At 34.9% G+C, this 60,948-nt stretch overlaps 1 long non-coding RNA gene and 1 pseudogene across 1 annotated transcript; one reads left to right on the forward strand and one right to left on the reverse strand.

Moving 5' to 3' along the window:
• Window positions 1-12,383: 12,383 nt before the first annotated feature.
• Window positions 12,384-39,239, reverse strand: LOC120243912. The gene is made up of 3 exons (XR_005531434.1): window positions 39,195-39,239; window positions 19,540-19,614; window positions 12,384-12,417 (listed from the first exon to the last, which is right to left on the reverse strand). It is a non-coding gene; the product is annotated as an uncharacterized LOC120243912 (long non-coding RNA).
• Window positions 39,240-47,379: 8,140 nt separating this feature from the next.
• On the forward strand, window positions 47,380-55,605 carry LOC120243909 (annotated as a pseudogene).
• The last annotated feature ends 5,343 nt before the right edge of the window (window positions 55,606-60,948 follow it).

Here is a 60,948-nt window from a genome sequence, read left to right on the forward strand (position 1 = left end):
TCGAAAAAAAGAAAAAAGAAAAAGAAGGCTATTATAACTGAAACAGAGGGAACTGGTAGGAGACATAGTCAAAAACATAACTGGGAACCAGATCACATTTGTACCTTTAATGACCACAGTAAGGCCACTGAATTTTGTTACAAGTAGAAAGGGCAGCTATTAAAAGTATTTTAATGAGGGTAACATGGTCTCAATAACATTCTGAAAGGATTTCTCTGGATGCTATCATGGAGAATAAGCTATATATAAATGGTATTGATGATGAAAAAGAGACTAGTTAGGAGACCAATGAAATAGTCCAAGTAAGAGATGACTGTTAAAAATTATGTAGAGTGGAGAGTAGTCTGATTCTGGAAATGTTCTGAAGGTATGGACAAGAATTCCTTGCTCCCAAGATTGACTAATATTAAAAAATCAGATTTTCCTATTTTGATTATACATGCAACTTACAAATGCTTTCTTTAAAAAGTAAAATGTCAAATACTCTCTTCCCACCAATTTGATATTCTTAGAAGATATACAATATTTATCAAATTTTGTTTCCTTTGGAACACCAATATGGATGCATATCTATGTTTGATTCTCATACGAATATGTTCAGATCTGTCCATCCAGTTAAAATAAAATATACTGTTAGTTCAATAAGACCAAAAATGAAACAGAGAGAAAGAAAGAAATTGATTAGAAATGAAGAAGTAAAAATGCATTTATTTGTAGATAACTTTGGCATTTCTGTAGCAAATCACATGGAATCTATAAGAAAGTTACTAGAATTAATAAGTAAATTTAGCAAGATTTTAGGATGCAAGATTCATACATAAGAGTTATTTGTATTTCTATATAATAGACTGGTAACTGAAAATTAAAATTATAAATTGAATAGCATCAAAATTATGGAATACAGGAATCAATCTGACAGTTATATAATAAAATCTACCAAAAATTGGTAAAAGAAGTTAAGGACTGCCTAAGTAAATAAAGATATATATGCCAAATCTATAAGCAAAAAGACTCAATATTAAGGTATCATTTCTCTCCCAACTGATCAACAGATTAAACAGAAGCATAGCCAAAATCCCAGCAGAAACTTTTGTAGAAATTTTAAAAAGCCCATTTTAGGGGTGCCTGGGTGACTCAGTAGGTTAAGCGTCCAACTTCAGCTCAGGTCATGATCTCAGGGTTCGTGGGTTCAAGTCCCCGCATCAGGCTCTGTGCTGACAGCTATCTCAAAGACTGGAGCCTGCTTCAGATTCTATGTCTCCCTCTCTCTCCGACACTCCCCTGCTCACGCTGCCCCTCTCTCTTCCTCAGAAATAAGTAAAAAACATTTTTAAAAATTTAAATAAATAAATAGCCAATTTTCAAATTAAATGGAAATCCAAATAACCTACAATAGAACCTTGAAAAAGAACATGACTTTTAGGGCAGTGGAATGACTCTGTAATGGTATATAAATGTCATTATAAATTTGTCTAAACCCACTGAATGTACAACACCAGGAGTGAATTCTAATGTAAACTATTCACTCCAGGTCATAATGATGTGTCAATGTAGGTTCCTGTGTTGTAATAAATGTATCACTCTTGTGGGAGGTGTTAATAATGTGATAAGGCTATACATGTATTGGGGTAGGGGGCATAAGGTTAGACATCTCTATACTTTCCACTCAATTTTGCTGTGAACCTAAAACTGCTCTAAAAAAAAATTAACTAAAAAAGAGGACATTTTGATTGCTAAAACTAGTTGATATTAATATTATCATGATACAGCTACAGTAATTATGACTATGTGTTACTGACATAAAAATAAATGGGTCAATAAAACAAAACAGAGAAAAAGACATGTAAATAGATATGAACACCTAATTTTTGAAAAAAGAGTAAGGGAAACAGTAGTGAAAAGACAGATTTTTCAGTAAGTGTTGCTGAAGCAACAGAAATAACCCAAATGCAAAAGATCAAACGATAATGCATACTTTGCACCATATACCAAAATTAACTCAAATGAATCATAAGATATAAACATAATACATAAACCAACAAGAAACTTCTAGAAGAACATCTTTAATCGTCATGGTCACAAGTAAAATGTGAAGCATGATGTTAGCAAAACAATGGAGTAGGAAGCTCCGAGCTCCTGTCCCCCAACAGATCAAAAAGCAGAATATATTAAGACCAACTCTGTCACAACTCTGGAAAACAAAGGTTTGCAGCAGCCAAGAAATGCTAAATCAAGACAAAGCAACTTTTAAATGGAGAAACGACTTGCCCTTGCCCCACCCCATCCATGGCTCAGCAAGAATCAGGGAGATAGAAGTTTTGTTAAGTCTTGTGTGGGATCCTAGTCCCAGGTTGTGGTAGAAGTGAACAGACCTGGCAAAAGTTTTTGGGTACACCTGTTCTAACCAGGACTCTGCTGAGTGAGAGAGCTCTCTTAAGGATTGACACAAGGCACTCTTCTCTGTTTCACCTAGAAACACACCCAGTCCTGGAAAGTGGGGTAATTGCTCAAAAAACATTCTAAAATGGGTACAGTCTACAGCAAATGATTACGGTGGTCCTCACAAACTGCCTCAGGCCTGGGAGTTAAAGCATGGGAAAGAGTTTCTTTGGAGAATTAGGGGTGTTCAAAAGCACATATTAATATGGGGGAATTGAGAAAGCCATCCACATGCCCAGTGCAAGACGCATGCTCAGAAATATCTGAGATAACTCTAAGCTTTTACCTAGGCTCAGGAGAAGCATGGCCTACCACAGAGTCAGTCTGCAAAAATTAGGGAAGGATGGGGAGGGCCTGCATTTATTTTAAGTGTTGGTGTTCAAGACAATCTCTGTCAAAACACTAGCTCAACACAAACTAAGGACAGACTTCAGTGACCACAACAAAAGGAATAAAATCTCTGTGAAAATAGTAACTCACTAAACAAATGAACTCCTCAGCTCAATTCTCAAAAAAGCCACAAGTGTAGAACCTGATTTTCAGTGTTGCTACATTATAATATTTAAATATTTAGTTAAAAATTTTTCACAAGCCATACAAGGGCACCTGGATGGCTCAGCTGGTTGGCCGTCCAACTTTGGCCTCAGGTCATGATTTCATCGCTCATGAGTTTGAGCCCCGCATCAGGCTCTATGCTGACAGCTCAGAGCCTGGAGTCTGCTTCAGATTCTATCTCCATCTCTCTGCCCTACCCCAGCTGGTACACTGTTTTCTGTCTCTTTCTCTTTCTCTCAAATATAAAAATAATAAACATTAAAAACATTGGGGGTGCCAGGGTGGCTCAACTGGTTAAGCATTCGACTTCAGCTCAGGTCATGATCTCGCGGTGCTGGCTGTTGAGTCTGAGGTCTGTGAGTTCGAGCCCTGTTTTGGGTTCTGTGCTGACAGCTCAGAGTCTGGAGCATGCTTCAGATCCTGTGTCATCCTCTATCTCTGCCCCTCCCCCACTCATGCTCCGTCTGTCTCTCAAAATTAAACATTAATTTTTTAAAATTTATCTCTTTTGTTTTTCTTTTGGTCATCATATATTATGTTTTATTTACTTTATCATTACATTAGCATTACCTAATAATGACAACACGAATAACAATGATGATAAATAACAATTATTAAACAATTAATGTACGGCAGGCACCATCCTAAGCAGACTGTATACATTATTACATATAAATCTCATTAAAACATATTTCTTTTTTCTTAAATACTTTATTGTCAATTTGGTTTACATACAACACCCAGTGCTTATCCCAACAGGTACCCTCCTCCATGCCCATCACCCCCCTTCCCCTCTCCCCCACTCCCATTAGCCCTCAGTTTGTTCTCAGCATTCAAGAGTCTCTCATGGTTTACCTCCCTCCCTCTCCCCAACTATTTTTCCCCTTCTTCTCCCCAAAGGTCCTCCATTAAGTTCCTCCTAATTCAACTATATGGGCAAACATATGGTATCTGTCCTTCTCTGCCTGACTTATTTTGTTCAGCATAACACGCTCAAGATCCATCCATGTTGCTACACAAGGCCAGATTTCATTCTTTCTCATTGCCATAGAGTATTCCATTGTATAGATAAACCACATCTTCTTGATGAAACCATTCATCAGTTGATCAATACTTAGGTTCTTTCCATGTTTTGGCTATTGTTGAGAGTTCTGCTATGAATACTGGTGTACATGAACCCCTATGCATCAGCACTCCTGTATCCCTCGGGTAAATTCCTAGCAGTGCTATTGTTGGGTCATGGAAAGTTCTATTGTTAATTCTTTTGAGGAACTTACACACTGTTTTCCAGGGGGACTGCACCATTTTACATTTCCACCAACAGTGTAGGAGGGTGCCTGTTTCTCCACATCCTCACCAGCATCTAGTCTTCTGTTTTGTTCATTTTTGCCACTGTGACCAGCGTGAGGTGGTATCTCAGTGTGGTTTTGATCTGCATTTCCCTATCATAAGTGATGCTGATTATCTTTTCAGGTGTCTGTTAACCATCTGGATGTCCTCTTTGGAGAAGTGTCTGTTCATGTCTTCTGCCCATTTCTTCACTGGATTATTTGCTTTTTGGGTGTGGAGTTTGGTGAGTTCCTTATAGATTTTGGATACTAGCCCTTTATCTGATATGTCATTTGCAACTATCTTTTCCAATTCCATTGGTTGCCTATTAGTTTTATTAATTGTTTCCTTTGCCATGCATAAGTTTTTTATCTTGATGAGGTCCCAGTAGTTCATTTTTGCTCTTGATTCCCTTGCCTTTGGGGATGTGTCAACTAAGAAACTGATGCACTTGAGATCAAGGAGGGTGTTTCCTGCCTTCTCCTCTAGGGTTTTGATGGTTTCCTGTCTCACATTCAGGTCCTTTATCCATTTTGAGTTTATTTTTGTGAATAGTGTGAGAAAATGATCTAGTTTCATTCTTCTGCATGTTGCTGTCCAGTTCTCCCAGCATCATCAGTTAAAGAGTCTGCTTTTTTCCATTGGATACTCTTTCCTGCTTTGTCAAAGATTAGTTGGCCGTACATTTGTGGGTCCAATTCTGAGTTCTCTATTCTATTCCATTGGTCTATGTGTCTGTTTTTGTGCCAAAACCATACTGTCTAGATGATGACAGCTTTGTAGTAGAGACTAAAGTCTGGAATGGTGATGCCTCCCGTTTTGGTTTTCTTCTTCAATAGTTATTACTTTGGCTATTTGGGGTCTTTTGTGGTTCCATACAAATTTTAGGATAGTTTGGTCTAGTTTTGAGAAGAATGCTGGTGCAAATTTGATTGAAATTGCATTGAATGTGTAGACTGCTTTCGGTAGTAATGACATTTTAACAATATTTACACTTCCAATGCATGAGCATGGAATGTTTTACCATTTCTTTCTGTCTTCTTCAATTTTCTTCATAAGTTTTCTATAGTTTTCATCATACAGATTTATTATATCTTTGGTTAGGTTTATTCCTAGGTATTTTATGGTTTTCTGTGCAATTGTGAATGGGATCAGTTTCTTGATTTCTCTTTCTGTTGCTTCACTATTGGCGTTTAAAAATGCAACGGATTTCTGTACGTTGATTTTGTATCCTGCAACATTGCTGAATATATGGATCAGTTCTAGTAGGCTTCTGTCAGGTTTTCTATGTAGAGTACCATGTCATCTGCGAAAAGTGAAAGTTTAACTTCTTTGCCGAATCTGATGCCTTTGATTTCCTTTTGTTGTCTGATTGCTGATGCTAGGACTTCCAGCACTACGTTAAACAACATTAGTGAGAGTGGACATACCTGTCATGTTCCTGATCTCAGGGGGAAAGCTCTCAGTTTTTCCCTGTTGAGGATGATGTTAGCTGAGGGCTTCTCATAGTTGGCTTTTATGATGTTTAGGTAAGTTCCTTCTATCCTGACTTTCTCAAAGGTCTTTATTAAGAAGGGATGCTGTATCTTGTCAAATGCTTTTTCTGCATCTATCGACAGGATCATATGGTTTTTATCTTTTCTTTTGTTGATGTGATATATCACATTGATTGATTTGTGAATATTGAACCAGCCCTGTAACCCAGGAATGAATCCCACTTGATCTTGGTGGATAATTCTTTTATTTTGCTGTTGAATTCGATTTGCGAGTATCTTGTTGAGGATTTTTGTATCTGTATTCATCAAGGATATTGGCCTGTATTTCTCTTTTTTTGTTGGGTCACTGTCTGGCTTGGAAATCAAAGTGATGCTGGTTTCATAAAATGAGTCCAAAAGGTTTCCTTCGATTTCTATTTTTTGCAATACTTTGAGAAGAATGGGTATTAATTCTGTTTTAAATGTCTGGTAGAATTCCCCAGAGAAGCCATCTGGCCCAGGGCTCTTATTGTTCAGGAGATTTTTGATAACTGACTTGATTTCCTCACTAGTTATAGGTCTGTTCAGGTTTTCTATCTCTTCCCATGTGAATTTTGGTAGTGTGTGTGTTTAGGAATTTGTCCATTTCTACTAAGTTGTCCAATTTGTTGGCATATAATTTTTCATAGTATTCCCTGATTATTGCTTGTCTTTCTGATGGGTTGGTTTTAATCAGTCCATTTTCATTCATGATTTTGTCTACAGGAGTGTCTCTCTTTTCTTTTTGAGAAGCCTGGCTACAGGTTTGTCAATTTTGTTAATTTTTTCAAAAAACCAACTCTTGGTTTCATTGATCTGTTCAACTGTTTCTTTGGTTTCTATATTGTTTATTTCTGCCCTGATTTTTATTATTTCTCTTCTCCTACTGGGTTTAGGGTGCTCTTGTTGCTCTCCCTCTAGTTCCTTTGGGTGTGCTGTTATATTTTGCACTTGCACTTTTTCTAATTTCTTGAAATAGGCCTGGAGTGCAATGTACTTTCCTGTTAGGACTGCCTTTGCCGCATCCCATAGAGTTTGGATTGTTGTATTTCCATCTGTTTCCATACATTTTTTAATTACTTCTCTAACTGCCTGATTGGCCCATTCATTCTTTAGTAGAGTGTTCTTTAACCTCCATGTTTTTGGAGGTTTTCCAGACTTCTTCCTGGGATTGATTTCACATTTCATAGCATTGTGATCTGAAAATGTACATGGTATGATCTCAATTCTTTTATATTTATTGAGGGCTGCTTTATGTCCCAGTATGTGATCTTGGAGAATGTGCCATGTGCACTTGAGAAGAAAGTGAATTCCATGGCCTCAGGATGTAGAGTTCTAAATATATCTGTCAGATCCATCTGGTCCAATGTGTCATTCAAGTCCATTGTTTCTTTAGTGATTTTCTGTCTAGTTGATCTATCCATTGCTTTAAGTGGAGTATTAAAGTCCACTGCTATTAGCACATTCTTATCCATAAGAGTGTTTCTGTTTGTGATTGTGTTATATATTTAGGTGCTCCCATATTTGGTAGGTAGACATTTATAATTGTTAGCTCTTCCTGATGGATAGACCCTGTAATTATTATATAATGCCCTTCTTCATCCCTTGTTACTCTCTTTACTTTAAAGTCCAGTTTGTCTGATATAAGCATAGCTACTCCAGCTTTCTTTTGACTTCCAGTAGCATGATATATATTTCTCCATCCCCTTACTTTCAATCTGAATGTGTCCTCCAGTCTAAAATGAGTTTCTTGTAGACAGCAAATAGATTGATTTTGGTTTTTTATCCATTCTGCTACCCTATGTCTTTTGATTGGGGCGTTTAGTCCATTTACATTCAGTATTATAATTGAAATATATGGGTTTAGAGTCTTTGTGTCCTTTGTGGAGTTCACGCTTGTGGTGGTGTCTCTGGTATCTTGTGTTCTTTGCAACATCTCCCTCAGAGAATCCCCCTCAGGATTTCTTGTAGGGCTGGGTTAGTGGTGACAAATTATTTCAATTTTTGTTTATTTGGGAAGAGTTTTATCTCTCCTTCTATTCTGAATGACAGGCTTGCTGGATAGAGGATTCTTGACTGCATATTTTTTCTGTTCATCACATTGAAGATTTCCTGTCATTCCTTTCTGGCCTGTCAAGTTTCAGTAGATCTGTCAGCACTCTGATAGGTTTCCCTTTGTACATTAGGGCCCTTTTCTCCCTAGCTGCTTTCAGAAATCTCTCTTTGTCCTTATATTTTGCCAGTTTCACTATGATATGTCGTGCAGAAGATTGCTTCAAGTTACATTTGACGGGATTCTCTGTGCCTCTTGGATTTTAATGTCTGTTTCCTTCCCCAGATTGGAGAGGTTCTCTGCTATAATTTGTTCAAGGACTCCTTCAGCACCTTTCTCTCTTCCTCTTCTGGAAATCCTATGATATGGATAGTTTTCCATTGGATTGTATCACTCAGCTCTCGAACTATCCTTTCGTGATCCTAGATCAGTTCATCTCTCTTTTTCTCGGCTTCCTCTTTTTCTATAATTTTGTCTTCTAATTCACCTATTCTCCTCTCTTCCTCTTCAATCTGTGCATTGGATGCCTCCATTTTTATTATACATTTCATTTATAGCATTTTTTATTTCATCACATTTTTAAGCTCCATAGTCTTTGTAACAATAGTTTCTCTGATGTCTTCCATGCCTTTTTCAAACCCAGCGATTAATTTTATGACTACTATTCTAAATTCTTGTTCAGTTTTGTTGCTTATATCTGTTTTGAGCTGTTCTTTAGCTGTCATTTCTTCCTGGAATTTCTTTAGAGTTTTTCCATTTTATCATTTTGGCTAGCTTTCTGTCTGTTTCTTTTAGTTTTAAAAGCTTGTTATGCACTCTGCCCCTGCAAGTACTGCTGTATTAAAAAAGCCTCTTTGTCCAGGGCTTGTCCATTCAGGAAGTGTTCTTTCAATGGTGTCTCTTGGTCTCTCTTGTTGAGACTTTGGTTATTTTATTTCCCTACTTTTAGCGATAGGACTCTCCACCATGGGTACTTTGGCTTGTTTCTTGAGGTAGCCGCTATAAGGTTGTTTTCTCATCAGACTCTGTCTCCTTTTCCTTCCAAACTCCTGGATTCTGTAAGAGTTCCTATGGCTTCCGGCCTTCTCTGTTTGAGAGATGGTGGTGAGTGAAATGTATGGAGCTCCCTACTTCTTTGCCATCTTGCCTCCTACTCCACATATTTCAATTCCATTTCAGAGCTAAAAAGGTCAAGTCCTAGAGCATATGTGGATAGTAACTAAAGGTATAATTTGAAGCCAGGTCATCTTTTTCAAAATCCTGAACATTTTAACAACTCAGTATACCACACTGCTTCTCAGTTGTATACCCTTAATATAAATTTACTTAAATTTATTAAGCTTTTTAAAGTTTTGGGGGTTTGGGGTTTTTTTTTCACTGTTTTATTGAGGATTTGTATAATACCTTGGAGTTTATAAGTTTCTTTTTCATTCTTGTTTTTCTTCCATCTCTGTCTTTAACAAAACAGAATGAGAACTGGTTTTCTTCACGATTTATTAACTCACCTTTTTTTAATATCTGTTTTTTATTTTGAGAGAGAGAGAGAGAGAGGGAGAAAATGTAAGCCAGGGAGGGGCAGAAAGAGAGGGACAGAAAGAATCCCAACCATGCTCCACATTGTTAGCCCGGAGCCTGATGCAGAGCTCAAACTAACAGTGAACTGAGCCGAAATCAAGAGTCAGATGCTTAACCAACTCAGGAGCTCCCATTTACTCATTTATTCCTATATTTTGTTTTAATCTGGATCAAAATAAGATCCATACATTACAATTAGTTGGCATGTCTCTCTTTCTTGGGGGAGGGGAGTATAGTTGACACACAATGTTACATTAGTTTCAGATGTACAACCTGGTGATTTGACAAGTTTGCACATTATGCTGTGTTCACCCCAAGTGTGGCTACCATCTGTCTAGTTACTTCTTTATTACAGTATCATTGACTGTATTCCTTACACTTTACTTTTTATTCCCATAAATTATTCATTCCATAAGTGGAAGTCTGTATCTCTCAAATATATCTTATAATTCTAAAGGTAAAAATTCTAATATCAAGGCAGTAGCAGGGCTATATTTCTCCTGGAGGATTCATAAAAGAAAAATTTTTTTTCCCCTTTCCAGATTCTTGAACCCACCTGCATTCTTGGCTCATGTCCCCTTCCTTCATCTTTCAACTGCATCAGTTTAACCACTCTTTTGTTGACACATCTTTTTTCTGATTTTAACACTGTTACTCCCTCTTCTAAGCCCCTTGTAAGTACACTGGTATTTCCCAGATAACATGGGATAATTTTCCCATCTGAAGATCCTTAACCTATATCCATAAAGTTCCTTTTGTCATATAAAGTAACATCCATACAAGGTCCAGGCATTCAGACATAGTTTTCTTCTGGGTACCATCACCATTCATCCTACCACTGTTAGCCATCAAGAAAATGCAAATTATAACCATAATGAGATAACTCTTCAAACCCATTAAGATGCCTATAATCAAAAAGATCAATAACAATGTTGACAGGAGGTGATGACATTAGAACCTCAGGGGCGCCTAGGTGGTTCAGTCAGTTAAGCATCCGGCTTCAACTCAGGTTATGATCTCACTGCTCCTGAGGTGGAGCCTCGTCCAGGCTCTTCGCTGACAGCTCATAGTTCCCAGCTTAGGGCCTGGAGCCTGCTTCAGATTCTCTGTCTCTCTGCCCCTCTGCCGTTCACACTCTGTCTCTCTCTGTCTCTTTATCTCTGCCTCTCTCTCTCAAATATAAATAAAAAATAAACATTAGAAACAAGAAAAAAAATTAGAGCCATAATACACTGTTGGTGAGAACGTAAAATGGCATAGGTCTTTTAGACTATGATCTGGCAGTTCCTCAAAAAGGTTACACATAAAGCTCCCACTGACCCAACATTTCACTTAGAAAAATTAAAATTTGGTTGATTAGGGGTGGGGGAGAAGGGAGGATGGGTGATGGCATGGAGAAGGGCACTTGTTGGGATGAGCACGGGGTGTTATATGGAAACCAAGTTGATACTAAACTATATTTTTTTAAAAAAGGAGAAAAAGAAAGAAGAATGAAAATCTATGTTCAAAAAATATCTTACATGAATGTTCATAACAGCATTATTCATAATAATCAAAAGATAAAACAACCCAAATGTCCATCAACTGATGAAGTAATAAACAAAATATGATATATCCACACAATGGAACAGGATTCAGCAGCACAAGTAATAAAGTACTGATGCATGCTATAACATGGGTAAATCTTGAAAACATTATGACATGCAAAAGAACCAGTCACAAAAGATTATATATTGTATGATTCCACGTATATGACTGTCCAAAATAAGCAAATACATGGAGACAGAAAGTAGAGTTGGGTTTGCCTAGGCCTAACTGGGGATGGAATGAGGAATTACAGCCAATGGGTCTGGAGTTTCCCTGGGACAGCATTAAAATGTTTTAAACTTAGATTATAGTTATAGTTGCACAAGTCTGTAAATATACTAAAACCTACTGAATTATTCTTTTAAATGGATGATGCATGGTATGTGAATTTTATCTCAGTAAAGCTTTTATTAAAAAATTTAAAAAGACTTTACTAAAGGAAATGTTCATTGGAATGATTTCAGGGTTATCCTACCTAAAGTATTGACATAAACACTGTGGTCTAATTCAGGGGTGTATAAACATGGATGTGCCACTTTAAAGAGTCATAAAAACACAAAGCCCTGAGCTTTTAATTTCATTAATGATAATTAAGCAGACTTGAAAGAAATCTATCATTTAAAAAACCCTCATTTCCCCTAAAATAAGCACAACTTGTCATTTACCATTTACCAACAGCTAGTTAAATTAATAGTAGTCTGATATTTTACTACAGCTATCGATATCCTGCTAAATGCATAACACAGCAATACATGATTAATATAGATACAGATTCTTTAAATGTATTAAACAATAAAAACTCATCTTTAAGGTTCATGGAAATTAATGTCCTTTTAGCTCACATCAACTTTCCTTATTCACATTTCCAATTGAAATTTTCATTTTAACTGAGATAATAAGATCTTCAAGTGGATATGCCAAGTAAATGGATCATTTTGTAGTCAACACTAATACAGAGGTGGGACCAGAATTATTATATTTCATTTCATATCACTTTCCCCCATACTTCTCCTTTATGTCCTCAAGGAAGCTACCTATTAGCAATAAAATGAAACTGAATTATTACTCATTTACATCTCTTCTCTTCATACTTATTAAGGTGTTGTTTCCATTGTTTCAACTCTATATTCCTAAAAATATACCTAGTCTTCCTTCCAGTTAAAACCTGACATTCCTTCTTTCCTATATCCATTCACTTATTTAAAACACATTCAGCATCAGGTGCCTGGATAGCTCAGTTGGTTAAGTGTTCAACTCTCTATTTCAGTGTGGAGCTTACCTGAGATTCTCTCTCTCTCTCTCTCTCTCTCTCTCTTCTTCTTCTTCTGCTCCTCCCCCATTCTCTCTCATACACACTTGCTCTATCTTTCTCTAAAAAAAAAAAAAAAGATAAAGCACATTCAGGTTTTTTATAGCATTGTCAGACACTGTGCCTTTATTTGCATACAGTATGAACAAAAAAGGCACCATCCCTTCTGTAAGAGAAGAAAGACAGCTGTTTCAACAAAGAGTTAAAATAAACGGGTAAGTGTGCTCATGTAGAACTATATATATAGTGCAGCAATAACATAAGTGACTGCAGTCAGAAAAATGGAGGTTAGGGAAGATTTAACAAAATAGAAATTCTTGAGCTCTGTCATGAAAAATGATAAGTTTGCCTCTTTGCTAGAGAGGTGTGGCTGGGTGTATATTACAAACAGAGAAAACAGCATAGAAAAAGGCAGGGAATTATTAAATTGTACAGAACAGTTATATTAAAATAGAATTGCATTTTTACCTCTGCTTCAAGGAAGACAGAGTAGAAGTATTTTACCCATGGTTCCTTCTATGTACCACAAAAATGCTGAAACTACTTATAAAATAAACATAGGAAGACATTGAAAGGTGGGAGTAGGCAGACTGGTTAGGGACCCTAGGACCTAAGTGATGACATGATAATAAGGTTCTTGGGTTTCTTTTTGTATCTTCTACATCTTGTACATGGCACCGGAGAAGCCAGAAACCTGAAAATGAAAACTGAACACCCAAAACAAAACAAAACAAAATCAAAACAGGAAAGGGGCAGTAGAGCAAGAAAAAGTTGAGATAATAACCTCTCTAGTCCAGCCAAACACACACACACATAAAAAAAGGATCCAGCTACAGTAATGCCAACAAAACCCAAGCAAGGCTCCTCGACTTGCACGCTCACCAGACTGTTAGCAATACACTCAACTCCATTGCAGGGGTCATGTCAAAGAAGGCTGAGGCTTAGATTCCCCAATAAGCTCTAATGAGCCTCCTAAAACTCCTGTGATGTCAATGAAGACCTTGTAGAGAACCTGAACATCCACCCCCATCCAGCATTCAAGGGGCTGCCTTCCTTTTCCTGTGACATGGTGTAAAAGGAAGCCTAATGGAGAGAACTTTTGACACCCAGAATTCATACAGTCCCCTGTCCCCTACTCCATATTGGCAGAAGCCAGATGTAAATGGCAAGAAGGTACATCTGCCCTTCCCAGACAGGGTGGGATCAGGGGAGGCCCAGCAAGGGGCTGAGATTTCTACACTGCCAAGCAGTAAGGAGGAGCCTCTCTCACCCACCAGAAAACTGGACTTTTACCCCCATTTGGCAGTAGTTACTCAATATCCTCATTCTCCTGAGGCAGCAGTGTCAGATGAAACAAGGTAAAACAAAACATTTAAGTAAGATCCAATTTATCATAACATAGTACACAAAATGTCTAATTTCCAATCAAACCAAGAGGCAAGAAAACCTCAAATTGAATGGAGAATGATAACAACAGCCATCAACACTGAGATTACAGAAATGTTAGACATAACTGACAAGGATTTTAAAACAGCCATCATAAAATAGCTGTAATGAGTAATTACAGATACATTTGAAACAAATTTTAAAAATAAGGAATATTGGAAAAGAAGTAGAGAATCTCAGATAAGAAATAAAAGATATAAAGAAGAACCAAATGTAAATTTTAGAATGATAAATACAATAACCAAAATAAAAGCTCAGCTGGTGAGCTCAGCAGGAAAAGGGAACAGAGGAATGAAATAGTAAACTTGAAAACAGAACAGATAAATTCACTGGAAAATTCTACCAAATGTTTAAGAATTAACTTCAATTCTACACAGGTTCTCCCAAGATATACATGAGAAGAGAACATCTTTCAATTTTACAATGCTGGTATTACCCTAATACCAAAATCAGACAAGTATGGTACAAAACAATAAAACTACAGATCGATATTTGCAATGAACACAGATGCAAGATTCTTAATGAAATATTAACAAATGAAATTGAGCATATAGAAAAAGAATTATATACCATGACCAAATGGGGTTTATTCTGGGGATGAAAGGCTGGTTCAATATTTAAAAATCATTTAATGTAATCTACCATTTTGATATAATTGGTAAAATTCAACATCAATCCATGATAAAACTCTCAGAAAATTAGAAATAAAAGATACCTTCCCCTAATCGATAAAAAAAAAATCTACAAAAAGTCTACAAAGCATAGTATTCTTAATGGTAAAAGACTGAATGCTTTCCCTCTAAGATTAATAACAGAGGAAGGATGTCTATTCTTAAGACTTTTATTCAATACGGTACAGTGCTACCCAATGCAGTAAGAGAAGAAATGCTAGTGAGAGAGAAAGAGAGAGATAGAGAAAGATAAGAAATAAATAAACGTATCCCTATTTGCAGATGTCATGATTATCTATGCAGATCTTAAGGAGTACGCACGCACACACACACACACACACACACACATACATAATCCTAGAACTAAAAAGTGAGTTCAGGCACATTACAGGATGCAAGATAAATGTAAAAAAAAATAATTGAATTGCATATACTAACAATAACACTCAGATAACTACAATTAAATATATGATATTCTTTTTATCTACTCAAAAATACTTTGGTGTAAATCTAACAAAACATCACAGAACTTGTAGGCCAAAAACTATAAGCCACTGATTAAAGAAATCAAAGAAAATCTAAATAAATGGAACGTATACTGAGTTTATAAATTGAAAGATTCAACATTGCAAGTATATAAATTCTCTTCAACATCATATACAGGTTTGATGCCATGCCTATCGAAATCTTCGCAAGGTGTTTGGAAAATATGAACAAGAATGCTCTAAAAATTACATAAATTTAATTCTAAAATATATGTAGTAAGGCATGAACACTGCAAAAGGCAAAAACAATTTTTTAAAGGAAAATAAAGTGGAAGGAATCTTTGTACCTAATTTCAAGACATTATATAATAGGTACACTGATCACATCCCCTTGGGATCGGTAAAGTGAAAGACATTTATTTAGGTCATCTTCACTTTTACTCAGCAATACTTTATAGTTTTCAGTGTACAAATCTTTGATTCCCTTGGTTATTTATTCCTATGTATTTTTTTTTCATTTATTTGGTTTTATAAATGGAATTACTTTCCCAATTAATCTTTTCAGATTGCTCCAATTTTGGTATGTGTGTTGACTTGTACCCTGAAGTTCTGTTGAATTATTTCTTTGCTTTCATTGTCTTCTTGTGGGCTTTCCTTCAGCACTTGTTTGCAGTGTAGCTCAGAACCACTGGCTTTCCTGGGATGATTTACCCTCATTTAGGATACAGCTCTGATACAGAACCCATGGATGTCCTGGGTTTTCTCAATTAGGAAGTTTATACTCTGGGCTTATTTTTCACAAAGCTGAACAAAAACGTGCGTATACCTAAGCTCAATTCGTTTTAAATGATAACTATTTTTGTATGAACTTTTTCTCAAAACTTCTCCCCAGGGCTCCCTCAGAATTGTTTACAGACTTCCCAGGGGGTGAGGATGAGGAGATTGAGCAACGGATGTGTTTATGACTCTCTTCCCTTTGGAGGATGATCTGCTACACTGGATGAGGTTCTCTGACTCACATAAGTGCAAAGGAAAGCAAACAAGTGAAACAAGAGGAAGAAAAGGAGAGGGAGATGAGAGAAGAGCTTGCAGAGAAGTGTCAGCCAGGAACTGACTATGGTAAGGGAAGAAGAATCCTCTGAGAAACCAGAGGGAGAGAGAAGGGATTTGTACTGAGGAAGCCTGCTCATTACAGTAGTCCCCCTTATTCACCCAATATATTCCAACATCCCCATGGATGCCTGAAACCATGGATAAAACTGGACCCTGGGGCGCCTGTGTGGCTCAGTCGGTTAAGCATCCTACTTTGGCTCAGGTCATGATTTCATGGTTCATGGGTTCGAGCCCCGCGTCGGGCTCTGTGCTGACAGCTCAGAACCTGGAGCCTGTTTCAGATTCTGTGTCCCTCTCTCGCTCTGCTCCTTCCCTGCTCATTCTCTGTCTCTCTCACTCTCTCAAGGATAAATAAACATTAAAAAAAAACTGGACCCTATATATACTCTCTTTTTCCTTTACATACATACCTATGATAAAGTTTCATTTACAAACTAGCTACAGTAAGATTAACAGTACTAACAAATAATGAAATAAAACAATTATAACAATATACTGTAATACAAGTTGTATGAACATGTTCTCTCTCAAAACATCTAATTTATTCACCCTTCTTCTTCTTCTTGTGATGATGCCAGAGAATAAAATGTCTACAAGTGAGGTCAACGATACAAATATTGTGATGCAGCATTAGGCTACTATTGACCTTCAGACAGTATGTCAGGAGGAAGGTCATCTATCTGTTTCAGGACCTCGGTTGACGACCGGTAACTAAAACTGCAGAAAGCAAAACTGTGGAAAGGGACTACATACTTTGAAAATACAAATTAAAAAAGAAAAAATAGTCTTATTTATTTTACAACCACTCCCTGCCTTGAATCAATTCAAGATACAAAAGAGTTTAACTTCTTACTGATTATATCAATATTTAAATTGTACTTCTTGTCATTTTTATTTTATTCAAAAGTATTTACTGGATGTCTGTTACATTCCAGGAACTAGTCTCAGTAAAGCAATAAAAAAAGCAAAAAAAAAAAAATTCTTCATATTCATGCAGCTTAATTTCTAGTGGAAAAGACACAGGAATAAACAAACAGCAAAGCAACCAAAAGGGATGTCAGATGGCATAAATACTATGAACAGAAATAAAGCAGGTCAAGGAGACAGAGAATGAGACATACATGGAAAATTATTTTCACTGGGGTCTTCAGAGAAACTGACTTATCCCAAGATTAATGTGTGCTGATAGCAAGAAATTTTAACAAAGGTGAACAAAAGGAAAAACTGAAATATCTTTTATTTTATGACCCAGGGATAGATAGCCTGTGTTAATACTGTATTATAATTATAATGAATGTCCCTAATTATTTCATGAGGCTAATTTCAAATGTCAGTCAATAACAGTGCAAAATTAGTATTGTGATCGACACTTGTAATTTTTTCTAGTAAGATATTACCACTGGCATTGTATAGAAATAACCATATTTGAAATACTCATTAATATTGACTATTGTTATTCATAAACATATAAATCTGATTTAGTTTTTGTCATCAAAATAATCATGCTATATTGTCTTTAAAATATAGAGAGTATGCATTTTGTGATGCAGCCTCTGTTCATCCAACTAGAACTATTATAAAGGACAGAAGGAAAATACTTTCTCAGAGTAGGCTACAACTGTTCTATACTGCCATATATCAACAGTGCATGTGGAGCACAAAATCTGTTACTCTTTGCAGAGGGTTTGGCACATTTTAAATAATTTTTACAGATTAATTGAGATATAACTGTATACAACCAACTGTACACGTTACCTGTACAATTTGATAAGTTGTGACATTTGTATAAACCCAAGTAATTTTCATCGCAAGCAAAATAATAAACATTTCTATTATTCTCGAAGTTTCTTTTGGCCCTTTCATGATCTAAATTTCATCATATAGCCTCACCCACTCCTCAGGAAAAAATGTATTTGCTTTATGTTGCTCCAGATTTGTTTCCAGTTTCTAGAATTTTATATAAATTGAATAACAATATCCATTTGGGGTCTTGTTTCTTTCATTTCTCACAATTATTAAGGGATTTATTCAAGTGGTTAAATGTACCAATGATTTGTTTCTTGTTGTTGTTAAATAAAAATATAATACAATTTGCTTACCCATTCATTGATTAATGGACATGTGGACTGTTTCCAGTTTGGGCCATTATTATAAATGAAGTTATTATGAACATTTATGTATAAATATTTTTGTGGTTGTATTTTTCATTTGTGCAGAGTAAATATCTAATGGTTGGGTGATATGGTAGGTATGTGTTTAAGTTTTCTAAAAATAGCCAAACTGTTTTTCAAATGGGTTACCTCACTATACGTCCCCACCAGCAGCCTTATCCACTGCCTCAGCCTCTGTTCTGGGGTCACCTTAGTTTAATTAACCTGTCACAGCAGCTCTACTGCATATGTCACAGTTCAAACTATATAGGAATTGAGACACTTAAGAGAAACATCAAGGTCAGTTTTAAGCCAGCTGAGAAGATACACCTCTACCCAGTTAATTTGATCATAATCATGCTTCAGGTTGGTTCTAGGCAACTTCTGAGAGAAACTTCTACCCAGGAACTGAAAGATCAATCTGGAATAGTGGAATACTTTACTCTCAACTTATCTAACCTTCCTTGGTGCTACCCCTAACAAACAATGAAACCTGGACATGAAAATTCCAGAAACACAGTCTGATGACTTCCTGTTCTCTTCCCTTTCTCCTCTTTTCCTTCCCCAATCACACATAGATGGGAAAGGAGCTGTGTCACAGAACTTTACCCCATGATTCTGAAATGACACATTGCCTAAAGGCTCTACTGCATAACTCAAAGCATTCTCTTAAAGTCATATCCCCACCTCTTTCTAATACTACCCTCCATCAGAGGCAACTACTATCATGAGTGCAGTGTATATGTTTCCTAATAATAATTTATACTTTACCATACATATAATACACAAATACATATAATACATGAATAATATATAATAAATATACATATAAAGTATAATAATTTATATTTTACCATACATATAATGTATGAATAATATATATGAATGATATATACATATGAATAATAAAACATGAATAATACATATATGTACTTTACACACATATGACAGATGAATAATTTATGTAATATATTTATACATGAATAATAATAATATACTAAATTGTTACATGTTAGAATTTAAAATTTTTTATTAAGATATTTCAAAAATACACAAAGGTAAGAGTTAGACGTCCTTTCTCTGTTCTTTTAATGGTTACCAATAACAACTCATAACCATACTTAACATTAATATTTTAGTATAACAATCTAAGGTAAATCAGCATATCAGTCCCCTGGAGAAAAGAATCTTAAGCTTTATCCTTTCTTTGAACTCCCACTTCCTATCCCAAACTATGTAAAGTATGAATGAATTTGTTGTTTTATTTTAGAATCTTTTATTTTTTTCAATATGTTTTATGATATGTTGCTCACCCTTTCTTTCTAGAATCCCACTCCTGCTGCCGAGGGTTATTTTTCTTCTTGGTATAATATGTTATCCATGACAGCCTGTGGAGTGATTGAAGAACAAACACTTTAGAAACATGTTCATTTTTTAAGCTAGTTTTTAAACTTATGAAAGAGAATAAAAATTTCTGAGCTATTGTTCTAAATAACAGAAATCATACTGGAGTCTTCATAAAGTGAAGTGAAAAGGATAGCTCTGATAAAAACAATTTCAATACACATATATTTTAAACTTGAGAATTTTGTTTTAATGTGAAATTCAGTCAAACCTGAAATATTTATAATAAATATAATTAATGAACCATTGTAATCTTAAAAACTAGCCACACATTCTGACTTCTCATATTTTTCTAAATGTTTCATAATTTTAACAAACATAGAAGTTTACATTCATAAATGCAGAGAGTACTTTTCATGGACATTAAATGACAAGAAAACATAGCACAGGAAATTTATTACTTTCAATCATGCAGAAAAATGTCTTTGTCTTAAGACTCGTTTTAACTTGATTAGTGGGAAGACAGGATTCTGCTTAACACACTGTGTTGTAAATATTCTGACTGTCTAGCTTCTCTTAGTAGTGCATGGAAATAACTCACAGCACGGTGCCCAGATAAACAGAAATCCTAATGATTTCCATCATAGCTTACATTTCATTTAAAGGTGATTCTGTGTATGAGGGATACTAACTTTGTTGTCACTTTTGTTTCCCTTTTGAGAGGTCTTATTTTATTCTGTCTTAATAGCAATAAGCTGTTTTGGTGTGTGTGTGTGTGTGTGTGTGTGTGTGTGTGTAATAACTTAATAGTTTGGACATAGATATTCAGGTTCAAAGATACTTTCCCTCAGTACCTTGAAGATATTCCATTGTCTTCTGACAAATTATTGCTGAGATAAATCCTACTTTTATATGATTGTCTTTTCTGCAGAGGTAATCTATAATTTTACTTTAAAATGTTTTAATATTTTTCATTGTTCTTAATAGTATGCAGTCATTCTATTATATCCATCTTTTAAAGTTTATTAGATACATATTACAGCTTCTTACTATACCTTAATTTCTCTTTCACAGGCACTATCTTTTGTTGAATTGTAGAATCTACCTAATTTTATTATCAAAGTCACTTAGTCTTCAATTATGTCCAATTTACTACTGAATATATGTATTGATTTTTCAAATTAATAGTTAATTAATTTTAAAAGTTAATGGCTTTTTTAATTTTTAAAGTTAACAGTTAATTTCCAAAAATAATTTCTAGTTTTTTTTCACATTCATCATTTTATAGTAAAAATTTTAAACTCCTTTTTTGAAAAAGAGATAGTTATAGTTCTGTCATTATTATTCTTAGTATAATTCCACTCATCCATATGAACTGTAGTTTTTCACCAAAGTAATAGCTTCTATTAATAGAAAAAATGGAGGCAATAAAGTAAAATCTGTCAGATACAAGTATGCTAGCAGACTAGCAAAACTTATAAGTACACATAACACAACTTTCCAATAGAGCCACGCCTTTTTACTCACCTTAAAGGAGCAAAAGTGATAAACACATTCAGAAAAATTATTCAATAGTTCTGCCATTCTATAGCATATAAGACCAAGAAGCAAAAGCATATATTTTAAACTTATCTTTTAATAGTCCATGTTTCAGGATTCAATGTTAAGTATTTATTATCAATATATGTAAAGATCAACCATCAACCCTTCTGCATATAAGACAAAGATTTTAAATTATCAATAGTCAAGATAAAAGAGGAACCTAAGGGTCCACCAATAGATGAATAAAGATGTGGTGCATATACACAATGGAATATTACTTGACCATAAAAAAGGATGAAATCTTGCTATTTGCAACAGCATGGATGGACCTAGAGGGTATTATGCTAAGTGGAATAAGTCAGAAAAAGAAAGGCATATACCATGGGATTTTACTTATATATAGATTCTAATAAATAATACAAACAAGCAAACAAAACAGACTCATAAATATAGAGAACAAACCATTGGTTCAGAGAGAAGGTGGTAGAAGTATGGGTGAAAGAAGTAAAGGGAATTAAGAGATACAAACTTTCAGTTATAAAATAAATAAGTCATGTGTATGGATGTAAAGTATAGCTTAGGGAATACAGTCAATAACACTGTAATAACTTTGCATGGTGATGGATGGTAACATGGTTATCACTTCATAATGTTTATAAATATCAAATTACTATGTGGTACACCTGAAACTAACATAATATTGTATGTCAACTATACTTCAATATATTTTTTAATTCTTCCATTTAAAAAATCAGGTTTATTAGTTTCAGGGCTGTTATAACAAATTGCCACTTACTGGGTGGCTTAAAACAACAAAAATTTATTCTTTCATAGTTCTGGAGGCCAGTGGTGTTGGCAGAGCCACACTCCCTCTGAAGGCTCCAGGGAAGATGTTCCATGACTTCTTTAGCTTCTGGCATCACCAGCAATTTTTGGTACTCCTTGGCTTATTGATGTATCATTCTAAACTCTGTTTCCCTTATCCCATGTCATTCTCCCTAAGTGTCTTCTATCTGTGTCATTTCTTCTAAGGACACTAGTCATACAGGATTAGGGCCCACTCTAATTCAGTGTTATGTTATCTTAACTTGACTGCATCTGCAACCATCCCATTTCCAAATAAAATCACATTCACAGGTACCAGGGGTTAGGATTTTGACATAACTTTTTGAGGGGGACACAATTCAACCCACAATCCCAATTTTGTGCCACAACATTCCAATTAGTTCCAGATGGTAGGAGGTGTTCTAGCCCAAACATCAGGAGACATGCAATATAAATGGTCCATTAACTGCACTTTTCATGCTGTAAGCTGACAATTCTTTCACATCCTTTTTGTTTGAATGCAGATATGCCTGGCTCTTGCTCTCAAGATTACAGCCATAATAGTGAAGGAAAAATTAAGGGAGGTATGCTAAACTGCCTCATTTATCATCTGAAAAAGTTGTCAGGTAAATCCTGACTCTAAAATTTTTGTTTTAGTGTTAGTGACTAGAAGCCAAATAAACATGGCTTGATTTGCAGTCAGCTTGCTATGCTTGTGACATTATAGCATTAGAAAAAATATTGTTGAGAAGCATAAACTAAGAAAATTTAATACAGAAGTCACTGATTTAGTTTTGGGAGAGACATTTTTTCAAACAATAGATGTATTTTATTGCTGCTTTTAACATTCACTACACTTTTCAGCAGTGTTTCCATATAAATATTAAAGATAGCTTTAAAAGTAAAATATATGCAAATATATGGATATTAAATATCATATGATTGTAAAGTTATTAGATACTGTTTTTAAGGCTACAGGAAAAGCCAATTTGGACCCAACTAATTCAAATTGTTGATGTTTCACTAAGGGTTCATTTTAATTTCACTTTTGCTTTATGAGAAAATAATTTGCTAAGCATATTTACCTTGTGAAGAAATTGCCCTGTTCATACGACAAGTCATATACATACTCCTTGTAGCCTGGAAACATTGACATGTGAATAATTGATACATTAATTATAAATCATTCTTAGCCATTAGTTAAATCAAAGTTTTCTAAGTTCCACCTCCATAAAAGACTGTCTAGTTCAAAGCTGAATATAACATAGTACAGGGTGTTATAAAAAGGCATTTCTATATAAGAAAAAACTTTTAATACATAGTTTTACTTATTCAAATAGACCTATCCTTTTTGTATGAAATAAAACAGAACATGTTTTTCTTATTAGATTTTATTCCTTATCACTAATTTGTTCACATTCTGAGACAGAAAGCAAAATCTGAGTCACTTAATATGAAAAATCAATAGTTTCTATAAATGAGTGAAAGATGGACACCTAGGAATTTTTCTTATATGTTATGGAACCAAATATAGTCTCATTTGTTACTATGAAAAGAATCAGGTAATTGTACAAAATTGCATTCTTTTAGCACAACGAGAACACTGAAGATGTATATATCTAACATTGCTCAAAAGGATTTAGGAGATATGAGGAGTCTGGCTGATTATGTCACAGAAATTTACAAAAGAGAAATCTTAAGACATTTTAATTTTGTAATGAGTTCTCCAGGATTCAAACAACTAGTGGTGGTTATTGAGAATAATGAAAAGAATTCATATCCTGAAATGCTGCAAGCAAAATAGTTTGTGGCTCAGGTTTTGGAGAGAAGCAGAGATCTGAGGCTCAGACAAATTCCACTGAACACATGGTTAGTATTTCACCCAACCCTTGCTTATTTCCATACCCATGCATTCAGTAGCTTCAAGCCTCAAGATCCTTATAGGGCTTAAAAGAATTTAAACAAACTGGAGAAAATACCAACAACCATCACCATACTAGATCAGTCACAGATCAACATGTCATTTTATGCCCATTATAAATTAGGAAATTGACTAAAAGTCTATTACCTGTATTTTAGATTTAGACCTTTCTGATTGAGTAAAGTTCACATTTAGACTTAGCCATAATTAATGAGGAGAGCTTTAGCTTAGGAATAGCTCTCATAATAAGAAGTAGATCTTTGCTCTTTGATCATAGTGACTTACCACAGTTTTTATAGCTCCTAATGAATCTTCTACTTTATAAAAACAGTTCTAAAAGACTGAACCATCATACAAGTTGAGGGAAAATGCTATATATATATATATATACCATATATAAAAAATATATATATATATATATATATATATATATATGCACCATATGGTATATATATATATATATGGTGTGTGTATATAAGGTATATATATATATGGTGTGTATATATATGTATATGTGTGTGTATACATATATATATATATATGGTATGTTTATATTGATATTTGAGTATCAAGTGGCTGTTCCATTAGTGGTTATGTCACAGTAGGGATTACAAAGATTGTGGCATGGGAATGGCTGCTTCTGAAAATACTAGATGTTACCTAGAGAAAATGAGAAGTGATGTTCTTGAATGCCCAGTTCAGAACATCAGGAAAAAGAAAAAGAATTAGAAAATCTCTATGAAAGACTTAAAAGATTCCTTATCTTCCACCGTCGTATGACAGATAACATTGAGCTTGACTGTAAGGGTTACAGAGTTGCAGTGTCGATAAAATGTATCACTCTACCAGGCCTCTTCACTAACATTAAGGCATGGTTTGCAAGCGGTTGGAACCTAAGGTAGTGGGCCATTTTGGTAGAAATAGGTAAGACCATGAAATTTAAACCCTAAATTATTCAAGGCTTTCCTTAATTACAAAAGCAGCCAGTACTTATCTTAAAGAACCAGTATTATTGTGCATAAAATCTTTCACCTCAAGCAGTTGCCCCAAGGATGTCTTTTGCATAAATAACCAACCTCACCACCTCTCATTGCCTCCAACCCCAAACAAGAGATTTTTATCCTATCACAGCCCAAAAGGAGAAGAGACCTACCCTGAGAAAAGACAGCCTTTATCCAAAATAACTGCAGAAACTTGCTAATGTAAATATTAGCAAGGTGAGCATGCCTAAGGAAAGGGAAATACCCAGACCTTCCAGGATTATTAGATGTTGGCTCTGAACTGAAGCTAATTCTTAGAGACCCAAAACCCTGCTATGATTCATGGCCACAATGACTGGCATTGAAGGTCAGTTAAAAGATTAAGTTATAGGTCTTAGGCATCCACAAGACATCCACTGGATGTCCATATGCTATGGTTCTTTCTTTGGTCCTAGAATATATACTTAGTATCTGAAAGACTCTCTAAATTTATTCCTGTGAACTGAGGGTCAATATGGAAAGTTGTCATGTGACAGTCATTATGTCACACCTGTACCAAGACTGTATATTAAAAGCAATATCCTATCGGGGCGCCTGGGTGGCTTAGTCGGTTAAACGTCCGACTTTCGCTTAGGTCATGATCTCGCGGTTTGTGGGTTTGAGCCCCGCGTCGGGCTCTGTGCTGACTGCCGGCTCAGAGCCTGGAGCCTGTTTTCAGTCTGTGACTCCCTCTCTCTCTGACCCTCCCCTGCTCACGCTGTCTCTCTCTCCCTCTCCTAGAAATAAATAAAACATTTAAAAAAAAATAATAAAACTAAATAAAAAATAAAAGCAATATCCTATCCCAGGAGATGAGCAGAAATCAATGCTATTATCAAATACCTGGAAAACTGAGTGGTGATGATTCCTATTACTTCCCCCATTAATTTACCTTTTTGGCTGATACCAAAGCCAAACAGGCCTTGCAAAATGAATGACTGATAATATTGCAAACTTAATCAGATCGTTTACCAATCACAACTGGTAGGAAAATAGAGGTTTTAGTGGATAAAACCAATACATCCTAACAAGCCTATATTGCTTTCTTTAGATTCTTATCAACAGATATAAGCATGATCAGAAATAAAGAACACTTTTATCGTCTTATCACAGGATATATCAATTCTTCTGCTTCTGGTCATCACATAGTCCACAGGGACCTTGGCTGTCCTGTTATTCCTCAACTAACAGGCTGGTTCATTATATTGATGATATTATGCTGACTGGACCTGGCTATAGGATATGACAAATTCTTTAAATGTCTTAATAAGACAGAGGCATCCAAGAGGATATTAAAGTACTTGGAAAGTTATAAAAGAATTAGAGTAGAGTTTTGGACTAAGGACATGCCTTCTTCTGCACAGCTCTAGCATTGCTACTGTAACCTGGTAGAGTCTGCCCCTGGGGAGTGAGTCATTAATTCATGTTAACTGTCCTTTATGACCTCGGCATTATCCAATCACTGATAAAGTGCTACATGAGTAGAAGCATCCCATGCTTAAGTGAAAATATTTGTTAAAAGAGGGAACAAATGTTACTTTTTTTAACTGTTTTTCAAACATTTAATTTCTGTTTTATATTACCTTATTCTGATTGGTACAGTTCTTTTAATTGAAAGGAAATAAAATAAAAGGAAATTATTAAGAATATTTAACTTTCTAAATAGTGTAGAGACATTCTCAAATATTAATTCACATGGTACTGAAACTAAAGAAATAGTCTAACAGCTCACCAAAAAGCAAATGGTTATCCAAGAATTAACTGTGGTTTCCTTCAAGTACCTTTGCTATTCATTTCCTTCCCTTTAATAACAAATAATTATATATGGAATTATCATATTTGGCAATATTCACCCATTCATTCAGTATTCATTTAGATGATAAATAGATAGCTAGATATAGAAATGATAGAGATAGAGAAAGTCTGAATCATAGTGCAATAGGATTTAAATGAGTATGACATTGGATGCATAGATTGGTAAAGGAAATGCTTATAATTCCACTCATTCAGTATCTTCATTTCTAAATAGGGGTAGCTTAATTAGTAATTATAAAGGAAGAGAAAAATATTAATGTGAGTTACTCATAAACAATGAATTTTATCCAAACTAAACAAGATTCTTTCTTAAAAACTAAACAAAAGTTTAAGTGTTTAGTGTCTGTTATGATGATTAACTGGATTAATGATGCTTAACAAATTTTAACAATATTTAAAACTATTTAATGGAATACAAATTGATTTAACAATTTAACTGTTCTGTCAACCATGAAGATGTTAAATGATCCCAGGTTAATTAGCTTTTGATGCTTAACCAGTCTTATCCAGTCTTTTGAGCCTAAAAGCATCATAAGAATTTTTAAAAGTTTAGTTATTCCCAGCTTGGTTTAAGAAGGCTAAAGACACTAAGCCTCATTTAATGAGGCTTAACTTAGTTTAACGGAGCTTGAAAATTTTAATGAAGTTTAAGTTTTAATATAAGAACCCCCTTTTATTTAACATTATGAAAATTTTTCTTTATATCTGGAAGTACCTTAATACCTAAGGCAATTATGAATACAATGAATATCTACTGATAAATAAAGATGACCTCTAATATACTTTTTGGACTGGAGAGGAAGGGCAAATTAGGAAGCTGAAATTGTGAATACTGCAACAAAATATCAAATAATAGATTCTTAGGATCTGAAGGGGCCTTTTTCTTCCACTTTATTTGATCTTCTATGCAAGGCAGAATCCCTCTATATACTATCCCTGAAACACTGTCATTTAGCAGTAACTTTGAGCAACCTCTGTGATAAGGTTCCTACTCTAGAAACCCTCACATTAGACTTTTAACTAATTATTTATGGATAACTAATTATTTTATACTGAGATATAAAATATTATTATGAAGCCAGCTCGACATACATTTGAATACTGACACCAACAATTCACAACTACATTTATACACATTGCAAAAATAAAGCATAATATTTAAGAACATATGTTCTGGTCTTAAGGCGGCCTGAATTTATACTGAAGCACCAATAAAAGCTTACTAGCTGTTGGGAAATCATTTAACCTCTCTGAGCCCTGATGACTCAAGAGGATTCATTTTTTCATATAGTTGTTGTATGGTGATGTGTGGGCAATCAGTGAATCTGAATAAAGGATATTTGGGAATTCTCCGTACTATTCTCTTATAATCTAAATGTCAGAAATAATTTCAAATGAAAAACATAAAGCAACTATAATAAAAATTAAAATGAAGCTCCTGTGAACATCAGATAATTAAATTGTGTTTTTATTTTGTTTCAGTCTATTCTGTTAATCTCTACCTGTTCACTGGAGTATTTAATCCATTTAAATTTAATACAATTAAGTGATTAATTATGTTAACTATCTTACTTTATGTTCTCTCTTTTCTCCTCTGTTCTTTGTTCTTTTTATCTTCTTTTTCTGTTTGGATTAACTGAGTACTTCCAAATAATCCTTTTGACATTTCATTTTACTCCCTCTGTTATTTTTATGTGTACCTTTTTCTTAATGTTTTAGTGGTTGCTTTGAATACTAAAATAGTATCCTTAATTTATCACAATCTTTCTTGAGTTAATACTATTTCAGTTTAGAAAATCAACAAGGAGATCATGGCTTTGAATGATACATTAGGCCAGATGGATCTAATAGATATATTCAAAACACTCCATTCTAAAACAGTAGAATACACATTCTTTTCAAGTGCACATGAAACATTCTCCAGAATAAATCATATATTAGGCCACAAAAGAAGTCTCAACAAATTCAAATTATTTAAGTTATACCTTGTATCTTTTCCAACCACAATGCTAAGAAACTGGAAATCGATTACAAAAAAAAATCTGTAAAAAACACAAATACAGAAGGGTTAAATAGCATATTACTAAACAATGAATGGGTCAACCAAGAAATCAAAGAAAAAATAAAAAGGTACATGGAGACAAATGAAAATGAAAACACAATGGCCCAAAATCTTTGGGATGGCAGCAAAAACTGTTCTACGAGGGAAGTTTATAGCAAAACAGAGCTAACTCAAGAAGCCAGAAAAATCTCACATAAACAACTTAACCTTATACCTAGAGGAGCTAAAAAAAGAAGAATACACAAAATCCAAAACCAGTAGAAGGAAGGAGATAATCAATATTAGAGCATAAATAAACAACATAGAAACTAAAACCACCACCAAACAAAACAACAGAAGAAATGAAAGCAGGAGCTGAACTGGGTCTTTGAAAAGATCAATAAAATTGACTCATTAAAAGAGGGAGGGATTCAAATAAGAGGAGCAATAACAACAAACACCACAGAAATACAAAGGATTATAAGAAAATATTATGAAAACACTGCATGCCAACAAATTGACAACCTAGAAGGAATTGGTACTTTACTAGAAATATATATCCTCCTAAAATTGAATCAGGGAAAAACAGAAATTTTAAACAGACCAATTACCAGCAATGAGATTGAATCAGTAATCAAAAAATTCCCAAAAGGCAAAAGTCCAGGACCAGACTGTGGGAAATCAAAGAGCTATATCCTGCATTAGGAGATTATAGGGAGTGCATTGCAAAGCAGAACACTGCTTCCTGGCCTTGCTGAGAAAAGCATGCCATGCTTCACTTATGTAGTTAATATATATCTAAGGGTTAGGTTCTGCCTCTGTTCATAAATTCCTTAGCCCATGTTATTACACGGAATATCTTATCCTGTTTTCTACCCTGTTTCTGTATCTCTTCTTTTGAAGTCTTGGGAAAGCCTTAACTTGTTTTTCTGCATTTTTTCATAACATTCGTACTGTCACAAAGCCCACTGACATATTGCATGTTGTTTCTCTAAACGTATGCTTATTAAACACGGGAGCTTGAGAGAAGTTTGGGGAGACTTCCCTTAGCCTCCCTCTCATCTCTCTTGACTTGCATAGAGTCTTGAGTAATTCCTTCTGCTGCCATTGACTTTGAAGGACAAAGACAAGAGCTGAATCCACACCAGATAGCTTTACAAGTGAATTCTACCAAACATTTAAAGAAGAATACCTATTTTTCTCAAACTATTGCAAACAATGGAAAGAAAACTTTCAAATTCATTCTATGAGGCCAGCATTACTCTGATACCAAAACCAGGTAAAGACACTTCAAAAAAAGAAAACTACATTGTAGAAAACTACAAAGAAATCTGAAGAATATAGACACAAAAATCTTCAACAAAATATTAGCACCTTGAATCCAACAATACATTATAAAAATCACTCACCATAATCAAGTGGGATTTATTCTTAGATTGCAAGAGTAGTTCAATATTTGCAAATCAATCAGTGTGATACATCATCTCAGCAAGAGAAAGGATTAAAACTATATGATAATTTCAATACATGCAATGAGAGCATTTGACAAAGTATAACCATTCATGATAAAAACCCTCCACAAAGTAGGTTTGGAAGGAAAATACCTCAACACAATAAAGGCCATATATCAAAAACCCATAGCTAACATGTACAATGGTGAAAAACAGACCTTTCTCCATCAGATCAGCGACATTACAAGGATGTCCATTCTCACCACTGTTATTCAGCATAGTACTATATGTCCTAGAAACAGCAATCAGACACGAAAAAGAAACAAAAGGTGTCCAAATTGGTAAGGAAGAAGAAAAACATTCACTATTTGCAGATGACCTGATACTATAAAGGCTAAAGACTCCACCAAAAATCTGCTAGAAGTGATAAATGAATTGTGTAAGGTCATAGGATACAAAATACAAAATTTTCTGTATACAATATACAGAAATCTGTTGCATTTTATACACTAATAATGAAGCAGCCGAAAGAGAAATTATGGGGAAAAAAAATCACTTACAATTGAACCAAAAATAATAAAACAACTAAAAATAAACTTAACCAAGGAGGTAAAAGACCTGTATGCTGAAAACTATAAACTACTGATGAAATAAATTGAATGCAACAAAAAACAAAGAAAAGATATTTCATATTCATGGATTGGAAGAAAAAATATTGTTAAAATGTTTATACTACCCAAAGCAATCTACAGATTGTATGAAATCACTATCAAAATACCAGTAACATTTTTCACAGAATTAGAACAAAAATCCTAAAACTTGTATGAGCCACAAAAGAACTCGATTAGGCAAAGCAATCTTGAAAATGAAGAACAAACCTGGAATATCACAATACCAGATTTCAAGATATACTACAAAGCTGTAGTAATCAAAACACTATGATACTGGCACAAAAACAGACACATAAATCAATGGAAAAGAATAAAGAGACCAGAAATAAACCCACGATTATATAATTAATATTCAACAAAGAACTAAGAATACGCAATAGAAAAGAGAAAACTGGAAGGCTACATGCAAAAGAATGAAACTGGACCCCTTTCTTATGCTACACACAAAAATAAATGCAAAATGGATTAAAGAACTAAATGGGAGACCTGAAACCATAAAAAACCATAAAAGAGAGTACAGGCAGTAATTTCTCTGATATTGGCCATAGAAACATTCTTCTAGATATGTCTCCTGAAGCAAGGGAAACAAAAGCAAAAATAAACTATTGGAACTATATCAAAATAAAAAGCCTCTGCATAACAAAAGAAACAATCAACAAAACTAAAAGTCTTTTAACAGCCTAAGCAATGGGAGAAGCTATTTGCAAAAGGCACATCCTATAAAAGGTTAGTATCCAAAGTATATAAATAAGTTGTATAATGCAACACATAAAAAAACAAATAATCCAATTATAAAATGGGCAGGAGACATGAACAGACATTTCTCCAAAAGATGCTCAACATCCTTATCATCTGGGAAATGCATATCAAAACCACAATGAGATATCACATCTCTCAGAATGGCTAAAATCAAAAACACAAGAAACAAGTGCTGACAATGATATGGAGAAAAAGGAACTGCACTCCTTCGGGGAAGGCAAACTGGTGCAGCCACTGTGGAAAACAGTATGGAAGTTCCTCAAAAAATAAAAACAGAATTACTAGAAGCTCCAATAATTCCACCACTGGGTATTTACCCAAAGAAGATGAAAACACTAATGTGAAAAGATGTGAACTCTTAAGTCTACTGTAGCATTATTTACAATAGCCAAATTATGGACATATCCATTGATAGATGAATGGCTAGGGAAGAAATGATATATGTAATGGAATATTACTCAGTCATAAAAAACAATGAAATCTTGCCATTTGCAACAACATGGATGGAGCTAGAGAGTATAATCCTATGTGAAATAAATTAGTTGAGAAAGTCAAATGCCGTAGGATTTCACTCATATGTGGAATTTAGGAAACAAAACAGATAAAAGAAAAAAGACAAGCCAGAAAACAGACCCTTAACTATAAAGAGAAAATTGATGGTTATCAGAGAGGAGGTAAGTAGGGGGATGGTGAAACAGATGAAGGGGATTAAGAGTACACTTACTGTAATGAGCACTGAGTAATGTTTAGAATTGTTAAATCACTATAATGCACACCTGAAACTAATATGACACTGTACATTAACTACACTGGAATTAAAATAAAAATATACCAGTTTAGGTATAATGTAAGATGGTAACAAAAGTAATATTCCAGTTACTCTCTTGCTATCTTTTATGCTATTGTTTTGATGCAATTTATCACTATTTGTGATATAAACCCCACTACAAAATGTTACTGTTTGAGCTTTACAGATATAATTTGTATTTTGAAGTTATTAGGAAATATAAAGTCTTTTATATTTATATACTTACAATTTATAGTGATCTTTAATGCTTTCTGTAGTTTACCTTTCCAATCTGTATTATTTATTTTTAGACAGAAAAACTACCTTTAGCTTTTCTTATGGTGCAGAACTTTTGGCCACCACAATTCCATTGGCTTTTTTTTAATCTGAAAAATGTCTTTATTTCACCTTTAGAAGGTTATTTTTGTTGGACATATAAACCTGTATTTATAGTTGGGTTTTTTTGTTTGTTGGGTTTTTTTAAAGAGTTTTTAATGTTTATTTATTTATTTTAAGAGAGAAAGAGGGAGTGCATGAGTGGGGGCGGGTAGAGAAAGACTCCCAAGCAGGTTCCACACTCAGTGCAGACTCCAACACGGGGATCAATCTCACAACTACGAGATCATGACCTGAGCCAATATCAAAAGTCAGTCATTCAACCAATGCAGCCACCCAGGCACCCCTCTAAACAACTTTAACAGCTATCATTCAATACCTTCTGGCATGCTTTGTTCATAATGAGAAGTCAGCCACCATACTTAACTTTGTTTCTCTGTACATAATGCGACTGGTCTGGATGCTTTTAGAATATATCGTGGATTTTCAGTAGTATTACTCTGATGTGCCTGTGTGTGATTTTCTTGCATTATCTTGTTTGGAATTTGCTTAATATCTTAAATTTGTGATTTAATGTGTCTCATGAAACTTGGAAACTGTCTAACCATTTTTTCTTTAAAGCTATTCTGTCCTGTTTTGTTGTGCCTCTCCTCAGGGACTCCAGCCTTAAAGTGCTTGGCATTAGACTGACTGATTTGTTGTGTTCTCTGGTTTTTCAGCCCTGCCTTCACTGTACCAGCAAAACTGGTGATGGTGTTCAGCAGCAGAGACAACTGTTGAACCAAGCAAACTATTCTCTCATTTTGACTATATTCAAGACTATATTCATTCCTGCCTGGCCCTATTTCAACCAATAGCTCACTTGACCTCACCTCCATAAGTCAATTTCTTATATTTTTTGCCAGACATCCTCCAACTGCCTGCCTGACCAGACCCAGCAATTGCTCCAAACTGCTCTGGCGCTTTACTCACATGTAAATTGCTCTTCTTTCTGGGAATCAGTTCATCAAGACTTTCTTTCAAGACTTTCTTCACTGCTCTTCAGTAGTCCTATAGATAACTATGATTTTCTATCTTATCTAGGCTTCCCTTTGTGTTACTCCAGGAGTGAAGACTGCATATCTTTTCACGTCCGAAGCAAAAGTGAAATCCCTTGTCACCTGGTTCTAATGAATTGTAACCCATGAGGTTTTCCTTTTGTCACCTCTGTTCTATTTGATTTTTTGCCGCTGCTATAATCAAGCTGCTGGAAAATTTTTATGTAACTTTTAAGTCATACTATCTTGTCTCATATGAGACTTGTACTTAACCACTCTTACCAAGGTAAGGTTATTAGTCTATAGCAGCAGAGACCAAGAAATACAGTGATATTAACCAGGTCAAAAAATATGTTTAAAAAAAGGAAAAATGTCTTTCAGAGAAATGTTCTTAATAAAGTCAGAGATTAATTTTTCTTTTAAATAATTGAAAAGGAATTAGTTTTAATAACTTGTTCACAGGTAATGTCAAGGACTGAACTCTTGGTTTCAGTTTACTTTTTTCTTTTTTTTTTAAACAACTGCAACATTTGTGAATATTCAATCTTTTAGTATATTGTACAATGTTATATCTAAAAGATTACCAACAGGAATGTTACATTTTATCTTCAATAACTAGTATTTCTTGGTGTTCTCCAATGTAAATACCCTAAAATCTATACACATTTCCTACCAGGAAAGCAAACTGCTTAAAAAAAAAGTAGTAATTTTGTGTTTTCTTGGTCTCTTTTTCTCTACTTCTTTATTTTATATCACTTATTCCAAATAGAAATTCTTTCTTGTTCTTGTTGTGAAAATAGCCTTAAGCATTCATTAACATCTTCTTTAAGGTCTGTAACTTTCAACTCTATTCTTGTGGAGTATTTCTATTTCATTATGGTTATGTAACATTTCTTACATCATTTATAAATTTATATTTAAAATCTGAGCACATCAAAAAGCCTGGTTTGTACCCACAGATACTTTTCCTGTTCTTAGTTGAAATCTCTTGGATTTTCTTTTAAAATAAATTTATCTTTCAACAAATTTTACTTTTAAGTAAATTAAATAAATAAAAATTTTTTAAATTTTGTTTTTAAAATGTATTATTGACTGCAATTGTATTAACATTTGGAAATGACCATATCACCTTAACTACCCCATTAAATTTAGGGCTTTTTTTAATCGAGTTATCAATTCTTTGTCATTTCTAGGATCAAATAATTCTGAAATCATAAACCAAGTTTCCGAAAATAAAATCCTCTTCTTTGGCCACTTTTGTATTTACCTAATCTTCCAGAAGTCACATTCCATAAAAGGGATGAAAATATCATTAATTGTATTCTTTTTGTCCTTTATTATTATCTACAAAAATGTAAATGATGATAATTAGCTCTAATTTGTAACAGCTCTTTATTAAGTACCCTTAGGCAACTGTAGTAGTTCACTCAGACTTTGGCCAACTATACTAAGAATAGTGCATTTACCTCTACTTTTTTACTGCTTGGGTATCCTGGTCACAGTTACCAAAATAAAATATCGTTATCAAACCATAAGTAAATTTGCTTTCTATTGACACTTTCAAGGAGACTAACAGGAGATGACAGGTTTAGAACAAAGAATAACTTAGAATGGGTATTGAATGAGAGAAAGATCAGGAAAAGCTCCCAAATAATCATTTGACCATATGATCTTGTCAGAGCCTAGAGCCCCCAGCTAGCATCCAAACCTGTATCTGACACCTTCATCTTACTTGCCTGAGCAGAATAGTATTTCAATAATTAATGTTATTTTCTCAATAATTCCTTACTCTTGTACTTCTTATATATTCTTATGAGCCCTGTCAGCCATGGAAGACTGGCAGATGAAGTAGGTGCTTGTAGAATTAGTTTTTCTGCTTCAAAATTTAGGATAAAATCAGAGTGAGAGGGAAGCAAGAGAGATTAGGATGAGATCACGGTCCTGTGCTATCTGGTTTCCAATAAGTGAAATATACTTGTAGAGAGAGTTGTTTTGTTTTCCAGCAAAAGTGTAAATCCTGTTACTCCACTCCTTCTTAGCTGGAAGCTGCAGTTCCCTGGGACTTTTTCATTTTAAAACCATCAAAATAACCACTTAAAAAGCATTAAAAAAGAACTAGCTATTGAATAATTTATATTTAAAATCTCAGACTAGTGAGACTTTTTACAAAGGAATCAGGCTTGATGTTTTATAAATGTAATAGTTTTCACACTGTGTTATAATTACTTCAAATTAAGAGTCTCTAAGTAAAGTAGCAGTCCAGCAGTAGAAACAGAATTTTTCTGGATGGTCTTTGCTACTTTCAATGGTTTCAAATTCTAGCAGAAAGTCTTCATATTTTCAAATGGAATAAATTCCAGTGATGCTTTAAAAATAACAATACAGCACCAGGTAAAGTATAGACAAAAAGCTTTAGCTTCAATCTAATTGAAAAACAAGAAAACCTTAAAACCCCTCTGCATTGCTCTTTGCACACATCATTTTAAGTTTTAACTCTTGTGAATTATGTCTAAGATTTTGAGTATGGAATAATAGCAAGCTTATACATTTTTAAATGAAATATACAAACCACATATAAGCCGACATAAACGTCATTAAATTCAGCCTTCTTGTAAGCTAACTTACAAGTCCACACTATATACAATGAGTAATGATATTGGCATTATAGTTATGAATGGATAGGAAGATCATTTTGTGTTGTGATGTGAGTTTAATTTGGCTGCCCATTAGAGCCTCAGTTCAGCCTTTATAAGTGAAGTATTTTTTTTAAATAGTGAGAGCAACATGTATTCATATGTATTCGTGTGAAAAGACAGAATAATGCTTATACTGTATGTTTAATTTATAGGCATAGTTCTCAAACAGAAATTACCTACCCTTAATGGAGATGAACATAGATGAGCATCATGTTTGTTTATAACGAGATTACATATTAATCAATTAATTTATATTCTAACATCTCAGCTCTCAGTCTCACTAATTTGTTGTACAATGAAGTTCTTGAATTCCTCTCCTATGCCTTTTTCAAGGTAATAAATCTCAAAGGTAAATCGAATTAAGTTCTATATGCTTTTTAATTTTTTTTTATACATTTATTTTTGAGACAGAGAGAGACAGAGCATGCGTGGAGGAGGGGCAGAGAGAGAGGGAGACATAGATTCCAAAACAGGCTCCAGGCTCTGAGCTGGCTGTCACCACAGTGCCCAACGTGGGGCTCAAACCCGCAAACCATGATATCATGACCTGAGACGAAGTCGGACACTTAACCTACTGAGCCACCCAGGCGCCCCAAGTCCTGTATGCTTTTTAACACCATATTTGCAAACTGTTATCTTGAGGTGTTGTGTTTCTAATACTCTAGAAATAAAAAGGAAAATGTTAACAGGGAATACCAATAAAATTAATTCTTCCAAGCCATAGAAACTAAGACCAATAAATCCACAATGAAGGGATTAAAAATGGACAGACTCCATTGCTCTGTTATTCTCTATCACTTTCTCTCTGGCCCATAATTACACCATCTCAACAAGACCGTTTCCTCAGACCCAGATGTACATATCACCTTTGAAAACTGCAAATATGACATGGTTTTCGAAGCAGACCAACACTCTCTGCTCCACAGTATAATATATTCAAATTCTCTAGATTTAAAGTAATATTTCTTCCCTCCCCTTTAGCATACAAATGCATAAAAGTACCCCCCAAAAAGTGATTTGTCTACTATGTCTTAGGTTCAGATAGCATAGGTAAAATCAAATTCAGTTTACTTGAATTTTTATGCATTTTGTGTTTTGCCCTATTTTTTTAAAATGTCTGTGTAACTATGACATGGAAAATGCAACATTTAAGCAGATTTTGTGCTATGAATAATTCACATATAAATTTTTCTGAAATATAAGAGAATAAATAATGAATTTAAGAACAGCATTGTCTTAGCATGAAACAATTAATTGCCAGTGCTTGATCTCAGGTGCACTGGAAGGTTCTGCTGTTCAAAAGAGAAAGAAAAGACAACTTTTTAACCATGGGCTGATTCCTGATATTTCTACATATGATGCCAGTCATTTGGCTTAATGCCCTCACCCTGCTTAAACACATGTGTTCTTGAAAGGAATGAGAAATTCAAGTTCTATCATAAATTTATGCCTTGTTATATATGGTTTATAAATTATTGACTTTAAGAATAGAAGGAGTTCAGAATTGAGAGAGAACTGAAAAACTAAAAATTAGAAGAATATGGCAAGAATATGAAATACAAGAATTCAGGGTGCTCAATACCACTAATATATACAATTACCCATTCTGTGTTTTGCCCTCTATGTTTCTTACTAATACCCTATAGTAAAAAGGATATTTAGGTATAAGTAACCCTCACACCTCAGAAGTTTTTACAATATATTTGATGTTCTGTACCTTACTTTTTCCATTTTATAATTTATAACTTGCTATAATTTCAGTGGAATGTTTAAAACAATATTTTTATTTTGGGGGTGCCTGGGTGGCTCAGTTGGGTAAGCGTCCAACTTCAACTCAGGTCATGATCTCAAAGCTCTTGAGTTCTAGACCTGCACTAGGCTATGCTAATAGCTCAGACCCTGGAGCCTATTTCAGATTCTGTCTCCTCTGTCTCTGCCCTTCCTCTGCTTGTACTCTATCACTTTCTCTCAAAAATGAGTAACATTCCAGTGGACTATACTCTGATACGACAGATTCCTTTTAAAAATCATTTGAATGTCTTATGTTAAGTGATGAAACACTAAATTGTTCTCCTGAAACAACTATTACATGTATTGATTACATGATATTGACTAACGAGAATTTAAATAAAAATTTGAAATGAGCAAAAAAAAAACAAAAAATGAATAAACATTAAAAAAAGAATCTTTTTATTTTTAATTAAAATAACCTAGAGCAAAGAATGAAGCTCTAACACCCATGCCAAAATTTGCACAGGGTAAGCAAAGTCAGCTTAAAGTATCAAACCTAATTTCTTTGATTTTCAAAAGAAAATCTTGAAAACATGGGTTCAATGATTTGCCAGGTATAGTCGGAGGCAAATCTAAAATTAGGACAGAGATCTCCTAATTGCTAGTCTCAATAATTGGTGTATACGGTATCATTAGAATCCTTCCATTCAGTTCTCTCTAACACTGCCTCTCATCTATCCATATCTTTGTCCTGTGTCCATGTGCCCTCAATGGGAATGTCAATAAAATATTACTAATGTATGTAATCACAATGAGGTTGTCAATTGTTAAAGTCAAATATCTAAGCACAGACAACAACAATGCAATGAGAAGAGAGCCTGGTGCTAAGGAGCCTCTCCTATGGCTTCCACAGTCTACCAAACCATTCACTTGCACTACTGTTGGAAGTGTTTTCTGAGCATGTTCAAGTTAAGCTTCGAATCACAGACTTACCCAAGATGATTCACATGGGCACTGGGAGAAGGAAGGGAGCAGGTCTGATGGAATCTGCAGATACAGTGAGAATAAAAATAATATAGCCTTTCCTTAAAAGTTGTAAAACCTTGATGTAATAACCAAATAAAAATCAGATTTTGAGCATTACAGGAAAACTATTATATGTCCTTAATATAATCCCAAAATTTTTATAGCAAGCTGCAAGGGGAAAGGGACAAAATCTGGGCCAGATAAACAAGTCATGAAAAATTATATGTCACAAATTATACATAATTTAGGGAGTGCTTAGGTCATCAAGGCAAAATAAAGGCAATATCAATCATGCCAAATTTGAGCACGCAAATGAGGGATAGCCTTCAAATAGAGCTAGAACTTAATAAGGTTATAAGAAGAAAACCATACAAAGTCATAGGCAAGAATAAACTGGATCTATAATGAAAAACAGGTACAAGAAAGCCAGGAACTTTGTTTGAGATCTGACACAAACAGGAGTCCCAAGTTGAAAGGGAACCAATTCCCTGAACAAGGTGTACAAGGCATGAAGTAGGTAATTGTCTTTCAAACTTTATTTCAGACACATGGGAAGGCCTTACTATATAAAACAAAAAGGAAAACAATGTTCATTACCCATTGGATGACTTCTTATTTAATATTTAACACCTCAAGCATTTGACCTAAAGTTTTAAACCCCCATAGAAAAGAAATCATCAATTCTTTTCACAAAGCACCATTAGGATTCATGGTGAATCTCCAGGCTGTATTAGTATTAGTCTGGAATCTATAGGATTAGTGAGTCACACTGCGGTTACACACTGATAGTTTCAAAATAATTTTCTTCATATTTTAAAAAATGTTTATTTGTTTATTTTGAAAGAGAAAGAGTATGAGCAGGGGAGGGGCAGAGTGAAAGGGAGAGAGAGAATCCTAAGCAGGCCCTACATTGTTAGAGCAGAGCCTGATGTGGGGTCTGATTATACAAACTTCAAAATCATGACCTGAGCCAAAACCAAAAATCAGACAATTAACTGAGCTACCCAGGCACACCTATATATTTTTTTGGTACTGTATACATGCTTCTATCATTCTGAAAGTAACAGTGAATTAATAATTGTGTACTTATATCTTTCTCATCTAATATCCCCATTTAAAATCCTTAGAGGAAGGCACTGTAACTTTTATTCTTTTTCCTCAAAACTTACTTAGTATGGAATCTAATACATAGTAGACATTCAATTACTAGTTGATCTAAACTACACTAAAGGTAATTTTGCTCAAGAAAATAAATAATTTTCGGCACGTAAATCATATATTATTAACTTCCCCGATTGGCACAGTCTGAGAAATGTTTTTTCTTTTAATTTAGATAAGTTCTTCTCTCTGAATTGGGTGCCATGTTTTAAATTTCACTCTTCTCACTATAGAATTAGTTGGTGCTAAGAATCCAAATTATGTTCCTACTTCTGTCTGACTTATCCTTTGTCCTTGGATGTCACTTCTTTTTTCCTAGATCTAAATTCCAGATAATACTATTGATTTGTGTGTGTGTGTGTGTGTGTGTGTGTGTGTGTGTGTGTGTAGAGTGATGTCCTTTATCCACTTTCAGTAGGACATGCTATTTGAAATATTTTATAGTAAAGTAATGTTTTCTAATGTAATATTGAATGAGCTACCAAAAATCCTTCCTCAATATTGTTGTATAAACATTTACATACATATCGAAAAATACATACACACAGTCTCACCTGCCCATCTTTCAAACCAATAGTTTCTATTTGGCTGTGGTTCAAGGAACAATCTGTACCACTATAGTAGAGTGAAGCCAAATGTTTTGTCTTTGTTCACATCAGCAAGGTGACTGAAGCAAATGAGTTTACCAAAAAAAAAAAAAAAAAAAATCATTTATAAAGGTGTCTAAAGAAGGTTTTAAACAATTATAACATATTATTAAGACACCAAAAGACTTTGCTAGGGAATTCTTAGACTCATTTAACAGTTTCTTCAACACTCATAAATATTTCTCTTTTTGTCACTGCATTATAATAAGATATTCTGATGTGTGGAAATTTAGATGAAGTAGGATGCGGCATGGTTGATCTTATTTCAATCAGCCTATACTCTAGTTTTGTATTTTGGGGGGGGGGAGGTTTAGTTCCTTTTCTCTGAATAATATATTTCCCCTTCCTTGGAATATTTGTTAGTAGCTAAAACCTAACTCATTCCTGCCTGTAGAGACTACATCCTTAATTAGATCCCTGGATGTTCTCAGTTTCTTCCAAATAAGCAGCTGACTCCACGATCCTGCCAAATTCCACAACCAACTGAAGTAGGTAGACAGTCAACCAAAACCGGGTCAATGGGAATCTGTCTCCAAGAACTGCAGAGTTGTTACTCCTCACTGAAAAACTCTAACATGGTAGTCACCGGGCTGCCATAAGCAACTTGAACAAAGAAATTTGAAATCTGAGGAGATTGATGAAAGAAGCTTACCCACAGGGAGAAATGTGGGTCAGACAGAGAGCAATAGAAAGAAAAAGAGATAACAGCTTTTTTAATGTCTAATTATTTTATAGTTCTTGGTTATTATTCTCCTGACTAAATTCCATCTGCCTGTTTACTGGAAATTAGGGAAACTTTCTAATAATCAATGTTCTTCCTCACCAGCTTAGAATTCAAGCTCCTGTTTGCACTTCCAAACTGGACTCAGGCCTCACAGTATTTACTCACAGTAAGTACTCACAAAAAAAAAAAAAAAAAAAAAAAAAGGATATTGATTAAAATGCATATATTTTAAAGACAATTTGCTTAGATACTTTGGTTCCAAGAAATCAAATACATAATCTAGAACTCTCATATCTGATATAATCACCACTGAGAGTCCCTGAAATGGGATAAGCATCGGGCTGATGATTTTATATTACCTCATTTTATTCTCCAACAAACCTAGGAAGTATGTGCTATTTCCAGCATTTCACAGATGATAAAACTGAGACTTTAGGTGTCATTAAGGTCACAGAGGCATTAAGTGAAGCCAGAATATACATTCAGGTCTCTGACTCCAGAGCCTGTGTTCTTTTTACATACAATTCATGTAAAGTTGGTCAGCTTAGTTTCTTTGTATCCAGTTTATGACAAGATTTTCTTAGGTATAATTGTAGATTAAAGCACTAAGCTAAAGACTACTAAAAAATGGCTTAGAATACTTTTAATTATAAACTTGCCAAATTAATTAAATGAATTTGAAAGTTAAGGGATGTAAAATCAGAGCTAGCTAACTGCTAAAGACTGAAAAAGAGCTAAAATCACTTAACTGCATCTTTATTCTAACATAGGGATGTATTTTGACTGTCTTTTAGGGCATAAAATGGTATCTTTTTACTATGTTTAATTCCAACATTATCACCTTTTAAAAGAGTTGGCGGAGGGCACTTTTGGTGATGAGCACTGGGTGTTATATGGAAACGAACTTGACAATAAACTATTTGTAAAAACAAAACAAAAAAAGTAAAAACAAAAAAAAGATAGAGTTGGCAACTTTTTATTTAAAAAGTATGTACATAGTATTCTCTAAACACATTAGACAGGAATGAATAAATAAATACCCTTATGACAAATATCTGAAAAAGATGATTCATAGAAATGAGTATTTTTACAGCATTGTAAAAACTCATACTAGAAGTAGTACTACACATTTGAGTAGATGTTTCTTACTAATTTAAAATAGATTTACCTGTGATCAAAATATTCATGCAAAATTATTACTACATTATTTTTAATGCACTTTCAAAATTTTATCTTTTGACAAGGTTTGGTGTGACACTACTTTCTACTGAAGAGATTAGCCAAATTATGACTCTGATTAGTCGTTCAATCCCCAAGTTTTATTTTCATTTAATTTTTTTAATGTTTTATTTATTTCTGAGAGAGAGAGAGGGAGACACAGAATCCGAAGCAGGCTCCAGGCTCTGAGCTGGCTGTCAGCACAGAGCCCGAAGCAGGGCTTGAACCCACGAACTGTGAGATAATGACCTCAGCCGAAGTCGGATGCTTAACTGAATGAGCCACCCAGGCACCCTTCCAAGTTATTTTTACAAAATAAAACCATGAATAAGTTTTATTCATTCATTCAAGTTTTATTCGCTCTCTAAATAAAATAAATATCTCTATTAAGCAATATTATTTGCAATTATGCTTTTGCTAGTATGTCATCAAAAGACAAAAAACTCTCTAAAAGTTATAACTATCATTTTAAATTTTCTTTAACATTTTTTAATATTTTTCTTTTAATTAATTTATTTTATTTATTTATTTTTTTGTTAAGTAGGCTTCATGCTCAGTCCAACATGAAGCCCAACGCAGAACCCAATACAGAGCCCAACACAGGGCTTGAACTCATGACCATGAGATTAAGACCTAAGCTGAGATCAACAGTCTGATACTTAACTGACTGAGCCACCCAAGCACCCCTAATTGTGTCATTTTAAACTTTAAAAATCTTGACTTGCAACTGGCAGGTTAAACATAATTTCTACAGTTATAGGAAAATAATTTTTGAAACATCACTCTCATGGAAGATTTTAGAATGGAGACTAACCTATAGTTATACATTTAAAAACTTTGAGAAAACAATTTCTTTCAAATGATTGGAAAAGAATCTCTTAAGTCTTATTTTAAGCTTTAAATTATTTGTTTTGTTTTTAATGAAAAAGAAGACAGATCAGTTCACTCTTTGAAATAGCTCTGTACATTAAACAAATACCAATTATAGAGAAAGTTTGGAAAGGAAAAATTTTTTTAAAGAAAAGGAATCCTTTAAAAAAAGATAAACATCTATGGAACCAGTGATGAAATATCAGATGTGAAAAAGAGAAGGCAGTATTGAAACTTCACGTCTGTTATAGTCTTTTCCTCCAGCAGTAGGTACAATACATAGGGGAAGCAGAGATTAAAAATGCCTCATTCAGGTGGACACTGACTCTGAGCTCTTGGTTTGGATCTGGGCCTATGAATGGAGGACAAAGAAAAGCTACAACTTTCCCAAGGAAATGACTTATAAAAAGAGGCATACCTAAGCATATGGGGAAAAATATAGAAAAATCTTCCCATTAAGGGCAGGTACCAACCCACTCACTAGGCTGTGACTCACTCTTAAGTTTCTCCAAATGGCCCCAGAAGATGTAAGTGCTAAACTGACAATATAAGTTCTGGTTATATACATAGGATTATAAAGACCAAATTGGGACACCCAAAACTGACAACAGGAGCACAGAGAGGGAACAAAGGGGAGACAAATGTAATCACGGATGGGCCTGCAAACCAAAATTCTAAAACAAATGAGGAAGAGTAATAAGAGCAACAGATTAAAAACAGAAAAATTCAAAAGGTTGGCACTTCAGATACAGCGCAAAATAATATATCTAAGTTGACCTTAACATAATTATGTTGCAGATTCTCAAAGGCGTAGGAAGAAAGGTAACCATGAAACACACAGCAGGACAATATGAAAACAATTAGTTCCAAACATCAGTTTTAAAAAAATAATCACTGAAATTAACATTTTAACAGATTTTTTAGGTGAAAAAGGAACAGAGTCACAAAAGGATTCGAGTATTTTCTTATTATCTTAAAAAATACACACAAAACATAGAAAAGCTAGTATGATAAAGAGTGAAAATACAAACACACAAAAAGAAGTTCAGAAATGGATGTCAAATGACAACTTTAGTGAGAGGATCTAATTTATCTCTAATAGGAATGCATGAGGAAAACACTGAGGAGGGGTTGGAGAAACAATTCTCGAAGCAGTAAAGCTGAGAACATTCTAGTACAATTGAAAAACATGAATCTTTAGTTGGAAAGAACATGTGGAAGGACACGCAGGATAAACAAGAATCACTATATCACTGCATTGTAGTGACATAATGGTAATAGTGCAGCAATAAATAATATTAACGATAAATGGTGCATGAATAAGTAATGAAAAAGAATTTCATATTTAGAAATATATGGGAGAAAGACTCCCCTTCTCCCTACAAGGCCCAATAAATTAAAATGTTCAATATGTTCATTTTTTAAATAAAGTATTAAATAAAACATTCAGAACTCCCAATAATAAACATCAAATATTAAAGGGTTGTTTTTTCTCCTTTCCTTTATTGACCTTTTATTGTTTTGTTTTTATACTGGAGCTCATTTTGAAAGAATGGTTAATTACACTTTTAAATTAAAAAGCACAATGCCATCATATATCTGTACCTGTCCTCCTTCTATTTTGCCTTTCTTTCATGATCACTATTCTTATTTCCCTCATCCCATAGTTACTGTGCTCGATCGTGGCCCTTAAATATAACTTTATACAAGTCCACAGCCAGAAAGAAATTTTGCCACAGATGAATCATATCTTGAGTCTCATTCATAACTGATTTTGATATTTAGATGAGACTTTGGACTTTGATTTTAGAACTGATGCTGTAAAGTGAAGACTTTTGGGGCTGCTGGAATGGCATGCTTGTATTCTGTATATGAGAACGACATGAATGTTATATAGGCAGGAGCAGAATGGTATGGACTGAATTATGTCCCTCCAGAATTCATTTGTTGAAGCCCTAACGCTCAATGTGATGGCAGCTGGAGATGGAGACTTGGAGGATAAACAGATTCAATGAGATCATGAAGGTGTGACCTTCATGATGGGGTTAGTGCCCTTATAAAAGAAGAGGTGCCAAGGAGCATGCTTCTTCTCCACCATGTGAAAATACAGTGAAAGCCTCTGCAAGCCAGGAAGAGAGCACTTACCAGAAAACTGAATCTTAATCTTGGACTTAACAACCTCCATAAACATGAGAAATAAATCTCTTGTTGTTTAAGGCACCCAGTCTATTTTGTTTTGACAGCCAGAGCTGAGTAATACAAATATTTTTTCCAAGTTTTTTTTCTATTTCTGTATTTAATAACTTTTGGTTTTCTTTTTTTCTTTTCCTGCCCTGTACTTGACAGATCCAATTTCTTTTGATGGTTTTAAATGCATTCATTCTTCAATTTTTTTTTCCTCTGGTCACTACCTTACCTTCACTTTTTCCTTCTTTCTTTAGTTCTTTCTTTCTTCTTTTTTGTTCCTTTCTTCCTCTTTCCTCTTCTTATTCCTCTTCCCTTCCCCCTTCTTCTTCTTCATTTAGCAATATCTCTATCTTCCTGAAAGGCACGATAGATATTTTAATATATTCTATCTCCCTGGAGTCTCCAATCCCTTCCATGGCTTCTTCCCCCAGCAAGTTCTTTTTCTTTTTTTCACTAGATTAAAAAAAAAAAAAAAATGCATTCCAGTATAATAAAGAAAAACTTTAATTTCTAAAAGAAAATATAGAAGAACTTATTTATGATCTTAGGATAAGGAAAAATAGTCTTAAGCGAGATCCTCTCCTTAAAAAAAAAAAAAAATGTGTAATGTTAACTTCTTGCATTGTGCCAAATAGGTATAATGAACAAGAGGTTCAAGTACCAAACGAATTGACTGGTTTCTTTTTCTAACTATTTTGAAACTTAAATTACTATTTCTAAAAGACTCAAGTGAAGTTCTACTCCGGGAGAAATCACAACTTATTCTGGCAAATTTCTGAATCATCTGGCCTTTAAAATTTGCAGACTGATAAGCAAGTTTTGAACTCCATCTAAAGTTAATTCATACTCTGTGGAGCTCAGCAGTTACACCTAAGCCGGGTAGGCAAATAAGCATTATACTTCCCTTCTGCGACTGCTTCTCTTCTTCAGGCATACACACGCTTTTGCAGCATGCAACCTGCAGCGTGTTTAAAAAAATCGCGCTGGGAGCTTCCCCGTTGGTAGACACGTGGAGGAAGTTAGGGAAGCTCCCCTCTGGTTCCCGTATCCCTTGTGTTTTGTGTGTCTTTCTCTGGCTAATCATTCTCAGTCGGCTCAAAAGCTCACCTTTCCGCAGAAACTCCTTTTTCTGGAATAGGCGCAACCTCCTCGCGTGTGTGCCAAAACCAGAGTCCCAAGGCCAATCCCCAAGTGGGAACTACAATTTCCAGCGGCCCCTGCAGACGACGCCAGCCAGCACGGGCCTGTGGCGCAGGCTCAGGCGGTACTATTCCCGCCAATTCTCGCGGTGCCTCTTCCACCAATTCACGCGGGAATCCTTGTGGCCTCGAGCTCCGTGCTCTGCGGGATGGAGACTTTTGATTGGCTGAGCTGCCCCAGCTGATTGAGCTTTGTTACCTAAGGCTCTTTCCCTACACCCAGGACTCTCGCTGGCTCCAGTATAACGAAGTGACACAAAATTATTTCACATCGTGAGTTTTCGTTCACACTGGAAGACGAACATTTACATTCGCTACCAGTGCTTCAGCATCAACCTGTGCACGGTATAGTCCCACAGATCCAATCAGCATAATACGGTGAAGCTGGGAGCTTTCCAGGCTCAGGGAAAAAAAATGTGTAGTTGACATTGATATCACAGGCTATGACAATGAGAGGAGAAGTTCTGGTTCTGTGGACATATGTTCTAATCCCGGCCCCTCATGATGATGGCCATATGCACCATCGACTGAGCACTGAAGGAGGACTTTAGATTTAAGCCTCGTCTCTGGGTAAGTTCTGGAAGGAGGAGTGTTCATTGTTGAGTCTGTGATAAATCAGTTAGAAAATAATCGTACTTCGTACATTCTGGGATACTTGACTGTAAGTCTTGTAAAGGATGGTGAAGACATTAAAAACAAAGTTCACCTAAGTGTAAATACCCTTTGGTCAGAAAAATCTGTAGACATAATTTTAAAATACTTTGAAAAATATGCCTTTCTTCATCGATATAGCCTTGAAAATAAAGAAAGCTGGAATAAGACTTTAGTACTTGCTCCTAAAACAGTTCATGATGAACTTCAGCAGATCTTCCAAAAGCATCACAACTTCAGTATTGGGAGCGTTTCAAGAAGGTAGCCAGTAGGTGTCAGAATAATATCATAAAAATGGCACATGTGGACCAGGCCTGAGTGGGAAATCATGCTCCTGTACTGTTTCTTTGGCTGGATACCACTGTTAGCAAAGGAATCAGGCATTTACTGAAGAGCTCTCTTAATGTTCATGCTAAATCAGGTTGCATTTCTGTGCCTTTGATTTACAGAAAGCATATCAGTTTTATCCATCTACTGTTCCAAACAAAATCTCCATCTGCCATGAATTGGATACCATTTCTACTAATGAAGAAGAGAGGAGAATGAAGCTGAATCTAATATGAAACATAGAACCCCTATGTGGAAGCTTTCAGTTTCTTGAAAACCTGGACAAGTCCTGAAAAGGTGACATTCTCCAGAAGAGTGATTTACAAAAGGACTTCTGAGGATGACAGTTCTCCCCAAACCAATGTATGTGTCTTCACTCAAAAATCAAATACTTCAAAAGCCATTTACTAAATATGGCAGAACCATGTTTGCCTCTTAAAAAAAAAAAAAGTGTTTTAATGTTTATTTTTGAGAGAGAGAACAAGTTGGGTAAGGGCAGAGAGAGGAAGACACAGAATCTGAAGCAGGCTCCAGGCTCTGAGCTGTCAGCACAGAGCCCAATGAGGGACTCAAACCCATGAACTGTGAGATCATGACCTGAGCCAAAGTCAGATGCTTAACTGACTGAGCCACCCAGGAGCTCCAGGACTATGTATGCATCTTAATGCTCAAAGCAAACTTTACTTTTCTTGAAAAAGTTATGTTGAAAATATTCCTGAGACTACCAAAGGAGAGTGTCAAGATTGCTGGAAGGAGCAATAATTGGAAGAATAAGTGGATTGCAGATAAATTTGTAAAATTTAATATTATACAATGATAATTCTAAGATTTCTGATATGAACACTCAGCTCTACCAATTGCCATACGTAGAGGTAAGTGACCAGTAATATGCCTGAGACTTTATTCTCACCCCACTGGATGCAGCCTCCTTCTTTCTGGAGTGAACGTTTTAGGTGAATGAGGGCTTTGTCCTTAAGTCTTTGACACTTAAAATAAATAATACCTGGCTTGTGTATTCAGTTCCTAATTTTGCTTACTAATATTTTTATTAGTTAGGCTACCCTACTTTAAAAAATCATTTTAAATCACCTAAATCTACCAAAACATCAATTCAAAAGATACAAGTTACTATATTGTAATGTCAGGACTGAGTAGAGTATCTTTTACAACTATTGCCAATTATTCCCTCAGAAACAATTGAATTAGTTCCCTGTAAAAAAAAAAAAAGAAAAACAGCTTAGGAAAAAATAGCCAACTTTACAACATAAAGCCTTTGTAAATGTCAAAACACTTAGTCTTTCTATATATCTAGATACTTTAATTTTAAAGCTTTTATTTCTTCCATGTTTGATTTTCTGCAATAGATTTTTGAAGTGTCAGATTTCTTTTGCCTGGTTTTACAACCAATCTAAAAGATTATCCTGGTTTGCGTTCTCTCTTCTGAGAAACATTGAGATTCAAGCTATTGAGTTAGTGCTTTCCATGACTTATGGAAATTTTCCTTCCTTTGCACTTTCTTTAACATTGTTTTCTCTATAGCTACATGGTCCTTTTTTTTTTTTTTCATTTTATCTTTTAGTTTACACATAGCAGACTAATACAGACAATACACCAAAATGACTTTCATTTCTCTTTTCTAATTTTTTAAGAAATATCACCGACTATTGTGCAAAACAAACAAAAGATATCACTCTTGATTTTGGTCTGTGTATGAGGATCATGAAAATGGCACAGTAAAAAACAATCTAAATCAGGTTGATTTGGAAGAGAGCCAATCCGCATGCATTATGAGAAGCATTAAGTGAGATTTTAGCTCCACCTAGTGTCCTGTGATAGGATCACACCTTAGAAATGAAAACTAATCCACCACAGGCAACATTCAGGCGGCTAGCAAATGGCTGGGCACATAGTCAAAGCAGCTACAGTCAAAGGCATGTTACTTTGTGTTTCTTAGTTACTACACTGGAAAACAGCCATGAAAAAGAAACATTCTTAGATCTAAGGAATTTTCCAGGTATGCCTGGGTGGCTCAGTCTGTTAAGTGTGAAACTCTTGATTTCATCTCAGGTCATGACCTCATGGCTAGTGAGATTGAGCCCCGCATCTGGCTCTGCCTTGACAACATGGAGTCTGCTTGGGATTCTCTCTCTTCCTCCCTCTCTGCCCTTCCCCTGCTCATGTTTCTGTCTCTCTCAAAATAAATAAATAAACTTTAAAAAAAGGAATTTGCCAAGTATTTACAGAGCCAATCAATACCAGTGCTCTTTCATGTATCAGCTTTAAAAATAGGAAGGTTTGAGATGATAGAACACTTGATTTAGTGAAAATAGTGAGATGATGATGGAAGTCAGTATGGCAGTAACACTTGGAAATAATTAAGTTCCCAACATAGCTAAGGATAATTTTACGTATGCACAAATAAGGTCATACTGTGCTTTATTTTTTCCTCTTAGTGCAGGTTGATTTTAATACAACCATTTGGAATTGGATTGAGATAGCAGACAAAAAACAAAGACAAAAAACCTATGAATAATGTAATAAATATATTTGATTACATAATGATGGCTCTATTTGCAGGAGGGAGAAGCTAAAATTCACCAGATAAAGAATAGTCTTTATTATATACCTATGGAACATTTTCAAAACTTAATCATGTACTTGGTTAAAAACAATATCTTAAATCAAAAAAGTTAAGTATTTTTTAAATTTTTTAATGTTTTATTTATTTCTGAGAGAGAGAGGGAGAGAGACACACAAAGCATGAGCATGGGCGGGTCAGAGAGAGAGACACACACAGAATCCAAAACAGCACAGAGCTGTCAGCACAGAGCCTGACATGGGGCTCAAACCCACGAACTGTGAGATCATGGCCTGAGCCAAAGTCGGACACTTAACCGACTGAGCACCCAGATGCCCCAAAAGTTAAGTATGTATAGATCACATTCTCATAATAAAACTAGAAAAAAAGAATTTAAAATGTTTTATAATCATTTAGAAATTAAGATGTACACCCAACTCTTGAATCAAAGGGATCAAAAAAATAAAATTACAAACTGAAAAACAGTGAAAAGGAGAATACTTTGTAACAACATCTAGGAGACCTAGAAAAAGCAAGATTGAGAAAAAATTTTACCCTCACAATACTCCACTGTTCATGAAGAAAGATGATAAGTAAAGGAATTAGCATTTATCCTAAGCTATTAGGAGAAGAATGGCAATCTCAAATGAGGAAAGAGATTTAGTAAAGATGTAAAAGACCAATTTGCTTAAAAACATTTCATTAAAGAATGGTAATAGGGGCACCTGAGTGGCTCAGTCAGTAAAGCATCTGATTCTTGATTTTGGCTCAAGTCACGATCTCACAGTTCAGTTCATGAGTTCTTCATGAGTTCAGTAACTGCGTCTCCTGCTTGGCATTCTCTCTCCCTCTCTCTCTGCTCCTCCCCTGCTCACATGGGTTCTCTCTCTCTCTCAATAAATAAATAACTTTGAAAAAGAGAAACAATAATATAAAACAAGAACCTATTTTTGTTTGCCTATTTATGTCTGCTTGAGGGACCAAACATAATATTATTCAAAGTCACCTCAGCAAAGTTTCTAAAGTCCGACTGCCCCATGAACCCAGATCAAAGGCAATTTAGCATTTTTAGTCTACACCTTTTTCAAAATGTATGAATACTCCACCTAATTTTGAATTGCCCTAAGAGTTTCTTACCATCCAAGTTGGGCCAATTTTAATGTTTCATATATTCCTACACAGAGGTTAGGAGTAATTGTCCAATTTTTTCTCCACAGGGTCCAAAAGTAAATACCTTAGGTTTTGTGAGTAGGATTATGTTTGGTGTGTGTCTTAGCTACTAAACCTGCATTTTTGCTCAAAGGCAGCCATAAACAAGATGTAGATAAATCAGTATGACTGTGTTTCAATACAAATTTGTTTATAAAGGGAAAGAAAAGGGATTTAGAGATGAATTTGGCCTATGGGCTGTGTTTGCTGGGTTATACTTAAATACTGACTTCAATAAGTGAATAGACACCATGAATGCATATGTGAATATATAAGCAAGTTTCCCTCAAAATGGTAGTTATAATAGTAATTGTCATAATTAATACTTCACTATTTTTGCTATCATTATAAAATGACAATTACTGTTATAACTATCATTTTGGTGGGGCCTTTCTACAGGTTAGGAACTTTAAATAGTGTTTCACATGTAATTTCTCACTTAATATCCACATCAACTGTATGAAATAGGTACTGATATCATTGCCCTTTTCCAGATGGAGAAACTGAGGTTTAGACACTTAAGATATTTCCCCAGTGCTCTAATTGAAAGGTGGCACTGGGGTTTAAAGTCATGTCTGCTGAGTCCAAGATCTAAGCAGCTCTACAGAAATACTTGGAATCACGATGTCATATACCCAGCACATGACGGTATTTTTCCTGGTTCAAGATCCTATTGCTGTATGTTTGTTTCTGTGGAGGCACTTCCACTCCATTTCCCAGGAAGCAATACATCACCCCAACCTCCCTTCCCACCTTGCTCCAGCATTGAGTTCTCCCTAAAGGTGAAGTGAGCATTCCAATGCCATTCCCTGAATCACATAATCATAAGGTTCAGACCAAAGCATTATAATTTAGGCAGCTAGACACACCCTGTCTTGTCATTTTGCAGTGAGCTGTATCCAAGCAAAGCACCTGCTTGCCCTTATAAATTCCATAGAGTAAGCTGAAGAAGCAAGGGTTCTTTTAGGCTCAACTTATCCACCTGCAATGTAATGAATAGATCAGAGACTTGAGAGTCTTGAATCCTGGGCTCAAAATAAAGGTAGAAATACCCTGCTATGTTTTTCAATCCAGCTTTACTAGTAATAATCCTGAGGCTGCTTTAATATGTACTGGGTCCTATTCCGACTTTAATTGGTTCAGTTCCCAAAGATGGAAAGAGTGAAAATTAGACTCACTCAAACCTCCTGACTATAGGAATCATAGAAATTACAATACATGCCTGAGGCTACATAAGAGTCCACATTGTTTCTGGAATGTTATTATGTGCCTAGAGTATACCCAAAGGCAGTTAACTGTAAAATCTTTTGAATTCCCTCCATTTGAGAACCCTTTAAGAGAATATCTTAAACAATTGACTAAAATGAAATTAGTAGATCAACAAATTATTGTCTGGTTATGAAACAGACTGGAACTGAACCTTTTGAGTCAGGGGGAAATTTCAGAAAACTGGAATGAATTACAAGGGCCAGTGGTAGTTACCACTTAAATGAACTAATATGATGAAGTTCAACTGCAACATGATTAAGGCAAGAACAAGGACATTAAAGGAAGAATAGTTGCCAATTCTGTTTTTACGAAGTTGAAATGTTTACCCTTATGTAAGAAGAATGTAATTCGGGCACAAAGATACATTCTGTAACTGAAAAATACCGTGCCAGACCAATAAGTTACTGAGGAATAAGCTCATTTGTTTACGACATTTTAAATAGCTCCTTTTAGATTCTAGATTCTAGAAGTCTCGCTTAAGTCTACAGCTTGGGACATTCATCAGAACTCTGCTTTCGTGCAATCAGGCAGAAATACACATTCTCTTGGCATCACCTAGTGAGATCACAGCCTGTCAGTTTGCACTCTGCATCTACTAGGAAAGCAAAACTTTGGGATGTGAGAATTCTCCCTGGGTAATTGTAACAGAGGTGATAGAAATGTCTGGCACCTAAAAGGTTTTTTCTTAAATTTGAGGATTAAAACTTGCTAAGCACACAGCATTTAACAAGCACAGCCAGAAGAGAGTTTGGAATTATTCCTGGTCTATCTACATAGCTTCAGTAACAACATATAAAGAATAAAAGGGTTTTTTTTTCCCCCGTCTGTTGTATTTGAATGTAAAATTATACCAAGACAGCTATCCTTTCCACTATTTTTTAAATATATATTCAATCATCCTTGGAGAAGTTCTGACCAGTAAATAGAATGTATTAGATGTACAACAAATGGGAAAAGGTAAACATCTCTTAATTGGATCTAAAAGTGAAATGAAGTTTTAGACTATGAGTAAATTAATAGAAGACCGTATTCTAGTGGAAAGTAAACAATAAGAAATGTGAGTTGTAGTTTGGGTATGGATAAAAGGAAGTAATGAACACAGAGGAAAATGTAAACATTGCTTTTAATTTGCTGGAAAAGTTTGGTTTGAACAATATAATTCCAGAACACTTTTTAGGTAGTGAAATTTGTATATCAAACTGTTATATTCTTAGATTTATATCATTAACCTCAGAAGCTATTGTGGGTTTTTTTCTCTAATAATCTTAAACAACTGCATAAAGTATTTAGTACGTTACAAATTAACAACATACCTAAATCAACGTCTATAGGTATTTACGGTTACATTGACTCATCACCCTTCTCCCACTGTCAATCTCATACTCCTTCAGGGATAATCTGGTTTTGAAAAACTAAGATATATTGAAGCCATGTAAAGCAGCTCTGAAAACAAAACAAAAGTGGAGTTCTTTAGGATATTCCAAGAATTGCTTTTATTCTCTGTTCTCAGCAATAACTAAATGAGTGACCTTTTTTTAGGTGAATCAATAATAGTTCTTTGTTCCTTTGCCAACCTTAAAACAAAAAAATAAAGTTATGGTCATACCATTAGGGGTATTAAATTCCTATTGATATTGTAGCAAATATCACAAACGTAGTGGCTTAAAACAACACAAAGTCACTATCACTATCTTAAAGTATTGGTGGTCACAATTCCTAAAATCGAGGTGTCTGAGGACTGCATTCTTTGGGGAGACTGTAGAGAAAAATCTGTTTCCTTGTCTTTTTCAGCATCTCTGACTCTGACATCACATCTCCTTCTTATGACCCTTGTGATTACATTGGATCCACTCAGATAATCTAGGGTAGTCTCCCCAACACAAATCTTTAACCTAATCACATCTACAAAGTCCCTTTTGCCAAGTAAGGTAACCTATTGACAGGCTCTGTGGACTGGGACATGGACATCCTAGGTGGAGGGGAGGATGTCATTCAATTACAGTAGCACTTAAAAACTTGAGTCCAAATTTAATATGGTCTAGAAAAGAGAAAGAAAATATTAGAGATTTTTTTTAAAAAAAAAGAGAAAAGCCCTTTTGGAAACAGTTTAAGTTCCTTCTTTATCACTAAAACTATATGGAGAGAGATCACTGTAGTTTCTATGGGATATTAAATGGGAAATAAGTTCTGTTAAGGCAGAAGCTAGCTTTTTTGGAGAGTAATCACATAATTATTTTAATCCATTTTATAAGATATTTAAATAGTTTATAGATGTAAATTGCCTTCCTTTCCTATTATCTGCTTTATCTGTCCCTCTACAGATATTAAATGGAAGTCAGAGAAAAAGTGGAAAAAGAATTTCACATTTAAGAATTTTGTAAAAGGTATCTTTCTGACCAGCTTCACAATTATACTCTAATCCAAGCCCTACCACTTTATGTGTAAATTATTATGTATCTAGTACTAGAGTTTTTTTCAAAGTTGTCCCCTACAATCTATCCTTCAGACTATTCCGAGTATATGCTACTTAGCAACCACTGTTTTTTCAACACCTTAAATAATACCACTTGATGGAGTGATTCCTTAATCAATTATTCCATTCATTAATTTATTCTACTGGTATTACATTAATATATTCTAGAGTTTGTGCTATAAGCTGGGTGGAGGAGGGTGTGTGTGACAAGCAGAAAAAATATGAATGCTTGTGTTTTTATTGCCTTTTACAGGCTCACCGCCACTGAAAATTGCTTTGTTGCTTTAGGGAAACAGCAGCATACTGGTTGATGATGAAGATCATAGACAGCAGACTCAGGCTCTCTAGCTTCAGACAGGGGCTCAACCATTTCTCATCCTTCTGATCTTGACAAATTACTAACTCCTTTGTGCCTCACATTTTTCCTCATTAAAATGAGAATTGTTTTAGCCCTTACCTAATGGATTTTTTTGAAATTTAAATAAGCCAAACTGTGTAAAGTGCTGAACCCAGTGCCTAACACATCACGAAGCCCTCAGTAGATGTTAACCATTATTATTTCCCCTTCCTCACTTATTTCTATAAGGAATATCTCCTAACCAAAGAGCCCCAAGCTTATTCTAATAATGAGTAACAGGGAAAACTGGAGAAGAGAGGGTAGTAAGATTTGCTTTGGCTGGAGCACAGGATTTCTCTTGAAATAAAAGGGGGGGAAGGGAGAAAACAAACAGAGATGGCCAAGAGGTATAAGAAATATTGAAAGTGAAAAAATAAAGAAAATATTTTTAAGAACCTGCCTTGGTGAGATACTAAGCCATTAGAAATTTTAAGAGGATGTAGTAATTGAAACTAAAATTGCTTTCATTTTTTGTAAGGTTTCCAGATCATTTTTTTAATTAATTCATTCAACAAATTATTAATGAGCTAAGACTATGTATCACCTCTTGTGCTAGGTGCTTGTGATAGTTATGAAGAAAAAAATCAAACTAGTTTTCTGTCTGCATTTAGCTTTTGTTCAGGGAAAATGACAAACATTGATTGCATAATCAGACATAGAAATGTTAAATTGTTAATGTTGCAATTGCTGTAATAGTAAAAGTGGGTGAGCTTGATCCATTCAGGATGGTCAACAAAGCTTTTGTTGGGATCTGAAGTATGATTAAGAGAAGGAATGTAGCCTATTCTAAGAACAGAGGAGGGGTGTGGCTGGGGTACATTCAGTGAATGCTTGAAATAAAAGGAAATTGGAGGGGCAAGAGGTCAGACCCTATAGGTCTCCGTGAGTCGGTGTGTGTGTGTGTGTGTGTGTGAGAGAGAGAGAGAGAGAGTTTCCATATGGGTCTTTTCCCCCCTCCCCCTCTCTGTGAGTCTTAATAAAGACTTTGATTTTTGTCTTTTAGAGAAATGGGCTGATGTAATCAGCTTCATATTGTGAAAGGATTTTTCTTCAGAGACTGCTTGGAATAAAAGATATGTGGATGGACAAGTGCAAGGCTATTGCATTCACACTGAGGAGAGCTAGGAGTGGCTAGGATAGGGTAGTGATGTCATAAATGTTGATGAGGTTATTGACTTAAGAACTGCTTAAGAGTGAATCAATAGGTTCCAGTAACAATGATGGAATAGGTGTGAGGTTCAAGGAGAAGGTGTGACAGATGACTTTTACTTTTCTAGCTCGACTAACTAGTTGGATAGATAGCAGCTGCATTCCTGGGAAGACTGGAGGAGCAGACTAGAAATTGCATTGGATTTATTTTTGACTCCAAAGAATCTGTCCTCAAAATGAAACAGAGTTTGTCTAGAATTAAAATCATCACCCTCAAGATGAGCCAAGAGTACTGATTAACTATGAATGTGTGATATTGAAATTTACTGTTAAAAGGCATACAAATTGACCAGACTTGAATTGTAATTTGGGGGAAAAGGTGCTAATCAAGGCAAAGGATATAAAATATTCTGCCCAGTGTTTTATTTTGATTTGTTTTGCAGTGTTATTTTAGTTTCAGAAGTACAATACAATGATTCAACAATTTTGTACATTTCTCAGTGCTCATCAAGATAAGTATACTCTTAATTTCCTTTAATTATTTCACCCATCACTCCATCTACCTCTCCTCTGGCAGCCACCAGTTTGTTCCCTGTATTTAAGAATCTGACTTTTTGTTTGTCTCTTTTTGTTTCTGTTGTTTATTCATTTGTTTTGTTTCTTAAATTCCACATATGAGTGAAATGATATGGTATCTGTCTTTATCTCACTGACTTATTTCACTCAGCATTATACCCTCTAGACCCATCCATGTTGTTGCAAATGGCAAAATTTCATTCTTTTTTATGGCTGAAGAATATTTCATACTGTGTGGTGTGTGTGTGTGTGTGTGTGTGTGTGTGTGTGTGTATTTATATCTCACATCTTCTTTATGTATTAATAAAGGAACATTGTGTTGTTCTCATATCTTGGCAACTGTAAGTAATACTGCAATAAACATAGGAGTGCATGTATCTTTTTGAATTAGTGTTTTTGTTTTCTTTGGGTAAATACCCAGTAGTGGAATTATTGGATCATTGGAAATTCTATTGTTTACTTTCTGAGGAACCTTCATAATGTTTTCCACTGTGGCTGTAGCCGCTTAAATTCCCACCAACAATGCACAAGGATTTGTTTTTCTTCACATCCTTGCCAACACTTGTTATTTCTTGTGTTTTTCATTTTAGCCATTCTGACAGCTATAAAGTGATATCTCACTGTGGATTTGATTTGCATTTTTCTAATAATTGCTGATGTTGAACATTTGTTCATGTGTTTTTTGGCAATCTGTATGTCTTCCTTGGAAAAATGTCTGTTCAGGTCCTCTGCCCATTTTTTAATTGGATTATTTTGGTTTTTTGGTGTTGAGTTATATGTTTTTTTACATTTTGGATACTAACCCCTTACTATATCCACCATTTGTAAATATCTTCTCCCATTCACAAGTTTGTCTTTTTGTTTTGTTGTTGGTTTCCTTTGCTATGCAAAAGCTTTTTATTTTAATACAGTCCCAGTAGTTTACTTTTACTTGTGTTTCCTTTGCCTCAGCAGACAACATATCTAGAAACAAGTTTCTATGACTAATGTCAGAGATTACTGCCGATGTTTTCTCCTAGGACTTTTATGGTTTCAGGTCTCCCATTTAAGTCTTTAATCCATTTTGAGTTTATTTTTGTGCATGGTGTAAGAAAGTGGTCCAGTTCAATTCTTTTGCATGTAGCTGTCCAGTTTTCCCAACACTATTTGTTGAAGAGACTCTTTTTCTCATAGCATATCTTGCCTCTTCTGTTGTAGAGTAATTGACCATAAAAGCATGGGTTTATTCTGGACTCTCTATTCTGCTCTACTGATTTATATGTCTTTTTTTGTGCCAGCATTAAACTGTTTTGATCACTACAGCTTTGTAGTATATCTTGAAATCTGGGATTGTGATACTTCCAGTTTTGTTCTTTTTCAAGATTGTATTGGCTGCTTGGGATTGTTTTTGTGGTTCCTTACAAATTTTAGGATTATGTGCTCTAGTTCTGTAAAAAATGTTGTTGGTAATTTGATAGGGATAGCATTAAATCTATAGATTGCTGTAGACAATATGGACATTTTAACAATATCGGTTCTTCCAGTAAGAAGTGTTCTTTTTTTTTAATTTGTTTTGTTTATTTGTTTGTTTTCATTAAATAGAGAAAGCCAGGGAGACTTCTTTGTAAAATTGCAGACTAAACAATATTTTTCACCCAACCTGCATAGAAACCCAGTTTCTAAAAAAATAAGAGCTTTTTTTCTTGGCCGGAAAGAGATGACAATATTAGACATGCATGGGTGATATGCCTTTGCACCGCCTTGTTGGCCAGGCTTGAGACTTGGCTGCTGCTATAAAATTTGAAGATGGGTAAGCATTGTTTTATTCAAGGGACTGAAGAAATTTGTAAGTAATTCTGTGCAAAGAAGAGGAGAGAAGAAATTTGGGTTATTTAAAGTAATAAGCTCTTATTATAGAAGAGAGATGGAAACCATTGAAGAAGCACAAAAATGCTGCCAATTGTGTAAAGATCTGCAGGATCAGGCATTGGTAGACAATGTTTTGGCAGAAGGTTGCACTTACTACACTAGCGTTAGTACAGTAACTTGGATTCATATGCAAGGGTAAAAATGATCTGCCTATGAATTTAAAGAGAAGAAACTTCTACTCTGAGTGTTAAGTCAAGGAGCCAGTATTGTAGAAGATCAATCCAAGTTGAACCAAGACATGGAGGGATGTTTCTTCAAAAAGAAATCTGGGGCACCTGGGTGGCTCAGTCGGTTAAGCATCCGACTTTGGCTCAGGTAGTGATCTCACGGTTCATGGGTTCGAGCCCCACTCGGGCTCTGTGCTGACAGCTAGCTCAGAGCCTGGCGCCTGTTTCTGATTCTGTGTCTCCCTTTCTCTCTGACCCTCCCCTGCTCATGCTCTCTCTCTCTCTCGCTCTCTCTCTCTCAGAGATGAATAAAAACATTTAAAAAAGAAAGAAATCTGTCTCAATCACACACACAGCACATCTTGACCACCTGGTAAAGTCAGTGAAGAATGAAGAAAAAACGGGAGGAGAATTGTGGCAGGATTCTAGGACTAAGCAAAAAGGAACAAAAATTTCAAGAATGTAGATGTCATGTATGTAAGCTTCAGCTTCTTGAAGAAAGATACCCCAAGTCCCTGTTGGGCCATCTTTTTCTCTAGGGTCGCCACAGCAAGCCTAGGGCAGAGCTGAAGAGAATATTACTTACATTTTTTTTTCTGAAATCAAAGTTGATTAGAAGATGGATTACTATGATCACTTAGGAACACATGCCCTTGCATTCCACAGAGCCCCCCTCAAAGAATGAATGATTTAGTTATGAATCTGCTGAGTAAACAGGCACATTTCTTTTTTTTTTTTTTTTTTTACAAATAGTTTATTGTCAAATTAGTTTCCACATAACACTCAGTGCTCATCCCCAAAGTGCCCTCCTCCATGCCCATCCCCCCTCCCCCCCACATCCATCAGTCCTCAGTTTTTGTCAGCATTCAAGAGTCTCTCATGGTTTGCCTAAACAGGCACATTTCAATATACCTATATGAGTGTTCAAAAAGACGTATGAATAATGTATTATGAGCACAGAAGGAGAGATTCACCCTGTCTGGGCAGCTTACAGAAGTTAGCCCAGAGGAGTAA

This window comes from Hyaena hyaena, unplaced genomic scaffold, assembly GCF_003009895.1.
Source record: "Hyaena hyaena isolate Hyena2069 unplaced genomic scaffold, ASM300989v1 scaffold_363, whole genome shotgun sequence".
NCBI classification, from domain to species: domain Eukaryota; kingdom Metazoa; phylum Chordata; class Mammalia; order Carnivora; family Hyaenidae; genus Hyaena; species Hyaena hyaena.